General features: G+C 37.7%; 2 protein-coding genes, 1 long non-coding RNA gene and 1 other non-coding gene across 8 annotated transcripts; 2 read left to right on the top strand and 2 right to left on the bottom strand.

Annotated features, from left to right (window-relative positions):
- Positions 1 to 10,503: 10,503 nt before the first annotated feature.
- Positions 10,504 to 10,610, top strand: LOC148568159 (small nucleolar RNA R71). The gene has a single exon (XR_015881449.1). It is a non-coding gene; the product is annotated as a small nucleolar RNA R71 (small nucleolar RNA).
- Positions 10,611 to 52,017: 41,407 nt separating this feature from the next.
- On the bottom strand, positions 52,018 to 55,400 carry LOC107637738 (uncharacterized). 2 transcript variants are annotated; one of them, XR_015880711.1, is made up of 4 exons: positions 54,875 to 55,400; positions 52,765 to 54,506; positions 52,207 to 52,288; positions 52,043 to 52,084 (listed from the first exon to the last, which is right to left on the bottom strand). It is a non-coding gene; the product is annotated as an uncharacterized LOC107637738 (long non-coding RNA). The 2 variants fall into 2 exon arrangements; XR_015880710.1 differs by having other exon boundaries at positions 52,018 to 52,084; positions 52,207 to 54,506.
- Positions 55,401 to 56,240: 840 nt separating this feature from the next.
- On the bottom strand, positions 56,241 to 60,828 carry LOC107639236 (peptidyl-prolyl cis-trans isomerase FKBP62). 4 transcript variants are annotated; one of them, XM_016342714.3, is made up of 14 exons: positions 60,691 to 60,828; positions 60,396 to 60,589; positions 60,225 to 60,311; positions 59,463 to 59,723; positions 59,284 to 59,358; positions 59,121 to 59,201; positions 58,807 to 59,001; positions 58,621 to 58,707; positions 58,354 to 58,529; positions 57,581 to 57,703; positions 57,350 to 57,496; positions 57,130 to 57,257; positions 56,781 to 56,899; positions 56,241 to 56,485 (listed from the first exon to the last, which is right to left on the bottom strand). In XM_016342714.3, exons 2-13 carry the CDS (start codon positions 60,574 to 60,576, stop codon positions 56,788 to 56,790), a joined length of 1,653 nt encoding a protein of 550 aa, XP_016198200.1. In that variant the 5' UTR covers positions 60,577 to 60,589; positions 60,691 to 60,828; the 3' UTR covers positions 56,241 to 56,485; positions 56,781 to 56,787. The 4 variants fall into 4 exon arrangements, with proteins under 4 accessions (XP_016198200.1, XP_088342031.1, XP_016198201.1 ...); XM_088485905.1 differs by having other exon boundaries at positions 56,241 to 56,453; positions 60,691 to 60,815; XM_016342715.3 differs by having other exon boundaries at positions 56,241 to 56,453; positions 60,396 to 60,807.
- Positions 60,829 to 62,722: 1,894 nt separating this feature from the next.
- LOC107636374 (uncharacterized) lies at positions 62,723 to 63,205 on the top strand. Its single transcript, XM_016339893.1, has one exon. It carries the CDS (start codon positions 62,723 to 62,725, stop codon positions 63,203 to 63,205), a length of 483 nt encoding a protein of 160 aa, XP_016195379.1.
- Positions 63,206 to 72,089: the final 8,884 nt, after the last annotated feature.

Below are 72,089 nucleotides of genomic sequence, written 5' to 3'. Positions count from 1 at the left end.
AATCAAGCATAAAGAAAGCATGAAATGTAAAATTCATTAATCAAAACTTCAAGAAACATAAAATTGCAATATGAACAAAGTAACTTGAACCTAAAGGAAAATGAAAGTAAAAGTGCTTGAATTAAAGAGGAAATTGAGAGTACTTACAATTGAGGAAGTAAATTCAAAATCAAAGCTTGCTATAAAATGCTACAATGGAAATTGATAAACCCTAGGAAAGCAATGCTACACTACTCCTACTCCTATGGAAGCTTCCTAATACTAAGAAAAACTAAAACTAAAACCTAATGTAAGCTAATGTCTTGATATGTGTTGATTCTCCCCTTATATAGCACTTCAAAATCAGCATCCAAGCCTTCCAAAATGGCCCAAAAGGCCTCAGAATTCGAGAAGCACATGCATCATTAATGAAATCACGTGTTGGGACCTGTATGGACGCACAGATGCGTGTGTCCGTACGCGCGGCTGAAAATTGACCTATGCGTACGCACACATGGAAATTCTTGCTTGTGCGCACGCATGTAGGGCTGTGCACATGCACACTTCGCTGTGTGTGTTTTTCCTTGTTTTCTTCAGGTTTTCTCCCTTGTACATGCTTTCTTCTACTTTTGCCCATCCATTCTTGCCTCCAAGGCCTGAAACCACTCACAAACTATATCACGGCATTGAATGACATAAAAGTAGAATTAAAAATCACTAATCTAAGCATTAAAATGCATGTTTTTACATTCATAATCAAATTAGGGATCAAACACAAAAGTATGCTATTTTGGCGCTTAAGTGTGAGTTCATGTGCTAGAATCCATTCAGATCAAGCCAAAATGCATCGAAAAATATGGCCTCATCAATTTTCCCATACTTAAACAATAGCTTTTCCTCATGCTAAACTAACAAGGAGAATGATCAAAGGGGTAGTCAACTTATTAAATGCAACTACCTATTTTCATGCAAGTATATTATATACTATCTATATCTATATATCTATCTATAGTATCTATATGAAATTGGTGAAACAAACAATCAAATTCCCAAGCAAGTATGGACAAATAGGGCTAAGCAAAGAAATAATCCAATGCATCCAAAATCTAAAGGATTGATTCAACTTATCAAAGTGAAGCAACTTGCAAGAATACATGATAAGGAGTACGGAAACATAGAGTTGAGTAATTGAACCCTCACTAGGTGTGTATACACTCTAGTCACTCAGTATTTAGGGGTTTAATCACTCAAGTCTCTTCCTAATCATGCTTTCAAGGAATTGCTTTTCATCTAACAATCAACAACAAGTGATGCATGAATGCAATTATCATGAGGACTTCATATGGTTGTAATGGGGTTAGGGTTAAGGTGGGATAGATATGACTAAGTGGACTAAAATGGTTGAATCCTTGATCAGCTTAAGTCATCCACATCAACCTATATTAACCAAATCAAAACAAAATACAATCCTAACCTTCCATCAATTCTTTCTCACAAACACTCATGTATGCTTTTCTCACAAGAACATCACATATGCAATTCTTTATTCGTTCATTTACTCCTTAGGGTGACCTTCATCCCCTTTTTAGGATTTTTTTTTTTTGAATTTAGAATTGTATAAGGTTAAGTGGTTCATACATGAATGTTTCTATTTTTCAAAATTTTTCAATGAAGTATCCAAATTAAACATTTTTATTTACTACCAAAGTTTTCCAAAAGATTCCCCCACACTTAAATGTAACACACTCCTTCAACCTAAGCCAATCAAGGATACAATCCAAGGTAAGACATGGTTTTTCGCTTAAGGTTGTGATGTGGTAATATTAAAAATAATGGGGTCAATTATAGCTCAAAAGGGTTTAACAATGGTGAATGCAAAATGTAGGTTCTATGGGTAAAGTAAGCTTTTATCAAAGATGGCCTCAATCATGCTCAATGCAATTCAAAACATCAATCATTGGAAGGAAAGAATCAAGCAAAACCAAGATCACAATCATAGAAGAGATATATCACACAATGAACAAAATTAGTGGTTGAAATGTGTAATCACTCAATATAGCCCAAAAACTCACAGGGTATTTGTTCTTTACTCTTCTATGTTCCAAAAATAAATCATTCAAGCAAGTTTTGAAAATAGTTTTCTCAATCAATTCAATAGAATGCCCTTGACACAATTCTTGGAATTCCTTCTTGTTTTTCACCAAAATTATTTCCTATATGTATGTATCATGTGATAGACGCAAAAATTTTCAAAATTTCCTAGTTCTTTTCCTAATTTTCAACAAGCAAAAAGTAACATGAACAATTAGGACCAAGATAAACTAGGTATAAGCTATTCATATCATCCAATCATAATCCATATCTATACTATATACCAGCAGTATAAGGAAGCAATATGTATATATATATATATATATATATATATATATATATATATATATATATATACCAAAATGGAAATGCAATACTAAAGATAACTAGAAGCAACTAATATATATACCAAAAGTACTAAACAGTAGTGCATAAGTCAAAGTACTATAAATATCCACAAAAAGCATAGTAAAACTCAAAATAAACTAAATAGAAGTGTTCGGAAGAGAATGTTTTGATGCACGGAAACTTGTCTCTTAACAAATCTCCCTCGACAAGTATACCGAATTGTCGTTAAGTAAAAACTCACAATAGAGTGAGGTCGAATCCCACAGGGATTGATTGGTCAAGCAACTTTAATTGGAGGAATGTTCTAGTTGAGCTATGCAGAATTTAGTTTGAGAGTTGCAGGAAATTAAATGGCGGGAAAGTAAATAGCAGAAAATGTAAATGCTGGAAATAAAGAGCTGAAAATAGATGACGGAAAATAAATTGTAGAATCTTAAATGGGAATGTGGAAGATGATCATAGAAGTAATGGGCAAAAATTAAAGAGAATGAGTAAGATCAGAAATGGGGAGTTCATTGGGCTTAGGAGATGTTGCATCCTCCGAATCAAGTTCATTTTCATCTCTTCCTCAATCAATGCATTCATTGATCTCCTTGGCAATCTTAAGTGATTGAATTCCAATTCCTTGGTAATTCAATCTCTCAAATCTTGATCAATAGCCAATTCCTTGGTCCAATTGCTCATGAGAAGAGATGAGGTATGGTCACTGATTATACCACATGTATTTCCAAATCAAAGTGTTGGTAGGATTATATGTCACTATATCCATCCAAACCCCAATTTGGTCCAACATGAGAAAGTATTTCTAGCATGATCTCTTCATTCCTCATCCAAAGTTTCGAAGAGATCCAAGTATGAATAGCTTCTTTTCCAAGATAACTACTCAATTGGGTGAAGATTGAAAGCTTTCTAGTAAAATCAAGAGAAAAGAAAGAAGAAGAATAATAAAAACTATTATTGATCCAACAAATTACAACAGAGCTCCCTAACCCAATGAAAGGGGTTTAGTTGTCCATAGCTTTGGGAATGGAAAACAAAGATGGAGAATGCATTCTGAAAAGTTAAACTAGAAGTTGCAGAGAAAGTAAAAAATACAGAGAGTAATTCTAATAATGCCCAAAAAGCTCCCTTCTAGTTCAAAGTTCTCCTTATTTATACTATTCTTCTGATCTTCTAGTTGGCTCTTCAAGTCTTGGATATGGGCCTTTGGATCTTGAGTTGAAGTAGTTATCGTCTTCAGTGGGCTCAGCTTTACTTGCAGAGAAAGTGTGCAGTAGGTATGGACTTTAGCTTGGGGCGTTAGTGGTGTTAACGTTAAGTGAAACTGTGGGGTCGAGAACGTTAGTGACAATCACCTTTTTCACTAACGTTCCTAACCCAAAAATGGTCCACGTTAACTTCAATGTTAGTGGCACTAACGTGACCACTAACGTTGCTTCTTGGCCCTTCGCAAATGTTACTGGGGTTTACCTTTTCCAATAACGTTGAGAGTACCCCTTTCTTCCTACGTTAGAGTTCACGTTAGTATAGTTAACGTGGCCTTTAACGTAGGCTTGCCAAATCTTCCAGAGCGTTAGTGATACTTACCTTTGTCACTAACGCTTCAAAACGCCCCTACTTCCCACGTTAGAGTTCACGTTAACTAGGTTAACGTGACTTCTAACGTGGTATTGATAGCCATCTCCAATGTTAGTGACAAAGGTGAGTGTCACTAACGTTGGCTCATCATCCCTCTTCTCCACGTTAGCTTCTACGTTAATGTAATTAACGTGGCTCATAGTGGCTTAATCCAACGTTAGTGACAAAGGTGAGTTTCACTAACGTTGGTGATTCCTTGCTCCCTCCACGTTAGAGTCCACGTTAACTAGGTTAACGTGACTCTTAACGTGGCAAATATGAGCTTAGTCCAACGTTAGTGACAAAGGTGAATGTCACTAACGTTGGCATTATCTTCCTCATCCACGTTAGAGTTCACGTTAAATGAGTTAACGTGACTCTTAACGTGGCCAACTGCCACTTTGGAACGTTAGTGGCACTTACTTTTACCACTAACGTTGGAGTTCTACTTCTCTTCCACGTTAGCTTCCACATTAACATAGTTAACGTGGCAACTAACGTGGGCTATGATGGCTCACGAAGGCGTTAATGGCGATCACTTTTCTCATTAATGTTGCAAGCTAGCCTCCATTCCACGTTAGTGGTCACGTTAGCTAGACTAACGTGGCTACTAACGTGGTTCTTCCTTGTTTCCTTTGTCCTGAAATCAAGCAATAAAGTGCATCAAAGTTCTAATCCAAGTTATGAGACGTGCATCATTCAATTTGTCATTTAATTCATGCATAATTCTCATGAAATCATGTAAAATTCACAATGTTTGCTTGAATCAAGATGTAAGTGATTATTTACCCAAACTTGCTTATTTCCTAAGAAAGCGCATGAAACTACCCTAAAACCATAAAGAAAAGGTCAGTGAAACTGGCCAAAATGCCCTGACATCACAACACCAAACTTAAAGCTTGCTTGTCCCTAAGCAAGTACTGGAACAAGAGAATGATGAATGAAATGACAAGATGAATGAATCATTCTTGTGGAAGTCATGTCCTTGGTTTTATAGGGTTTCATGCATAGCAACTTAGGTTCATTCCTTTACTAGCTTTCAAACCTTTATCATGCCTTGGAATACTCACTTGATTGCACCCTTTGAGACTGTTATTTATTGATCCCTTTGTCTTTCCAAGGTTTATTGCATCCTTAGGCTAAGTGTTCTGTGAGAGGGCGACTCTTTAAGATAAGTTTTCAGCCAACACTCCCGAACCAGTTGGTTCAAGGTGCTAGGTGTTGAAACACCCCTAAGGACTTACTCCCTCAAGTCTCTCTCCCCCATACATGCATACCACAGGCACATGGTTTGTTATTTTCTTTCCTTGAGGTCTTGGTGTCCAGCACCTCTTTGGGTTACTAAATATTCTGTAGCAAGGTTGCTCTTGATAGTGGATTTTCAGTTGATAATCCCGAGTTAGTTAACCCAAGTTACCAAGTGATGAAGCACTCCTAAGAACTTATTCATCCAAGCAGATCCTTGGTACAAGAGCACCACAGACACATCCCTCAAGGTTCAAGCCCTTAGTGCCTAGCCTTATTCTTTATTACCTTTCTTTCTTTTTCAACTCTTATTGTTCTTTTCCTTTTTCTTATTGGGATCTTATTATTTAGCTAGTCTCATGGGGTGTGTTTCAAGCATATGATTCAGGACAGATAGTTGCCTTCCCACCTTGTTGGTGAACCAACTTAACTAAGTGATTACTACACCACAAATCTAAGAACTTACTCCACAAATTGAACATCACTCTGGTCTTTCATAACATCTCTTTTTATTTAGCTTAAAAGGACAAACATACAATAAGCAAGATGCAGATGAAGATAGGTAACTTGAACCAGCACACATATGAAAAAGGCAAGAAAAACCTAAACTACCATAGAAGCATGTTCTATTTCATACATGATTTTCCTTATTTAAAACTTGAAAAAGATGGGATAATGAGGGAACTCCACCACCTTTTACTCATGGGGTTGCTCATGCTCTCCCTCTTGTTTGTCCTTTTTGTGTTTTTCTTGAGTGCTTGAACTCCCACTTCCCTTTCCTTTTCCAATCAACTTTTTCCAGAAGCCAGCATCTTCCATCTTCTTTTTCAATGTTTCCTTCTGCTGTTTCACCTTCCTTTCCTCTTGTTCTGTTAGATCTTTTTGGACTACATCATACCTAGGGATTGCAGAGTGCAGATTATGCATATGACCAGACATATAGTTCAACTTGGCTTGAGTGTTTATGTTGAACTCCTCCCTATGTAGTTGCCGTCCTTCATTAAGTACGCTGAACTCATTGAATGCCTTTGTTTGAGCTAGCTGACGTTGGTTGAGTTCTTGAAGGCGTTTATCTTGATGTTCTTGCCTTTCAGTCACTTGATTGATGGCTTGAGTGAGCTGGGAGTAGTGTTCCATTTGCTGTTTCTGCCACTCCCCTTGTTGATTCATCCAATTAGAAAGGAGTTCTTCTTGACGATCCATCCTTTGGGATTAAATGTGTAGTTATTGCTCTTGCCCTTCCATATATCTCCTTGCCAAGTCCTCAATGGCTCCTTGAATGTGGCCCAGATTTATATTGGTTGGATCATAGTACTCTTCTTGCTGGTATTCTTCCTGATGATGTTCTTCTTGGTGAGGTCCTTCTTGTGATGTTCTTTTCCCTATTTGAGGCCTTCTTTGTTACTGGGCGGGTGCCACATAAGTTATTCGCTGTAACGTGATTGACCTTCCAGGGTTTACCCAACTTGGATTGTTGTCTTCGAAGACTACCTTGGCTTTCGTACACAGTCTAAGGATGGTGCTGAGGTACCAAAGTCTAGCACCTGGATCATTCTTCTCAGCTGACTCTTGAATCCCCTCAGCTATAATCTCATGCACATTGATGCCTCCACCCTTTATTAAGCAATGTACCATAGTGGCTCGAGTAGTGTTAACCTCCGAATTGTTTGTAGCTGGGAGGATAGATCTCCTCACGAGCTCAAACCATCCCTTGGCTTCCGGGATGAGGTCTCCTCTCCTGATGAACCGAGGTCTTCTATCCGAATACCTTTCCTAGTCAGATCCTATAACACACATATCATTCACAATTTCTTCAAGTTCATCATTGTCGGGGCCATTATTTATTCTCACGTGATAACTGGGCTCATCAAAATGTGGCGATTTCAGCTGAAGAACCCTCGTTATGGCATTGGGGCTGAAGTCCACCTCTGTTCCTCTCACCTAACTTTTGAAGGTGGGGGCCTTAGTTTTGTCTTCTCTGACCACATTTGCATAGAATTCTTTGATGAGGTTTGCATTTATCTTTGCTTCTGGGTTCGTGAGCCTTTGCCAACCCCTTTGTTCGATCTTCTCTCGAATCTGTGGGCATTCATCCTCGTTGAACTGGAATGTTAACTCAGGCAATATCTTTTTGAGCTTTATCCGTTCAAATTCAAGTTCATGGAATGCAGTTTTGAATTTCTCTTCATCAAAAGGGCTGCCCTCAATCGGTTCCTTTCTCTTTTGCCTCTTGGAGCTCGATGATGCCATAAGTAAGAGTTGATGTGTGAAAGTGTTGAGGGGTTGTGGATAAGTGGTGGAATTCGGTTGGGTTTGGATAGGGTGTAGCTTGGAGAATTGTACTTCGAGAGTGAGAAGTCTGAAGAAGTGGTTGCTGGAATGTGAAGGGAAGTACGGACTAGGAATCACTTATATAGGAAAGTGGTGAGTGAATGGAAGGTGTGGATTGATGGAGTGGGTGTGTGATGGACGGATGGGGTTTAGCAATGGATGAGCACAAGGATCATCAACTTTATGATGGGGTTGGTTCAGTTTCCAAGCTTATTCTTCTTCCAATGTTGCATGGCAACAATTCCCAATGCAATCCCCTTGAAGACACGTGTATAGTCCTCTCTTTTTATGGTGGCCGAACCCCCCTTCAATTGTCCCATCAATTCTCCTACAAAATAAAAGAAATATGATTAATAAAATTGTGGAAAGTGGCGGCAAAATTTGAAAAGAAGAGAAAGAGTAACTACTTTTTAAAATTTTTGTTTCTAGTTACTAATTGCTATTCATGAGTGCAAACCAAATAACCAACTAAATGTCCATGTATGCAACATTGGTGACACCAAACTTAGTTTGTGGCACTGTGGTGTAAGAAGATTTGTTCAAGGTGCTAAGAGTGACATGCTATGAGTTGCATTCATGCTCTCTTAGTGTGCCTTGAACACCAAACTTGTTCTTCACTATATGTTGCATTCAAGGATATGTCAAAGTTGATTTGAATTTCATGAACCTTACTTTATTAACTACTTTAAAAGCATGTAAAACATGGGTTGCCTCCCATGAAGCGCTTCTTTAGCGTCACTAGCTTGACATTCTGCCTTTTGTCAGGGTGGCTGGTAGTGCTTCAGATCTTCTCCTCTTGCAGTAAACCTATATCCATTGGCTTCACCAAGGATCTCTACATGTTCTAGGGAGAGAACTTTATTGATGGTGAAAACCTTGGGTAGCTGAGATGGGATGGTGGGGAGATGAGGTGGAATATCTGGGAAGTAAGCTGAGATCACTTTATCCCCTGGAGAGAAATCTTCTGTAGGGATCTTCTTGTTCCTCCATCTCCTTAGTGCCTTCTTCTTTGTTTCTTTTGCTGTTATCCTGCTCTTTGTGGTCTCTTTTCCTAGGGAGATTTTGTTACTGGTCTCATATGATTCTGGTGATTTTGGCTCCACTTGAGTTTCCTTTAGCTGTGACACCTTCTGGCTGTTTTGCTTATCAACCAAGGGGATTCCCAGGTGTACATTTTGTGCTTCAGTGCTTGTTTCTTCCACCAGTGCTTTGTTGTGATTTTCTCTTGGTTCCTTGTTTTCCTAGTCTGCTTCTTGTGAGGGTTTGAAGACATTGAATGCGAGTTGTTCATCATTTATCCTCAGTATTAGCTCTCCTCGCTCCACATCTATGAGTGCTCTGGCTGTAGCGAGGAACGGTCTTCCCAATATGATTAGGTGGATGGGACTCTCTTCCATTTCCAATATGACAAAATCGGTGGAGAGGAAATAGTTTCCCACTTTCACCAACACATTTTCAACCACTCCCACTGCTTGTTTTTGAGTTTTGTCAGCCTGCCTGATGACTACGTCTGTGGGCATTAGCTCAGTGATCTGCAGCCTCTTCATTAGAGATAGAGGCATTAAGTTGATGCTTGCTCCCAGGTCACAGAGTCCCTTATCAATCAGTGTTTCTCCTATGGCACAGGGGATGTGAAAACTCCCTGGGTCCTTCCTTTTTGTAGGCAACTCTGTTTGAATGAGAGCACTGCACTCCTTATTCATCACTATTGTTTGTCCTCCCTTGAGTCAGCTTTTCCTAGTTAGCAGCTCCTTCATATACTTAATGTATGAGGGCATTTGTTGGAGGGCCTTGATGAATGGTATGTTTACATGGAGAGATGCAAACATGTCAAGAAACCTTGAGTATATTCTCTTCTCTACACCACCATTGAGTATTTGAGGAAAGGGTGCATAGAGTCTTAGCAGCTCCTTCTATGTGATTATGGTTTCTTGATGATTCTCTTCCTGCTTTCCTGCTGATGTATCTTCAGGTTGTTCTAATGGTTTGTTCGGCTCTTCCTCAGTCTCCTTATCACTTATAGTAACCATCTTGCAATCTTCCCAGCTGACCTTCTTTGCTTCACCTCTCGAATTTTTTTCTGTGTCACTTGGGAAGCTATCAGTAGGTTTGGGGATCTTCTCAAAAATGTATCCCACTTAAAACTCCAGCCTCTTGATGGTGTCTCCCTGGTTCTTGATATTGGCTCGCACCTCCTCCTTGAACACCTTGTTATCTTGGATTTCCTTACATATGCCCTCAAGTAGAGTCTCAATCCTTGATAGTCTTTCTTCCGATGATGGAGAGTTGAGATTGGAAGGATGAGAAGGGCCATTTTGACATTGGTATGGATGTTGAGAGGTGTTGTTAGGTGGGTGTTGATATGACCTCTGTGTGGAGTGTTGGTGAGCTGCATTGTTGTTGGGGTTGTGGCGTCTCTGATCTTGGCCTTGATCCTGTTGGTTTCCCCACCCAAAGTTTGGGTGGTTCCTCCAACCAGGATTATATGTTTTGGAGTATGGGTCATGGTTCTGCCTAGGTGAATTTCCAATGTAGTTGACTTGTTCCTGATCACCTTATGCTTCTTCATTCACTCCTTCTTGAGCTACTGCTGACGTGGTGATTGCTGCCACTTGATTCCTCTCCATATTTTTGGTAAGGTCAGCCAACTGCTTGGTGATAAGCTTGTTTTGAGCTAGCAGTGCATCCACATTGTTCAGCTCCATCATTCCTCTAGTGTTGCCTCTTTCAGAAGTATAGAAGTAGTCATTCTCTACTACAGTCTCAATGACATCTATGGCTTCTTTAATGGTCTTCTTCTTATTCAGAGATCCCCCGGATGAGTGGTCTACTGCCTTCTTTGATTCATACGAAAGGCTTTCATAGAAAATGTGCAACTGCACCCATTCATTGAACATATCTGGCGGGCATCTTCTTGTCAGGTCCTTAAACCTCTCCCATGCTTCATATAGAGTCTCACCATCTTACTGCCTGAAGGTTTGTACCTCAGCTCTCAACCTGTTGATTCGTTGAAGAGGATAGAATCTTGCCAAGAATTTGTTCACCACGTCTTCCCAGGTTGCTAAACTCTCCTTTGGAAAGGATTCCAGCCATTTAGATGCTTTGTCCTTGAGTGAGAAGGGAAACAGAAGTAGTCTATAGGTGTCAGGGTGAACACCATTAGACTTCACAGTATCGCATATCCTCAGGAAGGTGGTTAGATGTTATTTGGGGTCTTCTTGGACACTTCCTCTGAATGAACAATTGTTTTGAACAAGGGTGATGAGCTGTGGCTTTAGTTCAAAGTTGTTGGCATGTATGCTTGGCCTTTGGATGCAACTTCCACAGTTTCTTGGATTTGGGTTGATGTAAGAACCCAGAACTCTTCTCTCTTGTCCAGCCTGATGCGCTGGACCTTCTCTGCCATGGTTGTGAGCCTCTTCTTCATGATGGTTCCCCATATTCTCATTCATGTCTGGTTCAATGTACTCCTCCTCTTCCTCAGCACCAACTACTCTCTTCTCTCTTGCTTCCCTCCTTAATCTAAGGAAGGTCCTCTCAGGTTCAGAATCAAAGAAAGTTGAAGCCCTGCTTTTTCTACCTGTCATACAACCAATAAGGCACAAGCAAGAAAGATAGATGCAGATAATATTTTCTGCAGAAATACTATTAGTGTGAGTGATGCAATATATCAAACAGTTAGTGGGTCAGGGAAGCAAATATTAAAACAAAATGCAGGTAACACCACTAATAGGTGAAAGGTAAAAGGAAAGAAATAACTAAAACTGAAAGTAAATTACTCAGATGAAACTAAATCAAACAAAAGGAAAATGCTCAATCTAGTTATCCACCAATTTAATCATTGTTGATACAAAATCAATCCCCGGCAACGGCGCCATAAACTTGATGCACGGAAAATTGTCTCTTAACAAATCTCCCTCGGTAAGTATACCGAATTGTCATCAAGTAAAAACTCACAATAGAGTGAGGTCAAATCCCACAGGGATTGATTGGTCAAGAAACTTTAATTGGAGGAATGTTCTAGTTGAGCTAAGCAGAATTTGGTTTGAGAGTTACAGGAAATTAAATGGCGGGAAAGTAAATAGCAGAAAATGTAAATGCTGGAAATAAAGAGCTGAAAATAGATGACGGAAAAAAAATTGCAGAATCTTAAATGGGAATGGGGAAGATGATCATAGAAGTAATGGGCAGAAATTAAAGAGAATGGGTAAGATCAGAAATGGGGAGTTCATTGGGCTTAGGAGATGTTGCATCCTCCGGATCAAGTTCATTTTCATCTCTTCTTCAATCAATGCATTCATTGATCTCCTTGGCAATCTTAAGTGATTGAATTCCAATTCCTTGGTAATTCAATCTCTCAAATCTTGATCAATAGCCAATTCCTTGGTCCAATTGCTCATGAGAAGAGATGAGGTATGGTCACTGATTATACCACATGTATTTCCAAATCAAAGTGTTGGTAGGATTATATGTCACTATATCCATCCAAACCCCAATTTGGTCCAACATGAGAAAGCATTTCTAGCATGATCTTTTCATTCCTCTTCCAAGGTTCCGAAGAGATCCAAGTATGAATAGCTTCTTTTCCAAGATAACTACTCAATTGGGTGAAGATTGAAAGCTTTTTAGTAAAATCAAGAGAAAAGAAAGAAGAAGAATAATGAAAACTATTATTGATCCATCAAATTACAACAGAGCTCCCTAACCCAATGAAAGGGGTTTAGTTGTTCATAGCTCTGGGAATGGAAAACAAAGAAGGAGAATGCATTCTGAAAAGTTAAACTAGAAGTTGCAGAGAATGTAAAAAATACAGAGAGTAATTCTAATAATGCCCAAAAAGCTCCCTTCTAGTTCAAAGTTCTCCCTATTTATACTATTCTTCTGATCTTCTAGTTGGCTCTTCAAGTCTTGGATATGGGCCTTTGGATCTTGAGTTAAAGTAGTTATCGTCTTCATTGGGCTCAGCTTTACTTGCAGAGAAAGTGTGCAGTAGGTATGGACTTTAGCTTGGGGCGTTAGTGGTGTTAACGTTAAGTGAAACTGCGGGGTCGAGAACGCTAGTGACAATCACCTTTTTCACTAACGTTCCTAACCCAAAAATGGTCCACGTTAACTTCAACGTTAGTGGCACTAACGTGACCACTAACGTTGCTTCTTGGCCCTTCGCAAACGTTACTGGGGTTTACCTTTTCCAATAACGTTGAGAGTACCCCTTTCTCCCTACATTAGAGTTCACGTTAGTATAGTTAACGTGGCCTTTAACGTAGGCTTGCCAAATCTTCGAGAGCGTTAGTGACACTTACCTTTGTCACTAACGCTTCAAAACGCCCCTACTTCCCACGTTAGAGTTCACGTTAACTAGGTTAACGTGACTTCTAATATGGTATTGATAGCCATCTCCAACGTTAGTGACAAAGGTGAGTGTCACTAACGTTGGCTCATCATCCCTCTTCTCCACGTTAGCTTCCACGTTAATGTAATTAACGTGGCAACTAACGTGGCTCATAGTGGCTTAATCCAATGTTAGTGACAAAGGTGAGTGTCACTAACGTTGGTGATTCCTTGCTCCCTCCACGTTAGAGTCCACGTTAACTAGGTTAACGTGACTCTTAACGTGGCAAATATGAGCTTAGTCCAACGTTAGTGACAAAGGTGAGTGTCACTAACGTTGGCATTATCTTCCTCATCCACGTTAGAGTTCACGTTAACTGAGTTAACGTGATTCTTAACGTGGCCAACTGCCACTTTGGAACGTTAGTGGCACTTACTTTTACCACTAACGTTGGAGTTCTACTTCTCTTCCACGTTAGCTTCCACGTTAACATAGTTAACGTGGCAACTAACGTGGGCTATGATGGCTCACGAAGGCGTTAATGGCGATCACTTTTCTTATTAACGTTGCAAACTAGCCTTCATTCCACGTTAGTGGTCACGTTAGCTAGACTAACGTGGTTCCTCCTTGCTTCCTTTGTCCTGAAATCAAGCAATAAAGTGCATTAAAGCTCTAATCCAAGTTATGAGACGTGCATCATTCAATTTGTCATTTAATTCATGCATAATTCTTATGAAATCATGTAAAATTCACAATGTTTGCTTGAATCAAGATGTAAGTGAATATTTACCCAAAACTTGCTTATTTCCTAAGAAAGCGCATGAAACTACCCTAAAACCATAAAGAAAAGGTCAGTGAAATTGGCCAAAATGCCCTAGCATCATGTTTACACCCAAAAATAGAAGATCCTCCCCCACACTTAAGTCATGCACTGTCCCAGTGCCAAAGGAATCACTCGGGGAGGAGTCAACCATGTGAAGCTACACCGCCTGGCGGTGGTGAGTGATGATGATGTTGGTAGATAATGATGGTGCTGGATGGCTGTGTGGTGGTCTCAGCTCGATGCTCCTCAAGTGTGTGACCAGCTGGCTCAGATGCTGTCTCAGCTCTCGGTTCGGCTACAGATGTCGGCTCCTCAACTCGCGGCTCGTCGGCTCTATGCTCCTCAGCTCTCTCAACTACTACCTCCTCAGCTGTGGGCTCCTCCGGTCTCTGCTCAGGGTGTTCAACTGCCTGGCCAGCTTCAGCTGCTGGCTCCTCAGATGCAAGCTCCTCGGCCTCAGGCTCTGGTGTATCTGGAGGAGGTGGCCCAGGGTATCTACCCTCAAATTTTGCCACTATCCACTAGAAGCGGCGAGTGTTGCGGCACTCGGATCGGTGGATGGTCTGAAGGAGCTCCCGGCACAACTCATATGGTGTCTGGGGTCTGGGTGTGGGTGTGGGTGCGGGTGCTGTAGGAGGTGCTGAAGGCTCGACTGCTGCTGATGAAGGCTCCATGGTCTTCTTCTTCTTCTGAGACGGCCCGTCATAATCGTCGTATGGCAGAAATGGCTACTTACTAATGTAGACAGACGTCCGATCTGTTGGGCGTCTCTCTACACCAGATAAAGCTACTAATCTGGTGATGAGTGATGGAAAGTGAATGTCGTATTTCAGCTATTGGTTCACCTTCATCATCGACTCTCTGATAAGGGGAAGAACAGAGATCCTCTTCCCCTCCAGAATAGCCCACAGCAGAACTGCCACCCGGACTCTGATTTGCGTGGCATGCGTGCTCAGAAGAATGTAATCGGCAATGATCTGCTGCCAGATCCTTGCCTCTGGGTTGAGGTCAGTGCACGCAATGCTCAACGAGACCGGCTGCTCTCCCTTGCTGTATTCCCATCAGGCCTCAAGCTAGCCAATCTTTTCAGGACTATATCCAAAGAGATCTTACCCGTTGTCACGTCTGTCATTAATTGAGTATAAGTGTCTCGAGCCGGAGGAATATGGGGAATATCCAAGAGGGCCTCTAAAGTAGTATTAGAGGTGTCCAAGGTGACACCTCTTAGAAAAACAGTTTGGGCATCCCTCTTGAGGAAATTTGCGTAAAATTCCTTGACCTGGTGTTCATTTACTCCCACCGGATCGGATTTTACGAATCTCCAATGATAAAATCTTATTTTGTTAAGAATTGTATCCGCATATTTCTCAGGCAGGTTTAGCTTTCTCTCATAATGAAAGGCGCGCTTTTCTAGCTTTTTGTACTGTTCCTGGGCTTCAGCATTGATGAAAGTATTTGGATGGTCACTGGGAGGTACGAGAGGAGGATGAGCCAAAGGATTGGCTTTCTCCTTTCCCTTCTGGGCCATCCTGAAAAAGACAAAAATAGAATATAACTCAGGGGAAACAGATAAAATTCACATGAAGAAGAAGGATATAATCAAATAATTTAAATAAAAGCCAATAAGGTAAACAAACATTAATCAGGGAAGAACATGTATAAAACAGTCAATTATTCAAAGAAAAATGTGTTTTCCCAAGATCAGGCAACCTAAGTAACAAATGAATGAGTGAACAAACAATGAAAGCATATATATGACTTAGGTGCATTATGTATGTGAATTGAGTTGGAAGAGATTGATTAGTGCAATTGTGCCTTCGAAGTTGAAAGAGTTTGGAAAAATTAGCACAAAAGGCAAAAATCAAAGTCAGAGTGAAAGCTTACACATATTCATGTTGAAAAGATAGAAAATGACCACATACGTACAGCTTCTTGTCCAAAGCAGTGCTTGATTGAAAAACAAGGTGCATTACTCAAAAACTTAAAGGAACAAGTTGTTGTGTGTATGGTCACTAATGTTGAGGATACATGAATAAGCATTTGATCAATTATATAGAAAGCAATGTATGTACTGCTACCAATGTCACCAAACAGATTTCAAAATTTGAAGTTTAATGCCAGTTTGGTGTATGAGCAGAAAGGAATTGGCAGTCAGCACATATTGCAGTAACTCAGCATGCTATGCACTTACAAAGGTGTCAGTAAAAATTAACAAATAAGTGCTCAGCTAGCAATGCATCAAATGGAATCTAATATGCATAGGAACAATGAACACCAACAGAAGAAACAAGGCTATATATTTCAGGTTCAAATGGGTGTTCTAGCAGAAATACAAAGTGCATAAACAATTCCATCTCAGGCAGCAATTAGAATAAAAGAATATTTTCACAATCAGCAATTAACAATGTCAAATGGAAGAAAATTCAAAATTTGTGTTGATCAGACACAGAGATTGAATCAAAAATTCCAATTAGGCATTATATCAAGCATGGTATGTGCAGAAGTTACAAGCAGTCCTCACAGTTCAATAATAGCAGTAGTCACAGTTCAGTAACATCACAGTTCAGACATAGCAACATCATTCAATCTCAGCAACATCCAACAATATCAGCGAACATCACAAAATGAATCCAGAAACACAGGTCATCTAACCTAAAGCCACTTAGTAACTAGAACAAAATTAAAATTAGAACTAAAAAGTAGTAGTAAAATGAGGCAGAAAAAAAATGAAATAGGGCAGGGAAACAGGGCTTGAACCTGTAATGCAGAAGAAGAAGGATTGAAGGAAGGTGAGGGCGAGACAGAGAGGGGTGCAGCGGCACAGGGGTCTGCCGCTGTTGGCGGTTGCTCGCCGGAACAGAGATGCACGGCCTAGGGCTGCTAAGCGCAGTGGCAGGAGCGTGTGCAGAGTCAGGGAAAGGGAAATGTAGAGGGGAGAGAGAGGAAAGAGGAAGGGAGAAGGGGGAAAGAGGGAAGGTTGGCGATGGCGGTGCGGAGGTTCGCCGGCGATGGTTGGGGGAGGGTTTGGTGTAAGGAGGAGGGTTGGGTTCAGAGAGAAGAAGAAAGAAGAGAGAGAGAAAGTTGGGGTGTTGGGAGGAAACTGAAGCGCGACACTCCCCCTTTTCGAATTAACATTCGAAAAGTGACCTGTGCGGACACACAAGGTCGTGTGCGGACGCACACAGGGAGAAAGAATGGGGTATGCACGTGCATAAGATCGTGCGGACGCTGCGGGCAGAAGGTGAAACTCGTCCTGTGCGGCCGCACAGGAGGGTGTGCGGACGCACAAGAGAGGAAAGAGGGTTGGGTGCACACGCACAGCTTGTGCGTGCGCTGCGGCCAGAGGAGTAATCAAGGTCTGTGTGGGCGCACAGGTGCTATGCGCTCGCACAGGGGCATCTCTTTTTTTTTTAGTGTGCGGCCGCACGCATGGTGTGCGGTCGCATAGAAGGGAAAAAGAAGGTGGTGTGCACACGCACAAGTCGTGCGTATACTGCGAACAAAGGGAGTATTTAAGGGTGTGCGTGCGTACGTAGCTGTGCGCACACACAGGAACTGAAAAACAGGGGAACTGTGCGGACGCACAAGGCTGTGTGGACCCACAGGTCTCTATTCCTGCAACAAAAATTTTGGCTCTAAGGCATCAATTTTGACATCCAAAATAGGTTTTCAAGTCCCAAAACATCACAAAACTCCCAAAAACACATTATTTCACTAGAATTACTTAACAAACATCAAAATAAATCTAAACCAACCAAGAAATATAGCCAATTATTCATGAAACAAAACGTAAAAGAGAGAAACTTAGAAGGATATTACTATGGCGGGGTGTCTCCCACCAAGCACTTTGGTTTATAGTCCTAAGTTGGACTTGGTGAGGAGATCCTTGTTAGGGCGGCTTATGCTTCCACTCCTCCTTGAATCTCCAACCAAGTTTGCTATTGATTCGACCTCCAGGGTTCCAAATGAATTGCCTCAAACTCTTAAGAGACTTCAAGCTAGCAACTAGGATCCTTAAGTATTGATTCTTGAAACATATGCCCGGATCCCATACTTGAGTTCTTCTATCACCATTGATATACTTGTGCACTCTCCAGAATCCACTATATTGACTCTTGCACCATAATTGAGCTCCAAATGTTATGTTGGCACCTTGGATGAACTTCCCATTTCTTGGCCAATCAACATTCTTCTCTTCACCATCCGCTACTCCAAGAAAGGTTTGAAGTTGACCATCCATATCTAAAACGGCATATTGATGTGGGGCTAGAAATCTTGCTAGAGAAGTCTTCACCCGCTCATTTCGTTCTTGCACAAATATCTTCACTTCTTGGCTAATAGAATCTTTCTCAACCTCTTTTGAATCTTCTTCATCATCACTCAAGTAAAAAATTGGAGGTTGTGTGAAGTCCACATCAACATCTCCTTCCAAATCTAATAATGGAGATCCATGAAGGTCATAGAAGAAGTTACCCAAGTTGAACAAAAAATCTTGAATGATGGAATCCTCTTGATCAATTCCTACCCACTCTTCACTTATCTCCTTTTGCTCTTTATGTTGTGACTTGACATCTTCTTCTTGATGTTGCAATCCTTCTTTTGCTCCACACTTTTCACTTGGTTCCACACGTTCATCCACTAGAATTTCTTGCTTGGGGCATGAACGCCACAAAGCTACTTGATCCAAAGCTTTTGCTAGGGTAGACATGACTTGCTCTTGCTTCTTCCGGAACTCTTGTTGTTCTTGAATGAGCATGAAAAGTACTTCTTGTGTGGCTTGATCCATATAAGAAGGTGAAGATTGAGGTGATGAAGGTTGGCAATCAAGTTCATGAGGATAAGGGTTTTGTATATAGTGAGGTGATGGTGTGTAAGATTGGTGACTATAAAGGTAAGTGTTTGGGTTCCATTGGGGTGTATTGTGATGATGGTGTAAAAAAGTCATAGAAAATATAAACATAAACCTACTAGGAAAAGCAAACAAACAACCAAAAAGAGCTATTTACACTATTAACATATTTACAACAACCAAAAGATATAACACCGTTTGCATTCCCCAGCAACGGCGCCAAAAACTTGACACGAGCAAATTCGTCGGTTAAGAATTCCTTCTCGGTAAAAGGAGAAATAACCTCGTTGCAAGTATAGTTCTCAACCAACAAGTAATTCTCGATCAAAGTTTAATATTTCTAATTCAAATTAACCGAGAGTAGTTAAACCTCGGGTCGTTCTCCCTAGCAATGCAAATGAAATGTTATGCTTTCGGTTGTTAAGAGAACAAATGGGATTTTGCGCAATCAAAGAACGAAAGTTTAAAGAAACTAAGCAATAAAAGAACTAAGCAATGATCAAAATTGTAATTAATGCAAGTAAAGGGGAAATGAGATCAAAACTAGTGAAAATGCAAGGAATGCAATAAAGAACCTTGACTTGGGAATGAGCTTCTGAGGAATCCTATCATTGCCATAACCACAACTATGGTAATTATCATCAGTCAATCTCGCCTAGTCAACCCCAACCATCGAGGAGTAAGTCAAGCAAGCATAATTGACCTTAATCCATAAGTCCTAACCAACTTACCAAACTAGTTGATAAAAGGCTAGTGTCAATGGAAACAAGAGTCAACTAACTACCCAAGAATTACCACTAAATGTCGGACATTATGACTCTAGTATCCTAGGGACTCAAACCACAAGCCAAGGTAGGAAAATCTACTCAAAATCTAGAGTTGGCATTTTCACAAACACCTTGTGTGCATAAAAGTAAGACATGGAAAATTGCAAAGTAAAATGGAAAGCTATAACCAATTATCAACAAAACCAAACATAAACAAGCAATCAAGCATAAAGAAAGCATGAAATGTAAAATTCATTAATCAAAACTTCAAGAAACACAAAATTGCAATATGAACAAAGTAACTTGAACCAAAAGGAAAATGAAAGTAAAAGTGCTTGAATTAAAGAGGAAATTGAGAGTACTTACAATTCAGGAAGTAAATTCAAAATCAAAGCTTGCTATAAAATGCTACAATGGAAATTGATAAACCCTAGGAAAGCAATGCTACACTACTCCTACTCCTATGGAAGCTTCCTAATACTAAGAAAAATTAAAACTAAAACCTAATGTAAGCTAATGTCTTGATATGTGTTGATTCTCCCCTCATATAGCACTTCAAAATCAGCATCCAAGCCTTCCAAAATGGCCCAAAAGGCCTTAGAATTCAAGAAGCACGTGCATCATTAATGAAATCACGTGTTGGGACCTGTGTGGACGCACAGATGCGTGCGTCTGCACGCGCGGCTGAAAATTGACCTATGGGTACGCACACATGGAAATTCTTGCTTGTGCGCATGCACGCAGGGCTGTGCGCACGCACACTTTGCTGTGTGTGCTTTTCCTTGTTTTCTTCATGTTTTCTCCCTTGTACATGCTTTCTTCCGCTTTTGCCCATCCATTCTTGCCTCCAAGGCCTGAAATCACTCACAAACCATATCAGGGCATCGAATGACATAAAAGTGGAATTAAAAATCACTAATCTAAGCATTAAAATGCATGTTTTCCCATTCAGAATCAAATTAGGGATCAAACACAAAAGTATGCTATTTTGGAACTTACGTGTGAGTTCATGTGCTAGAATCTATTTAGATCAAGCCAAAATGGATCGGAAAATATGGCCTCATCAGTTGTCCCTTCTGGATTGATGAACTGGCATGCCACGCCCAATGGTTCAAGTGGCACGCCCATAGTGTGTGATGGACTTGGCGTGCCACGCCCCTTTTGCGGCCTTCAACATTGCTCTCTGGAAAACGACACTGGCATGCCACGTCCAGCTCCTGGTGTGCCACGCCCATATACTTTCATGGCGTTTGTTCCAAGTGGCACACCAGTTTCACACTCCCAGGTTTGTTTTGTTGTTTTCTTCCCTTTTTGTTGCTCTTTTCACCTGAAATTCAGCACAAACCCATTTCAAAGCAATGTATCATAATATTCATCAATTAGCTCATTGATGAGAGAAAAATGATTCCACACAAACTCACCGACAAGTGTACTGGATCGCATCAAGTAGTAAAACTCACAGAAGTGAGGTCGATCCCACAGAGATTGATGGATCACGAAAATTTAGTGAGGTGATTAGTCTAGTTAAGCTAACAGTGGTGAATTGGGTGAAACTGTATTGACAGAATATAAATTGCAGAAGGTATAAAGTGCAAAAGGTAAATTGGCAGAAACTTAAAGAGCAAGAAACGTAAATTACAGCAAATGTAAAGGGAATTGGGTGCTGGGAAATTAAAGAAGCTGTAAATCAGAACTCAGGACAAGTAACAGAAAGGAAAAATTCACTAGATCATAGCTCTCAGAACAATTACAGAAAATGTAAATTGCAGGAAAGTAATCAAGCTCAATGTGAACGGAAATGTAAAATTGGCAGAAAGGAAAGTTGTAGAAGAGAATTGCAAGAAACTGACATTGCATAAGCTAAATTGAATTCAATACTGAAATGTAAAAAGTGCAGAAAGGTAAAAGTGTATCAAACTATACTAAGCTCTCTAGAGTCTCTAATCCTCCAAGAGAGCTATGGAGTCTCTAATCTTCCAGCCTTCTATTCTACTCCTACTCCTACTGTCCGTGAAGCCTCCCTTACTAACTGTGAACTAAAGCCTTTTTATAGGCATTCCTAAATTAAAAATGAAATTGAAATTGAAAACAAATTACAATTCAAATGAAATTCCTATTCTAACTGTTTCTTTTGCCTTTGAGTGATGTCATTGGGATCTACTTGCTTTGAAGTTTCAATGGGCTTGGAATCAGATCAATTGAGCCAGAATTTCACTTCCAGGAGAGTGTAGCGTTCATTCAGAGAACGGAGAGCTTTTATACCCACGCGTACGCGTCCCATACGCATGCGCGTCCTTTTTGCATTTTGGCCCATCCACGCGTACGCGTCATCTCGCGTACGCGTGACCTTCAGTTTTTTAGCTTGTGACGCATACGCGTGCTGTTCGCGTGTGCGTCTGGTGCACGAAATTGTGATCTCCAGGCTCGAACAAATCCTGGTAATGGCTCCAAAGCTTGGTGCTCTGATCTTAATTCATGATTGTCACAACTTCGATACAACTAACTAGCAAGTGCACTGGGTCGTCCAAGTAATACCTTACGTGAGTAAGGGTCGAATCCCACGGAGATTGTTGGTATGAAGCAAGCTATGGTCACCTTGCAAATCTCAGTTAGGCAGATATAAATTGATAATAGTGTTTTCGAATAATAAATAATAGAATAGGGATAGAGGTACTTATGTAAATCATTGGTAGGAATTTCAGATAAACGAATGGAGATGCTTCTCGTTCCTCTGAACCTCTGCTTTCTTGCTATCTTCATCCAATCAGTCTTACTCCTTTCCATGGCTGGCTTTATGTGATACATCACCACTGTCAATGGCTACTTTCGGTCATCTCTCGGGAAAATGATCCAATGCCCTGTCACGGCACGGCTAATCGTCTGGAGGCATCACCCTTGTCAATGGCTTCATCTTATCCTCTCAGTGAATAATATGCTCACGCACCCTGTCACGGCACGGCTATTCATCTGTCGGTTCTCGATCATGCCGGAATAGGATTTACTATCCTTTTGCGTCTGTCACTAACGCCCTGCAATCGCGAGTTAGGAGCTCGTCACAGTCATTCAATCATTGAATCCTACTCGGAATACCACAGACAAGGTTTAGACCTTCCGGATTCTCTTGAATGCCGCCATCATTCTAGCTTACGCCACGAAGATTCTGGTTAGGAGATCTAAGAGATACTCATTCTAGCTTAATTCATGTAGAACAGAAGTGTTTGTCAGACACGCGTTCATAAGGGAGAAGGATGATGAGCGTCACACATAATCATCACCTTCATCATGTTCTTGGGTGCGAATGGATATCTTAGAAGAGAAATAAGAAGAGTTGAATAGAAAACAGTAGTACTTTGCATTAATCTTTGAGGAACAGCAGAGCTCCACACCTTAATCTATGGAGTGTAGAAACTCTACCGTATGAAAATACATAAGTGAAGGTCCAGGCATGGCCGTGTGGCCAGCCCCCTAAACAAGATCACAGGATCAAAATACAATCCAGGATGCCTAATACAATAGTAAGAGGTCCTATTTATAATAAACTAGCTACTAGGGTTTACATGAGTAAGTAATTGATGTATAAATTCACTTCCGGGGCCCACTTGGTGTGTGTTTGGGCTGAGCTTAAGTGTTGCACGTGCAGAGACCATTTGTGGAGTTGAACGCCAGTTTCTGTGCCAGTTTGGGCGTTCAACTCTGGTTTTGGATCCTTTTCTGGCGCTGGACGCCAGATTTGGGCAGAAGGCTGGCGTTGAACGCCAGTTTAGGTCGTCAATTCTTGGCCAAAGTATGGACTATTATATATTGCTGGAAAGCCCTGGATGTCTACTTTCCAACTCAATTAGAAGCGCGCCATTTCGAGTTCTGTAGCTCCAGAAAATCCACTTTGACTGCAGGGAGGTCAGAATCCAACAACATCAGCAGTCCTTTTTCAACCTCTGAATCTGATTTCTGCTCAAGTCCCTCAATTTCAGCCAGAAAATACCTGAAATCACAGAAAAACACACAAACTCATAGTAAAGTCCAGAAATGTGAATTTAACATAAAAACTAATGAAAACATCCCTAAAAGTAACTAGATCCTACTAAAAACATACTAAAAACAATGTCAAAAAGCGTATAAATTATCCGCTCATCACAACACCAAACTTAAATTGTTGCTTGTCCCCAAGCAACTGAAAATCAAATAGGATAAAAAGAAGAGAATATACTATAAATTCCAAACTATCAATGAAACAGAGCTTCAATCATATGAGCGGGACTTATAGCTTTTTGCCTCTTGAATAGTTTTGGCATCTCACTCTATCCATTGAGGTTCAGAATGATTGGCATCTATAGGAACTTCAGATTTCGAATAGTGTTATTGACTCTCCTAGTTCAGTATGATGATTCTTGAACACAGCTTCTTTATGAGTCTTGGCCGTGGCCCTAAGCACTTTGTTTTCCAGTAATACCACCGGATACATAAATGCCACAGACACATAATTGGGTGAACCTTTTCAGATTGTGACTCAGCTTTGCTAAAGTCCCCAATTAGAGGTGTCCAGGGTTCTTAAGCACACTCTTTGTTTTTGCTTTGGACCTTGACTTTAACCGCTCAGTCTCAAGTTTTCACTTGACACCTACACGCCACAAGCACATGGTTAGGGACAGCTTGGTTTAGCCGCTTAGACCAGGATTTTATTCCTTTAGGCCCTCCTATCCACTGATGCTCAAAGCCTTGGGATCCTTTTTAATTGCCCTTGCCTTTTGGTTTTAAGGGTTATTGGCCTTTTGCTCTTGCCTCTTGGTTTTAAGAGCTTTGGCTTTTTCTGCTTGCTTTTTCTTTTTCTTTCTATTTTTTTTTTTCGCCTATTTTTTTTTCTATTTTTTTCTGCAAGCTTTGTTCTTTGCTGCTTTTTCTTGCTTCAAGAATCATTTTTATGATTTTTCAGATTATCAAATAACATGTCTCCTAGTCATCATTCTTTCAAGAGCCAACATATTTAACATTCTTAAACAACAACTTCAAAAGACATATGCACTGTTCAAGCGTACATTCAGAAAACAAGAAGCCTTGTCACCACATCAATATAATTAAGCTAAGTTCAAGGATAAATTCGAAACTCATGTACTTCTTGTTCTTTTGAATTAAAACATTTTTCATTTAAGAGAGGTGATGGATTCATAGGACATTCATATCTTTAAGACAAAGTTACTAACTATTAATGATCATGTAGTGAAGACACAAACATAGATAGGCACATAACATAGAAAACGAAAAACAGAAGAAATAAGAACAAGGAATGAATCCACCTTAGTGATGTCCTTGAGCTCTTCTATGTCTCTTCCTTGTCTTTGTTGCTCCTCCCTCATTGCTTTTAGATCTTCTCTGATTTCATGAAGGATGATGGAGTGCTCTTGATGTTCCACCCTTAGTTGCTTTCAATAATTGTGTGGAAGAAAATGTATCCCCTGAGGTATCTCAGGGATCTCTTGATTTGCAGTCAAATGTTCTACCACTGAGCTATAGACCCTTGATGGAAGCTTTTGTCTTCCCTTTCCTCTTTCTAGAGGCTTCTCTGGCCTTAGGTGCCTTCAATGGTTATGGAAAAAACAAAAAAGCTATGCTTTTTACCACACCAAACTTAGAATATTGCTCGCCCTCGAGCAAAAGAAGAAAGAATGAAGAAGATATGGAGGAGATGGATGGGAGTGTGTATTCGGCCATATGGGTGGGATTGGGTGGTAGAGAGATGTTGAATTTTGAAGGTAGTGGGTGTATGGATGTGAGTGGTAAATGGAAAACAGAAGGGATGATCATGAATGGGAAGAGAGATGATGAGGTAGGTGGGGATCCTGTGGGGTCTACAGATCCTGAGGTGATCCTGTGAGGTCCACAGATCTTGAGGTGTCAAGGCATTTACATCCCTGCACCAATTTAGGCATGCAAAATGCCCTTGCACACAACTCTGGGCGTTCAGCGCCAGGTTGGTGCCCACTTTGGGCGTTCAACGCCCATTTGCTGCCATTTCTGGCGTTGAACGCCAGAACCATGCTTGTTCTGGGCGTTCAGCGCCAGGATGCTCCCATTCTGGGCGTTCAGTGCCAGAACTATGCTCTGTTCTGGCGTTTGAACGCCAGGCAGATGCTCCTCCAGGGTGTGATTTTTCTTCTGCTGTTTTTTATTCCGTTTTCAATTTTTATATTTATCTTGTGACTCCACATGATCATGAACCTAAGAAAACATGAAAAACAATAAAAATAAGAATTAGATAAACATTGGGTTGCCTCCCAACAAGCGCTTCTTTAATGTCAATAGCTTGACAGTGGGCTCTCATTGAGCCTCACAGATGTGCAGAGCTTTGTTGAGACTCTCCAACACCAAACTTAGAGTTTGGATATGGGAGTTCAACACCAAACTTAGAGTTTGGTTGTGGCCTCCCAACACCAAACTTAGAGTTTGACTGTGGGGGCTCTGGTTGACTCTGCTTGGAGAGAAGCTTTTCCTGCTTCCTCTTCATGATTGCAGAGGGAGATCCTTGAGTTTTGAATACAAGGGAGTTCTCATTCCATTGAAGGACTATTTCACCTCTGTCAACATCAATCACAGCTCTTGCTGTGGCCAGGAAAGGTCTTCCTAGGATGATGGATTCATCCTCTTCATTTCCAGTATCCAGGACTATGAAATCAGTAGGTATGTAAAGGCCCTCAACCTTTACTAATACATCTTCTACTTGTCCATAAGCCTGTCTTCTTGAGCTGTCTGCCATCTCTAGTGAGATTTTAGCAGCTTGCACCCCATAGATTCCCAGTTTCTCTATTACAGAGAGGGGCATGAGGTTTATTCCTGAACCAAGGTCACACAGAGCCTTAAAGATCATGGTGCCTATGGTACAAGGTATTATGAACTTTCCAGGATCTTGTCTCTTCTGAGGCAATGTCAGTTGATCCAGATCACTTAGTTCATTGATGAACAAGGGAGGTTCAACTTCCCAAGCATCAATGCCAAACAATTTGGCATTCAGCTTCATGATTGCACCAAGAAACTTGGCAGTTTGCTCTTCAGTGACATCCTCATTCTCTTCAGAAGAAGAATACTCATCAGAGCTCATGAAGGGCATAAGGAGGTTCAATGGAATCTCTATGGTCTCTAGATGAGCCTCAGAGTCCTTTGGTTCCTCAGAGGGAAGCTCCTTATTGATCACTGGACGTCCCAGGAGGTCTTCCTCCTTGGGATTCACGTCCTCTCCTCTCCTCACAGGTTCGGCCATGGCGCTTATGTCAATGGCCTTGCACTCTCCTTTTGGGTTCTCTTCTGTATTGCTTGGGAGAGTACTAGGAGGGATTTCAGTGATCCTTTTACTCAGCTGGCCCACTTGTGCTTCCAAATTTCTAATGGAAGACCTTGTTTCATTCATGAAATTTACAGTGGCTTTAGATAGATCAGAGACTAGATTTGCTAAATTAGAAGCATTTTGTTCAGAGTTCTCTGTCTGTTGCTGAGTTGATGATGGAAAAGGCTTGCTATTGCTAAACCTGTTTCTTCCACCATTATTAAAGCCTTGTTGAGGCTTTTGATCCTTCCATGAGAAATTTGGATGATTTCTCCATGTTGAGTTATAGGTGTTTCCATAAGGTTCACCTAAGTAATTTACCTCTGCTATTGCAGGGTTCTCAGGATCATAAGCTTCTTCTTCAGAAGAAGCCTCTTGAGTACTGTTGGATGCAGCTTGCATTCCATGCAGACTTTGAGAGATCATATTGACTTGCTGAGTCAATATTTTATTCTGAGCCAATATGGCATTCAGAGTATCAACTTCAAGAACTCCCTTCTTCATAGGTGTCCCATTACTCAGAGGATTCCTTTCAGAAGTGTACATGAACTGGTTATTAGCAACCATGTCAATGAGTTCTTGAGCTTCTGCAGGCGTTTTCTTTAGGTGAATGGATCCACCTGCAGAAGTGTCCAATGACATCTTAGATAACTCAGACAGACCATCATAGAATATATCCAGGATGGTCCATTCTGAAAGCATGTCAGAAGGACACTTTTTGGTCAACTGTTTGTATCTTTCCCAAGCTTCATAGAGAGATTCACCTTCTTTTTGTCTGAAGGTTTGAACATCAGCTCTAAGCTTGCTCAGCTTTTGAGGAGGAAAGTACTTGGCTAAGAAAGCCGTGACCAGCTTATCCCAAGAGTTCAGGCTGTCTTTAGGTTGAGAATCCAACCATAATCTAGCTCTGTCTCTTACAGCAAAAGGGAAAAGCATGAGCCTGTAGACTTCAGGATCTATTCCATTAGTCTTAACAGTATCACATATCTGCAAGAATTCAGTTAAGAACTGAAAAGGATCTTCAGATGGAAGTCCATGAAACTTGCAGTTCTGCGGTATTAGAGAAACTAATTGAGGTTTCAGCTCAAAGTTGTTTGCTCCAATGGCAGGAATGGAGATGCTTCTTCCATGTAAATTGGAATTAGGTGCAGTAAAGTCACCAAGCATCTTCCTTACATTATTATTTTCGGCTGCCATCTCCTCTGCCTGTTCGAAAATTTCTGAAAGGTTATCTCTGGATTGTTGTATTTTAGCTTCTCTTAATTTTCTCTTCAGAGTCCTTTCAGGTTCTGGATCTGCTTCCACAAGAATGTTCTTATCCTTGCTCCTGCTCATATGACAAAGAAGAATGGCCAGAAAAATGATAATAATAATAATAGAGATCCTTTATACCACAGTATAGGGATCCCTTTGTGAGTGGAAGAAAAGAGGGGAGACAAAGAATGTGATGTAAAGGAAGAAGCACAACTGTACGAATGGAAGAGATGTGAGATGTTAGGATATGAATGAATAAATAGAATAAGATGGGGGAGGGATAATTTTCGAAAATTATTTTGAAAAAGAGTTAGTGATTTTCGAAAAATGGTTTTTGAAAATTGTTAGTATTTTTTTTTCGAAATTTTTTTTTTTTAAATAAAAAAGAAATTTTTGAAAAAGAGGGGAGATATTTTCGAAAATTAGAGAGAGAGAGTTAGTTAGGTGGTTTTGAAAAAGTTAAGAAACAAACAAAAAGTTAGTTAGTTAGTTGAAACAAATTTTGAAAAGATAAGAAGTTAGGAGGTTAGAGAAGATATTTTGAAAAGATATTTTTGAAAAAGATAAGATAAGAAGATATTTTTGAAAAGATATGATAAGAATTAGTTTTTGAAAAAGATTTGATTTTTAAAATCACAATTAATGACTTGATTCATAAGAAATCACAAGATATGATTCTAGAACTTAAAGTTTGAATCTTTCTTAACAAGCAAGTAACAAACTTCAAATTTTTGAATCAAAACCTTAATTGATTATATTATTTTCAAAAATTTGATATAAAAATAAGAAAAAGATTTTTGAAAAAGATTTTTGAAATTTTCGAAAATAACTACGAATTTTGAAAAAGATTTGATTTTTGAAAAAGATTTTGAAAAAGATAAGATTTTCAAATTGAAAATTTGATTTGACTCATTGGCAACAACTTGATTTTAAAAATTTTTGAAAAAGTCAATCCAAATTTTCGAATTTGATGAGAGAAAAAGGGAAGGATATTTTTTTTATTTTTGAAATTTTTATGAAAAACATGAAAAATATGCAATGCATTAAATTTTTAGATCAAAACAATGAATGCATGCAAGAATGCTATGAATGTCAAGATGAACACCAAGAACACTTTGAATGTCATGATGAACATCAAGACACAATTTTGAAAAATTTTTTAATGCAAAGAAAACATGCAAGACACCAAACTTAGAATTCTTTAATGTTTACGCACTAAGAATTCAAGAATGCATATGATAAACATGAAAAGACACAAAACAAAAAATCATCAAGATCAAACAAGAAGACTTACCAAGAACAACTTGAAGATCATGAAGAACACTATGAATGCATGAAATTTTCGAAAAATGCAAGATGCATATGCAATTGACACCAAACTTATAATGTGACTCAAGACTCAAACAAGAAACAGAAAATATTTTTGATTTTTATGATTTTCTAATTTTTTTTGGATTTTTATTTTATATTTTTCGAAAATTAAAAGGAAAAATAAGGATTCCAAAATTTTTAATATGAATTCCAGGAATCTTGCCATGTTAGTCTAAAGCTTCAGTCCAGGAATTAGACATGGCTCACTAGCCAGCCAAGCTTTCAAAGAAAGCTCCAGTCTAAAACACTAGACATGGCCAATGGCCAGCCAAGCTTCAGCAGGTAGATCAGGAACAGTAGCAGGTGGATTAGCTCCAACTAGCTTGCTCTTGATAACAAATTGCTGCCTCAGTCCAAATGAATTTAGACATGGCTTTACCTCCAGCCAGGCTGCAACATATAATTACATGGGCTGGAGTGATTGGTTGAATACCAATCCCAAAGTAGTTTGGGTATGGCTTTACAGCCAGATATGATTCAACATATTTCATGAAACACTAGAATTCATTCTTAAAAATTTTGAAGCCATAGAATAATTTATTTTTGAAAACATTTTTATTTTTTTCGAAAATAGATGAGAAAATTTTAGAAATTTTTTTGAAAACTTTTTGAAAAGAAAACAAAAAGAAAATTACCTAATCTGAGCAACAAGATGAGCCGTCAGTTGTCCAAACTCAAACAATCCCCGGCAACGGCGCCAAAAACTTAGTGCACGAAATTGTGATCTCCAGGCTCGAACAAATCCTGGTAATGGCTCCAAAGCTTGGTGCTCTGATCTTAATTCATGATTGTCACAACTTCGATACAACTAACCAGCAAGTGCACTGGGTCGTCCAAGTAATACCTTACGTGAGTAAGGGTCGAATCCCACGGAGATTGTTGGTATGAAGCAAGCTATGGTCACCTTGCAAATCTCAGTTAGGCAGATATAAATTGATAATAGTGTTTTCGAATAATAAATAATAGAATAGGGATAGAGGTACTTATGTAAATCATTGGTAGGAATTTCAGATAAGCGAATGGAGATGCTTCTCGTTCCTCTGAACCTCTGCTTTCTTGCTATCTTCATCCAATCAGTCTTACTCCTTTCCATGGCTGGCTTTATGTGATACATCACCACTGTCAATGGCTACTTTCGGTCATCTCTCGGGAAAATGATCCAATGCCCTGTCACGGCACGGCTAATCGTCTGGAGGCATCACCCTTGTCAATGGCTTCATCTTATCCTCTCAGTGAATAATATGCTCACGCACCCTGTCACGGCACGGCTATTCATCTGTCGGTTCTCGATCATGCCGGAATAGGATTTACTATCCTTTTGCGTCTGTCACTAACGCCCTGCAATCGCGAGTTAGGAGCTCGTCACAGTCATTCAATCATTGAATCCTACTCGGAATACCACAGACAAGGTTTAGACCTTCCGGATTCTCTTGAATGCCGCCATCATTCTAGCTTACGCCACGAAGATTCTGGTTAGGAGATCTAAGAGATACTCATTCTAGCTTAATTCATGTAGAACAGAAGTGTTTGTCAGACACGCGTTCATAAGGGAGAAGGATGATGAGCGTCACACATAATCATCACCTTCATCATGTTCTTGGGTGCGAATGGATATCTTAGAAGAGAAATAAGAAGAGTTGAATAGAAAACAGTAGTACTTTGCATTAATCTTTGAGGAACAGCAGAGCTCCACACCTTAATCTATGGAGTGTAGAAACTCTACCGTATGAAAATACATAAGTGAAGGTCCAGGCATGGCCGTGTGGCCAGCCCCCTAAACAAGATCACAGGATCAAAATACAATCCAGGATGCCTAATACAATAGTAAGAGGTCCTATTTATAATAAACTAGCTACTAGGGTTTACATGAGTAAGTAATTGATGTATAAATTCACTTCCGGGGTCCACTTGGTGTGTGTTTGGGCTGAGCTTAAGTGTTGCAGGTGCAGAGGCCATTTGTGGAGTTGAACGCCAGTTTCTGTGCCAGTTTGGGCGTTCAACTCTGGTTTTGGATCCTTTTCTGGCGCTGGACGCCAGATTTGGGCAGAAGGCTGGCGTTGAACGCCAGGTTACGTCATCAATTCTTGGCCAAAGTATGGACTATTATATATTGCTGGAAAGCCCTGGATGTCTACTTTCCAACGCAATTGGAAGCGCGCCATTTCGAGTTCTGTAGCTCCAGAAAATCCACTTTGAGTGCAGGGAGGTCAGAATCCAACAACATCAGCAGTCCTTTTTCAACCTCTGAATCTGATTTCTGCTCAAGTCCCTCAATTTCAGCCAGAAAATACCTGAAATCACAGAAAAACACACAAACTCATAGTAAAGTCCAGAAATGTGAATTTAACATAAAAACTAATGAAAACATCCCTAAAAGTAACTAGATCCTACTAAAAACATACTAAAAATAATGTCAAAAAGCGTATAAATTATCCGCTCATCAGCGTCCATAGTGGCGTTCACCAAACGAGCGTAGCACTCGAAATAAGAGCACTCTCCACGCGTACGCGTCCTTCTTCAGGTATGTCCCACCGACGCGTATGCGTGCTCTACGCGTACGCGTTGTTTTCCAGAATTACAGCTTCGACGCGTGCGCGTCATGTACACGTGCGCGTCAGTGTCAAAACTTCAATCCCAAATTTGAAACTTGCTCAAAAATGCTCACTCAAATAACGTAGCGCTCTCTTTGCAAATGAGCGCCAATTACATCCACGCGTACGCGTCATGCACGCGTACGCGTGGGTCTTTAAAAATTCTTGCCCAACGCGTAAGTGTCCTGTACGCGTGCGCGTCGCAAGAGAACATAGCGTTTGAGCCCAAAGAGCGCTCATCTTGTTTGAATCATGGGTCACGCTTTTAAAAGCGTGGCCTAAGGCTCCAAAGCGTGCTCAACTTCTAAAGTGTGCCCTAGAATTCTTTTTTTTTTCCTTTTGAGCTTATTTTTTTCCTTTTTGCTTCTTTTTCTACTTATTTCCTACAAAGTTTATCAAATCAAAAGATTAAAGCAATATACTATTTAAGCACTAAAATACTCAATAATACGCATTAATCATCAATTTCTTGTATGCAAAAGCATAGAAAACATGCACAAGATGAAATGTCATCACAACACCAAACTTAAACCTTGCTTGTCCCCAAGCAAGAAAAGAATCATGCAATAAGTTTTGACAAATCAAGGTGAGAAAAATAGCAAGTTGATGTTCATGGTTGGCTAGTTTTCTATGCATGCTACAATCACAAAAGAAATGTAAATGATTGATGCTTCTATCTAGCTCATTTTGTGAAATATTTTCCTTATATTTCTTCCTTGAAACAAGCTTTACATTCTCTTATTAGCTTCTCCTTTTGGGTGCTTTTCCCCATGAGTTGATAACAAAGCTACGACTCTAAATGCTTTGTTTTCAAGTATTACCACTTGATACATAAGCACCACAAGCATTTAATTAGAGGACTTCTTTAAGCTCATTTGTTTCTTTTCTTTACTCTCTCTAATCATTGATGCTCAGAGCCTTGAGCTTTGAGGGAGTGCTTTTGCACTTGAGCCTAGCCTTGACTCTAAGTGTTTTATTTTCTAGCTTTTTGCCTGATACATAAACACCACAAGTACTTAACAATTAAATTGTCATTGGTACTCAAAGCCTTCAGCTTTCTCATTCTTTCCCTTTTGCTTTTCTTGCCTTAATTTGCAATTGCTTCTTCAAGGTTTTCATGATTTCAAAAATTTCATAAAATGTCCTAAATGAAAACTTCAATTAAATAAAATCTAATGCAATTGAGCAACAATTAATCATACTAGCTTTCCAATACTTGTATGCCAATGCTAAGTTCTTCTTTAATGCCTTGTTTGTTTATGATCATGATACTTTATTGCTTTTGAACTCACAAAATTCAAGATGGTAGTCATAATATCACAGTAAAATGTTAAAAATCAGCAATCAAATTATGCTTATTCACAACACACATGCATACAGAGAAGATAAAGACAATCATGCAATTTACAGTGCTGGAAATAAGTAGGAGGAAAAAGAAACGTTACCACCTTGTAGTTCATTTTCAATGTTGTTGTCCTTCTCTCCTATTCTTTCCTTTCCCATACCAACTTAGAGTGTTTGCTCATCCTCAAGCAACAATTAGAACAGTGGTGATGGGGTTTATGATGGATCATGAGTGTCTTACATAATAAAATGTCAATAGTACATGTGTTTAAGCAAGCAAAATAAAAAATAACAATGAAGGCACAGGAAACATAGACATTGTGATTACAAAAATAAGAGAGTGTGCATGATACATTGCATAAAGAATAAGTGGCACACCAAACTTAGTGTGACACTTTCACTTGGAATTGATGCAAGTATCTAGTATAGATTGGAAACAAATTTTGTTGCATAGCAACACCAAACTTAGAATGCAATCATATGTCAATTTATTTAAAGTAAAACTAAGCAAATGAAACTGTTATATGTTAAATACAATCACCAAGCGAAGAATCTGTCACGAATAAGGATTTCTTGGTAAGGTATTAACAAAAACAGTTAAAGAGCAAAATAAAAGAAAGCATTAAAACAAAGAAATGACTAAAACAAAGAGAATGAAAAAGTGTCAACCCAAAAGAAAGATAACACTGCAAAGGCATTATGATTATGCAGACAAGTGGTGTTGCTGGATTTATTGCATAGAAAATTAAGTGGCACACCAAACTTAGAAACTTAGTGTGACACTTTCAATTTAGAATTGATGCAATCATCCATAAAGATTAAAAACTGATTTTTGCAAGGCAACACCAAACTGAGATGTAATCATATGCCAATTTATTGAAATTAAACAAAGCAAAGAAAGAAAATAAACAAAGCAGAGAAATGAAATATTACCTAAGGTTGGGTTACCTCCCAACAAGCGCTCCTTTAGTGTCATTAGCTTGACATGTTGTTCTTCACTTTCTTCCTCTTCTTCCAGTTTGTTAAGAGGAATGACCTCAAGGGAAGAGAAAAGCTAGTCAATGTCCCCTTTCTTGGTCTCTCCTCAGCAAGCTTTCTTTTGTTATTTGCTGGATTGAACTTGCTTGCTGGATCAGAGGTAGGATTGCTTGCAGTTGACCTTTTTTTCTTTATGGATATGATAAATTGTGGCTTGGTCACAATCCTCTTCTCGGTATTGTTGTTGGTTACCTTCACTTCTTTGATTTCAAGACTTGGTGGTTGTATGATTGTTGGAGTGTTCTCTTCATCAAGAGCCTCTTGAATTGGTGGTTCCATAAGCCCTTCCTCTATGCACTTTTCTTCTTCAATTGAGTGTGAATTCTCTTGATTGACTTCCTCCCTATGATATTCCATTGAATCCTTTGGGGGTGAAGTTTCATGTTCCTCTGTCACCTCAAGTGGCTTCTGTGGATATGCAGTCTCAGGTTCAAATACCTCCACAACCTCATTCTTTATTGAAATTTCACTTGACACAAGGACCCTTTTCTCCATCTTCTCACTCACAGATTAGTTTTCATCCTCAATTCTCAACAGTCCAAAGTGTTTCCTCATTTGCTCTTAGTTCACATCCATCTTCTTGAAGAAGATTTCTTATTCTGTCCAGGATTTCTTTGTCTCTTCCTCATATTTTTCGAGCATGAACTCAAGCTTTGAGAGTCTTTGGTTCAGGAAACTTTGTGTGGGTTGTGAGTTTTAGAAGAGATTTTTTGTTGAGAGATAGTCAAATGATGAAGAATTTTCAAGTGAGAAACTGGGAGGTGATGCACGGAAACTTGTCTCTCAACAATTTCCTTCGGCAAGTATACCGAATTGTCGTCAAGTAAAAACTCACAATAGAGTGAGGTCGAATCCCACAGGGATTGATTGGTCAATCAACTTTAATTACAGGAATGTTCTAGTTGAGCTAAGCAGAATTTGATGTGAGAGTTGCAGGAAATTAAATGGCGGAAAGTAAATAGCAGAAAATGTAAATGCTGGGAATAAAGAGCTGAATATAAATGACGGAAAGTAAATTGCAGAATCTTAAATGGGGAATGGGGAATTTAGCATGAAAGTAAATTGCAGAAATTAAAGAGAATGGGTAAGATCAGAAATGGGGGATTCATTGGGCTTAGGAGATGTTGCATTCTCCGGATCAAGTTCATTTTCATCTCTTCCTCAATCAATGCATTCATTGATCTCCTTGGCAATCTTAAGTGATTGAATTCCAATTCCTTGGTAATTCAATCTCTCAAATCTTGATCAATAGCCAATTCCTTGGTCCAATTGCTCATGAGAAGAGATGAAGTATGGTCGCTGATTATACCACATGTATTTCCAACTCAAAGTGTTGGTAGGATTATCTGTCACTATATCCATCCAAACCCCAATTTGGTCCAACATGAGAAAGCATTTCTAGTATGATCTCTTCATTCCTCTTCCAAGGTTCTAAAGAGATCCAAGTATGAATAGCTTCTTTTCCAAGATAACTACCCAATTAGATGAAGATTGAAAGCTTTCTAGTAAAATCAAGAGAAAAGAAAGAAGAAGAATAATGAAAACTATTATTGATCCATCAAATTAAAACAAAGCTCCCTAACCCAATGAAAGGGGTTTAGTTATTCATGGCTCTGGGAATGGAAAACAAAGATGGAGAATGCATTCTGAAATTAAAACTAGAAGTTGCAGAGAAAGTAAAATTATACAGAGAGTAGTTCTCTCAATCCAAAAGCTCCTTCTCTAGTTCAAAACTACTCTTATTTATACTACTCTTCTGATCTTCTAGTTGGCTCTTCAAGTCTTGGATATGGGCCTTTGGATCTAGAGTTGAAGTAGTTATCATCTTTAGTGAGCTCAGCTTCACTTGCAGAGAAAGTGTGCAGTAGGCATGTACTTTAGCTTAGGGCGTTTGTGGTGTTAACGTTAAGTGAAAATATGGGGTTGAGAACGTTAGTGACAATCACTTTTTCACTAACGTTGCTAACCCAAAATGGTCCATGTTAACTTCAACGTTAGTGGCACTAACGTGACCACTAACGTTGCCTCTTGGCCCTTCGCAAATGTTATTGGGGTTTACCTTTCCCAATAACGTTGAGAGTACCCCTTTCTCCCTACGTTAGAGTTCATATTAGTATAGTTAACGTGACCTTTAACGTAGGCTTGCAAAATCTTCGAGAGCGTTAGTGACACCAACCTTTTTCACTAACGCTCCAAAACGCCCCTTTCCCACGTTAGTGCCTCACGTTAATTACATTAACGTGACCACTAACGTGGTGTTGATTGCCATCTCCAACGTTAGTGACAAAGGTGAGTGTCACTAACGTTGGCTCATCATCCTTTTCCTCCACGTTAGCTTCTACGTTAATGTAATTAACGTGGTAACTAACGTGGCTCATAGTGGCTTAGTCCAACGTTAGTGACAAAGGTGAGTGTCACTAACGTTGGCGATTCCATGCTCCTTCCACGTTAGAGTTTACGTTAACCAAGTTAACGTGGCTCTTAACGTAGCCAATATGGGCTTGGTCCAACGTTAGTGACAAAGGTGAGTGTCACTAACGTTGGCATTATCTTCCTCTTCCACGTTAGAGTTCACGTTAACTGAGTTAACATGGCCAATTGCCCTTTTGGAGCGTTAGTGGCACTCACTTTTACCACTAACGCTTGGAGCTTCCTTTTCCTCCACGTTAACTACCACATTAATGTAGTTAACGTGGTAATTAACGTGGGCTATGATGGCTTCGAAGACGTTATTGGCAATCACTTTTCTCATTAACGTTGCAAGCTAGCTCCCATTCCACGTTAGTGGTCACGTTAATTAGACTAACGTGGCTACTAACGTGGCTTTTCCGTGCTTCCTTTGTCCTGAAATCAAGCAAATAAAGTTTATCAAAGCTCTAATCCAAGTTATGAATCATGCATCATCCAATTTGTCATTAAATTCATGCATAATTATCATGAAATCATATAAAATTCACAATGTTTGTTTGAATCAAGATGTAAGTGAAATTCTACCCAAAACTTGCTTATTTCCTAAGAAAATGCATTAAACTACCCTAAAACAGTAAAGAAAAGGTCAGTAAAACTGGCCGAAATGCCCTGGCATCACAACACCAAACTTAAAGCTTGCTTGTCCCTAAGCAAGTACTGAAACATGAGAATGATGAATGAAGTGACAAGAGGAATGAATCATTATTGTGGAAGTCATGTCCTTGGTTTTATGGGGTTTCATGCATAGCAACTTAGGTTCATTCCTCTACTGGCTTTCAGACCTTTATCATGCCCTGGAATACTCACTTGATTTCACCCTTTGAGACTTTTATTTATTGATCCATTTGTCTTTTTAAGGTTTATTGCATCCTTTGGCTAAGTGCTCTGTGAGGGGGCGACTCTTTAAAATAAGCTTTCAGCCAACACTCCCGAACCAGTTGGTTCAAGGTGCTAGGTGTTGAAACACCCCTAAGGACTTACTCCCTCAAGTCTCTCTCCCCCATACATGCACACCACAGGCACATGGTTTGTTATTTTCTTTCCTTGAGGCCTTGGTGTCTAGCACCTCTTTGGGTTACTAAATGTTCTGTAGCAAGGTTGCTCTTGATAGTGGATTTTCAGTTGACAATCCCGGGTTAGTTAACCCAAGTTACCAAGTGATGAAGCACTCCTAAGAACTTATTCATCCAAGCAGATCCTTGGTACAAGAGCACCACAGACACATCCCTCAAGAATCAACCCTTGGTGCCTAGCCTTATTTCTTATTACTTTTCTTTCTTTTTCAACTCTTATTATTCTTTTCTTTTTTCTTATTAGGATCTTGTTATTTGGCTAGTCTCATGGGGTGCGTTTCAAGCATATGACTTCAGGGCAGATAGTTGCCTTCCTACCTTGTTGGTGAACTAACTTAGCTAAGTGATTACTACACCACAAGCTTAAGAACCTACTCCACAATTGATCATCACTCTGGTCTTTCATAACATCTCTTTTTTATTTGACTTAAGGGACAAGCATACAAGTAAGCAAGGTGAAAATGAAGACAGGTAACTTGAACTAGCAAGCATAGACCTAAGCAATGAAAATACTAAAGACAGAATTGAAAATTCCTAAGCTACTATGGAAGCATGTTCTATCTCATACATGATTTTCCTTATTTAAAACTTGAAAAAGATGGGATAATGAGGGAACTCCACCACCTTTTACTCATGGGGTTGCTCATGCTCTCCCTCTTGTTTGTCCTTTTTGTGTTTTTCTTGAGTGCTTGAACTCCCACTTCCCTTTCTTTTTCCAATCAACTTTTTCCAGAAGCCAGCATCTTCCATCTTCTTTTTCAATGTTTCCTTCTGCTGTTTCACCTTCCTTTCCTCTTGTTCTGTTAGATCTTTTTGGACTACATCATACCTAGGGATTGCAGAGTGCAGATTATGCATATGACCAGACATATAGTTCAACTTGGCTTGAGTGTTTATGTTGAACTCCTCCCTATGTAGTTGCCGTCCTTCATTAAGTACGCTGAACTCATTGAATGCCTTCGTCTGAGCTAGCTGACGTTGGTTGAGTTCTTGAAGGCGTTTGTCTTGACGCTCTTGCCTTTCAGTCACTTGATTGATGGTTTGAGTGAGCTGGGAGTAGTGTTCCATTTGCTGTTTCTGCCACTCCCCTTGTTGATTCATCCAATTAGAAAGGAGTTCTTCTTGACGATCCATCCTTTAGGATTGAATGTGTAGTTGTTGCTCTTGCCCTTCCATATATCTCCTTGCCAAGTCCTCAATGGCTCCTTGAATGTGGCCTAGATTTATATTGGTTGGATCATAGTACTCTTCTTGCTGGTATTCTTCCTGATGAGATTCTTCTTGGTGAGATCCTTCTTGTGATGTTCTTTTCCCTATTTGAGGCCTTCTTTGTTGTTGGGCGGGTGCCACATAAGTTATACGCTGGAGCGTAACCATCCTTCCAGGGTTTACCCAAGTTGGATTGCTGTCCTCGAAGACTACCTTGGCTTTCGTACACAACCTAAGGATGGTGCTGGGGTACCAAAGTCTAGCACCTGGATCATTCTTCTCGGCTGATTCTTGAATCCCCTCAGCTATGATTTCGTGCACATTGATGCCTCCACCCTTTATTAAGCAATGTACTATAGTAGCTTGAGTAGTATTAACCTCAGAATTGTTCACGACCGGGAGGATAGATCTCCTCACGAGCTCAAACCATCCTTTGGCTTCCGGGATGAGGTCTCCTCTCCTGATGAACCGCGGTCTCCTATCCGAATATCTTTCCCAATCAGATCCTATAACACACATATCATTCACAATTTCTTCAAGTTCATTATTGTCGGGGCCATTACTTATTCTCACATGATAACTGGGCTCATCAAAATGTGGCGATTTCAGCTGAAGAGTCCTTGTTATGGCATTGGGGCTGAAGTCCACCTCTGTTCCTCTTACATAACTTTTGAAGGTGAGGGCCTTGGTTTTGTCTTCTCTGACCACATTTGCATAGAACTCTTTGATGAGGTTTGCATTTATCTTTGCTTCTGGGTTCGTGAGCCTTTGCCAACCCCTTTGTTCAATCTTCTCTCGAATCTGTGGGCACTCATCCTCGTTGAACTGGAATGTTAACTCAGGCAATATCTTTTTGAGCTTTATCCATTCAAATTTGAGTTCATGGAATGCAATTTTGAATCTCTCTTCATCGAAAGGGATGCTCTCCACCGGTTCCTTCCTCTTTTGCCTCTTGGAGCTTGATGATGCCATAAGTGACTTTTGAGATGTGAAGGTGTTGAGGGTGTGGATAATGGGCTTCGGCCGGGTTAGGATAGGATATAGTTAAAAGAGTGAGGGAGAGTGTTTTTGGATGGGGTGAAGTACAAAGAGTGGGAATTGGAATGTGAAGGGGGTACGGAATAAGAACCACTTTATATAGGGAGATGGTGAGTGAATGAAAGGTGTGGATTGATGGAGTGGTTATGTAATGAACGGATGGGATTCAGCATAGGATGAGCACAAGGATCATCAACTTTATGAAGGGGGTTTGGTTCGATTTCCAAGCGTGTCACTCTTCCAATGTTGCATGGCAACATTTCGCAATGCATCCCCCTTGAAAACATGTGTATAGTACTCTCCTTTTGTGGTGGCCGAATCCTCCTTCTTCAATTGTCCAATTAATTCTTTCCAATCCTCCTCTCATTTCTCCTATAGGATAAAGGAACAAAATTAATAAGATTGAAAGTTGGCGGCAAATATTGGAAAAGTGGGATAACTACTTTTCAAAAAGAAGAAAAACAAAAAAAAATTTGTTTGTTTTTGTTTTTAATTAACTAAATGCTATTCATGAATGCAAACCAACTGACTAATTAATTGCCCATATATGCATCATTGGTGACACCAAACTTAGTTTGTGGTCATGTGGTGTAAAAAGAATTGTTCAAGGTGCTAAGAGTGACATGCTATGAGTTGCATTCATGTTCTCTTAGTGTGCCTTGAACACCAAACTTGTTCTCCACTATATGTTGCATAAAAGGATTCATTCAAGGATATGTCAAAACTGATTTGGAATTCATGAACTTTGCGTTATTAATTACTTTAAAAGCATATAAAACATGGGTTGCCTCCCATGAAGCGATTCTTTAGCGTCACTAGCTTGACGTTCTGCCCTTTGTCAGGGTGGTTGGTAATGCTTCAGATCTTCCCCTCTTACAGTAAACCTATATCCATTGGCTTCATCAAGGATCTCTACATCCTCTAGGGAGAGAACTTTGTTGATGGTGAAAACCTTAGGTAGCTGAGATGGGATGGTGGGAAGATGAGGTGGGATATCTAGGAAGTAAGCTGAGATCACTTTATCCCCTGGAGAGAAATCCTCTGTAGGGATCTTCTTGTTTCTCCACCTCCTTGGTGCCTTCTTCTTTGTTCCTTTTGATGTTGCCCTGCTCTTTGTGACCTCTTCTTTCAAGGAAATTTTGTTGCTGGTCTCATATGACTCTGGTGGTTTAGGTTCCTCTTGATCTTCCTTGGGCTGTGACAACTGCCGATTATCCTGTTCATCAACCAAAGGGGTTCCCAGGTGTACGGCTTGTGCTTCAATGCTTGTTTCTTCCACCAGTGCTTTGTCGTGCTCTCCCCTTGGTTCCTTGCTTTTCTGATCTGCTTCTTGTGAGGGTTTGAAGACATTGAATGCGAGTTATTCGTCATGTATCCTCAATATTAGCTCTCATCGCTCCACATCTATGAGCGCTCTGGCTGTAGCTAGGAATGGTCTTCCCAATATGATTAGGTGAAGGTGACTCTCTTCTATTTCTACTATGACAAAGTCTGTGGGAAGGAAGTAGTTCCCAACCTTCACTAACACGTTTTCCACCACTCCTACTGCTTGTTTTTGAGTTTTGTCAGCCAGCCTGATGACTACATCTGTGGGCATTAGCTCATTGATCTGCAACTTCTTCATAAGGGATAAAGGCATTAAGTTGATGCTTGCTCCCAGATCACAGAATCCCTTATCAAACATTGTTTCTCCTATGGCACAGGGGATGTGAAAACTCCCTGGGTCCTTCCTTTTTGTAGGCATCTCTGGTTGAATGAGAGCATTGCACTCCTTATTCATCACTATTGTTTGCCCTCCTTTGAGTGAGCTTTTCCTGGTCAGCAGCTCCTTCATATACTTAATGTATGAGGGCATTTGTTGGAGGGCCTTGATGAATGGTATGTTTACATGGAGAGATGCAAACATGTCAAGAAACCTTGAGTATATTCTCTTTTCTACACCACCCTTGAGTCTTTGGGGAAAAGGTGCATAGAGTCTCAGCAGCTCCTTCTGTGAAATTTTGGTTTCTTGGTGATCCTCTTCCTGTTCCTCTGCTGATGTATCTCCAGGTTGTTCTAATGGTTTGTTTGGCTCTTCCTCATTCCCCTTATCACTTATAGTGACCATCTTGCAATCTTTCCATCTGACCTTCTTTGCTTCACCTCTCGGGTTCTTCTCTGTGTCACTTGGGAAGCTATCAGTAGGTTTGGAAATCTTCTCAAAGAGGTATCCCACTTGAAATTCCAGCCTCTTGATGGTGTCTCCTTGGTTCTTGATATTGGCTCGCACCTCCTTCTTGAACACTTTGTTATCTTGGATTTCCTTACATATGCCTTCAAGTAGAGTCTCAATCCTTGATAGTCTTTCTTTCGATGATGGTGAGTTGAGATTGGAGGGATGAAAGGGGCCATTTTAGCTTTGGTATGGATGTTGAGGTGTGTTGTTAGGTGGGTGCTGATATGATCTCTGTGTGGAATGTTGGTGAGCTGCATTGTAGTTGGGGTTGTGGCGTCTCTGATCTTGGCCTTGGTCTTATTGATTTTCCCACCCAAAGTTTAGGTGGTTCCTCCAACCAGGATTATAGGTTTTGGAGTATGGGTCATGGTTCTACCTAGGTGGATTTCCAATGTAATTGGCTTGTTCCTGATCACCCTCTGCTTCTTCATTCACTCCTTCTTGAGCTGCTGTTGAGGTGGTGATTACTGCTACTTGATTCCTCTCCATCTTCTTGGTAAGGTCAGCCAGCTGCTTGGTGATCATCTTGTTTTGAGCTAGCAGTACATCCACATTGTTTAGCTCCATCACTCCTCTAGTGTTGCCTCTTTCAGAAGCATAGAAGTAGTCATTCTCAGCTACAGTCTCAATGACATTTATGGCTTCTTCAATGGTCTTCTTCTTGTTCAGAGATCCCACGAATGAGTGGTCTACTGCCTTCTTTGATTCATAAGAAAGACCTTCATAGAAAATGTGTAACTGCACCCATTCATTGAACATATCTGGCGGGCACCTTCTTGTCAAGTCTTTAAATATCTCCCATGCTTCGTAGAGAGTCTCACCATCCTGTTGTCTGAAAGTTTTAACTTCAGCTCTCAACCTGTTGATTCTTTGAGGAGGATAGAATCTCGCCAAGAACTTGTTCACCACATCCTCCCAGGTTGTTAAAATCTCCTTCGGGAAGGACTCCAGCCATTTAGATGCCTTGTCCTTGAGTGAGAAGGGGAATAGAAGCAGTCTGTAGGTGTTAGGATGAACACCATTAGACTTCACAGTATCACATATCCTCAGGAAGGTGGTTAGATGTTGATTGGGATCTTCTTGAACACTTTCTCCGAATGAACAGTTGTTCTGAACAAGGGTGATGAACTGTGGCTTTAGTTCAAAGTTGTTGGCATGTATGGTTGGCCTTTGGATGCTACTTCCACAGTTTCCTGGGTTTGGATTGATGTAGGATCCCAGAACTCTTCTCTCTTGCCCAGCATGATGCACTGGGCCTTCTCTGCCATGGTTGTGAGCCTCTTCTTCATGATGGTTTTCCATATTCTCATCTATGTCTGGTTCAAAGTACTTTTCCTCTTCCTCAGCACTAACGACTCTCTTTCCTCTTACTTCCCTCCTCAATCTAAGGAAGGTCCTCTCAAGTTCAGAATCAAAGGAAGTTGAAGCACTGCTTCTTCTACCTGTCATACAACCCACAAGTCACAAGCAAGAAAGATAGATGCAGACAGTATTCTCTGCAGAAATGCTGTTAGCGTGAGTGATGCAATATATCAAATAGTTAGTGGCTCAGTGAACTAAATAGTAAAAAAAAATGTGCACATAACACCACAAACGGGTAAAGGGTAAAGGGAAGGAAATAACTAAAACTGAAAGTAAATTACTCAAATGAAATTAAATCAAACAAAAGAGAAAAAAATGCTCAATCTAGTTATCCACCAATTTAATCATTGTTGATGCAAAATCAATCCTCGGCAACGGCGCCATAAACTTGATCCACGGAAACTTGTCTCTCAACAATTTCCCTCGGCAAGTATACCAAATTGTCGTCAAGTAAAAACTCACAATAGAGTGAGGTCAAATACCACAGGGATTGATTGGTCAATCAACTTTAATTAGAGGAATGTTCTATTTGAGCTAAGCAGAATTTAATGTGAGAGTTGCAGGAAATTAAATGGCAGAAAGTAAATAGCAGAAAATGTAAATGCTGGGAATAAAGAGCTGAATATAAATGACGGAAAGTAAATTGCAGAATCTTAAATGGGGAATGGGGAATTTAGCATGAAAGTAAATTGCAAAAATTAAAGAGAATGGGTAAGATCAGAAATGGGGGATTCATTGGGCTTAGGAGATGTTGCATTCTCCGGATCAAGTACCCTAAAACAGTAAAGAAAAGGTCAGTGAAACTGGCCGAAATGCCCTGACATCAGGAGGTGAGGTTGGACAATTTTGCATAAATGAATTGAAGGTTTGCTCAAGTAATGATGGCTCTTGATAAGTGGAGTATGAACTATCAAATGCTTTCTGGTTTTGATCCTCCCATCCACAATGTGAATCATTGTTGAATTTATCAGAGTGTAGATCATTTTGTGGCATTGGAGAGCAATCTTGCATGAATTCATTGAAAGCATAATCAAGAGATGATGTCTCTTGCTGAATAGAATATGGAGCAGTAAAATCTCTTTGGTTTTGACCCTCCCAGTCACAATATGAGTAGTTGTTAGATTCATTAAAATAGGATTCATTTTGTGTCTCTAAGAGGTGTTCATACTCTATCATTTCTTGTTCGTATTCCCATCCACCATTAGCATAATGACATGAATCATTTTGTGGTGTTGGGTAATATCTCATGAAATTGTCTTGCTCATCTTGCGGCTCTGAAGCATATCCCCATTGATTGGATTGCTCAGAATTTGTAATTTCTTGGTGATATTCCCAGCCACCATTAGAATAATGACTTGAATCATATTGTGATGGTAGGCAATATCCCATGAAATTTGTTTGATCAAAAGATGAATTAAACTCCATTTGAATTTTGTAAAACGCAATCACCAATAAAAATTGAAATTCATGTCACAGATGAGAATTTCTTAGTGAGGCAATAACTCAAACACCTTGGTATCAGCCTAGAACAGAAAATTAAAAGAAAAAAAACAAAGAAAATGCTTAATCTAGACTTATCACATATTTAATCATTGTTGATCTAAATCAATCCCCGTCAATGGCGCCAAAAACTTGATGAGAAAAAAACGATTCCACATAAACCCACCAGCAAGTGTACCGGGTCGCATCAAGTAGTAAAACTCACAGAAGTGAGGTCGATCCCACAGGGATTGATGGATCAAGCAACTTTAGTGAGGTGATTAATCTAGTTAAGCTAACAGTGGTGAATTGGGTGAAACTGTATTGACAGAATATAAATTGCAGAAGGTATAAAGTGCAAAAGGTAAATTAGCAGAAACTTAAAGAGCAAGAAACGTAAATTGCAGCAAATGTAAAGGGAATTGGGTGCTGGAAAATTAAAGAAGCTGTAAATTAGAACTCAGGACAAGTAACAGAAAGGAAAAATTCACTAGATCATAGCTCTCAGAACAATTGCAGAAAATGTAAATTATAGGGAAGTAATCAAGCTCAATGTGAACGGAAATGTAAAATTGGCAGAAAGGAAAGTTGCAGAAGAGAATTGCAAGAAACTGACATTGCATAAGCTAAATTGAATTCAATACTGAAATGTAAAAAGTGCAGAAAGGTAAAAGTGTATCAAACTATACTAAGCTCTCTAGAGTCTCTAATCCTCCAAGAGAGCTCTGGAGTCTCTAATCCTCCAGCGTTCTATTCTACTCCTACTCCTACTTTCCGTGAAGCCTCCCTCACTAACTGTGAACTAAAGTCTTTTTATAGGCATTCCTAAATTACAAATGAAATTGAAATTAAAAACAAATTACAATTCAAATGAAATTCCTTTTCTAACTGTTTCTTGTGCCTTTGAGTGATGTCAATGGGCTCTACTTGCTTTAAAGTTTCAATGGGCTTGGAATCATATCAATTGAGCCAGAATTTCACTTCTAGGAGAGCGTAGCGTTCATTCAGAGAATGGGGCACTTTTATACCCACGCGTACGCGTCCCATACATGTGCGCGTCCTTTTTGCGTTTTGGCCCATCCACGCGTACGCGTCACCTACGCGTATGCGTGACCTTCAGGTTTTTAGCTTGTGACGCGTACGCATGCTGTTCGCGTGCGCGTCCATAGTGGCGTTCACCAAACGAGCGTAGCGCTCGAAATAAGAGCGCTCTCCACGCGTACGCGTCCTTCTTCAGGTATGTCCCACCGACGCATACACGTGCTCTACGCGTACACGTGGTTTTTCAAAATTGCAGCTTCGACGCGGGCGCGTCATGTACGCGTGTGCGTCAGTGTCAAAACTTCAATCCCAAATTTGAAACTTGCTCGAAAACGCTCAATCAAATAACGCAGCGCTCTCTTTACAAATGAGCGCCAATTACATCCACGCGTGCGCGTCATGCACGCGTACGGGTGGGTCTTCAAAAATCCTTGCCCGACGCGTAAGCGTCCTGTACGCGTGCGCGTCGCAAGAGAACGTAGCGTTTGAGCCCAAAGAGCGTTCATCTTGTTTGAATCATGGGTCATGCTTTTAAAAGCGTGGCCTAAGGCTCCAAAGCGTGCTCAACTTCTAAAGTGTGCTCCAAAATTCTTCTTTTCTCCTTTTGAGCTTATTTTATGCCTTTTTGCTTCTTTTTCCACTTATTTTCTACAAAATTTATCAAATCAAAAGATCAAAGCAATATACTATTTAAGCACTAAAATACTCAATAATTATGCATTAATCATCAATTTCTTGTATGAAAAAGCATAGAAAATATGCACAAGATGGCATGTCATCACTCATGAATTGCAATGATTAAATGAGATTATGCTCTTTTATGGTCCCTTTTAGATAAGAAAAAAAATGTAAATGATGCAAGTCATCAGGTACCCATCTACTGTGTTCTTTAACGTTCGAGTTATTCTCACTCCATTAAAGAAAAGGCGTATTACAACAGCGCAAGAGACGAGCTATACCTCGGAAGTTCATCTACACAAGAACAATTGGGGCCACCGTGGGGACAAGTAAAATAATTCCTACTCCCCTCAAGTTCATAAAACTTGAATTACATTCAAATTTTTTAACCAATTTCAACAATTTTGTTTAATATTTTATTTAATACCTTTTATCAAATTTTAATCTATCGTAACTTTTTATAAAGTATGTACTTTATACGTTCGAATTGCTTCACTTTTACATATCATAATATTTCACATCTCATAATCGATCAATGAACCAATCCGAGAACAAACTCGGCTTTCAACCAATTCGAGTACAAACTCCCCTATCAATTTTGCTAACTTTTTCAAAGCTCTCTACTTACACAAATAAAATTATATATTTTATTCACACATACTTTTGTATTTATATTTTCTTTAACTAATATTTATTAATTTATTAGTTATATTCAAACTTCAATATATGTTCTATACTTTGAATAATTCTTACAATTAGTATACCTTTTTTCTCTCTCTATTCTTATCTATATTTTTGCAAGACAATACTCATCGTTTCCTATTTCTATTACTAAAGATCATTGATTCTTGTGTTTTTATTTTGAAAAAAAAATGAGAAAGAGACATCCTATATTAGGATACAAAGCCATTCATTTACAATAATGACATATAACAACCATGTCAATTGAAATTTTATTTCATCATGTATTATATTCTTATTACTTGATGATTTCATTTATACTATTAAATGACAGTAATGATGAGTTCAAATCTTAAAATTGAATTCCATCAAAAATCAATTGTATATAACTATTATATTATTCACTTTATGCTATTAAATTTTATGTTAATATTTATTTAATGCAGAAAGTTAAGCAAAAAATAGTTACAAACATGCAAATTTGCTAATTTTGCACAAAGAATATACCTCGTAGCTAAACAAGATTTATTATATTATTAAATGACTAATTATTTTATTGCTTTATTATCAAGTTAATGCAGATTCTACGAAACAAAGTTATCATATTAACAAAAAAATTAAGTAAGTCACATTTGGTATGTATAACATTCATGTATCGTCTTCTTCTCTATAATTATCAACTTTCAAGGTATATTTTTCTACTTTGAACTCCACTTTCAAGGTATATTTTTCTACTTTGAACTCCTATACTTTTACAATATATATTATTCAATATATGTTGCAATTTTATACATATTTATTTTCTCAATTTATCTTATTCATGTCATATGACTTTCAATATAAATTGTAAATATTCAATAACTAATTGCTTTGAGCGAGAAATTTATCAATAAGTTGTTGTGGGTTGAAAAAATTTCCAAGACAATTAATCATTATATCCTCATATCATACAATCGATTCCGTCAATGGATATCTATCTCTGAACTTTTCAATTCACATACAATCAAATGCTATATGCATGTCATGAAAAATTGTTCTCAAACAGAAAAATATCCCCCACATAACTATCTTGATTGAATGACTCTTACTACTCAATTATTTTTTGAATAAGTGCCGACATAATAACCTGACTAAGTTTGGGGGCTCACCATATCATTATTCACTTATCTTTTAATCGAGTTATAACTCATTTTATTTTCTAAGCTTAGCCTAGATCATATGATCAGCTGACAAAGCTTAGGAACTGTGATCCGTCACCTTATAACTCGGTTTTTATTGTGCATTATAAGTCATAACTCGACTTTATTTGCCTTCATTCTAAGTTTATAACAGACGATCTTAATAACCATTATTCTGATTTAATGACGAACGGTCATAACATCAACTCTATTCATCAACCCTATGCCTATAAAGGCACCAATTTCTATATCTCAAAAGGGATGAACATGATAAATTCTATTTCATGTTTAACATTCTATTATCATAGAATTCTTGTACCTTTTAAACACTTACTGACTTGAACGTCAGAATATCTTTTACGGATACCCATCTACTGTGCTTTTTGACGTCTAAATTATTCTCACTCTATTAAAAAAAGACATATTACAACAGCACAAGAGACGAGCTATACTTCAAAAATTCATCCACACAAAAATACCTTCCAACATATAGGTCATGCTTTTCTAGCAGTGCAATGTAATTATTCTTTTCTAGAAGTGATATAACTCGGATCGCCAAGAACATGAAGTATGGATACTTGTAAAAGGTTACAACACTTAAGTTAATAGGGAATGTCTTTGGTGGGGAAAGTATAATATGGTCCTTAAAGCACCATGTACAAAGATTCTTGATGTAGGGTCTAGATTGTTGCAGGACACAAGTTATTGGTATTGTTAAATTTGACCAAATATTAAATATAATTGTGAACCAGTACATGAGATGGTCTGATTGAACCTATAATTTAATGACCGAATTTTTTTTGTTGAAAAAGGCTTTTGATGGGTTTTTTTTTTTTTGTTGGATTTGGCCACATGGACTGCACCCACAATCCATCTAAAAAATATTGTAAAACAAACCCATATCCTCAAAAATTAAATAAATAAAAAAATAAAAATTAATTATTTTTAAATTAAGATAATTTGATTCATATATGATAAAAATTATATATATATAATTCTTCTCATTTTAAAAGAATTTTTTAAATAAAAATATTATATATATATAAAAATAGACCACTAAATTAATTATTATATATTTATATATAGTAAAAAATTTATGTACACTTAATTTCAGAAAAAATTAATAATTGAAAGTTGTTAGATGATAATTTAGTGTATATTTGGATTAGCGTTGTCAACTAGAGATTGAATGAAAGTAATTTTGTAGAATTGATTTTGGGTAGAAGTAAGTTTGTGACAACATGATTTATGTTTGGCAATTTTATACTAAAATTAATTTTGATAAAATGAATATTATTTAAATAATATTAGTTAAAATTACTTTTAGGTAGATAATTAGTTAATTATTAAAAAAATATAATATTAAATTATAATATTATTTTTTAATATATTTAATCTTTTTATACTTCTTTTAGTATATTTTTATATAATATTTTTTATAATATTCTATTCTAGTATGTTATAATTTTTTACTATTATAATAAAATTAATATCTATTTATTAAATTAAAAATAATATATAAAAATAGACAATTTTTAAAGTATTTTTAATAATAAAAATTAATATTTATTTATTAAAATAAAATAACATATAAAATAATATATATTAGTATTCTTTATAAGTACTTTCAATAATCTTATTTTGTTTACTATTTTGAGTTCTAATTTTTTACTAATTATGTTTTTATTATTATTTATGGTTATTTTTTATTTAATTTATCATTTCTAATAGGAACAATAATACATATTATAATAAATAGTGAACAATAATTATAATAATAAATTTTACAATGTTAAATAAAAAAATATTCTATAATTTTTTTAGTACTCTCAGTATTTTTTATTTAGTATTATTTTGGAAAGTAAAATTTTATTACTTATAACTCTATTATTATGTATGATCAATTTTTTTATTTACTTTGTCGTTTTTAATAAAATCAATAATTCATATTATAACAGAATTACAATAACAAATTTAATAAAAAATTAAAAATAAAATATGAAAAAAAATACTAAAAATTGATAAAAAAAATTAAAAATATTTGGAATGACCTGAAACAAATCTGAAATTTCTTTTGAAAAAAATCTATTAAAACCAATAATGATCATCAAAGATAAACGCATATTTAACTGAACGCAGAAGCAAAAATTTCTTACTTCAAGTAGACGTGCTTTTAGGTTGCAAAATCACTTCTACTTTTAGAAAAAAAGGTTGCCAAACATCAAAAACTTAAACGTACTTTTATCCTCTTCATGGGCGTTCGCCAAACACACCCTTAGTCAAATTATTTAACTATCAGCTATTAACTTCACATAAAGTTAAAGACTTATGTACATTAATTTTCATGTGAAGTTAACAATTAAAAATCGTGAGTGATTTAATTAAATTTGTCAAATCATAAATAACTAATTTTCCACATTTTCACATACATAAATGATTAATTTTCAAGCAAATTATTTAAAAAAATATTTATAAATAATTGAAATATGCATAGAAATGAGGCTCTCTAGCATATCATTTATAAATTTTTATTTCCAGAAATAACGATTGAATTAGAACTGAATCATAACCCCTCAATCATAACACAAGGATGTATCTCATTATCAATCCATTGACCACTCATTAGAATTACACAGACATGCTTATGAAGCAATTATTATATAAGACAATAATCACATTAACATTAATTAACAATTACTATTTTACTGGAAATCATCTATTTGCACAATTAAAATAAACTAATGCAGAGATAGACAATAGCCACAATCAAAATAAACTAATGCAGAGATAGACAATAGCTTATGAATTTATCCTGATACTCAAATTGATACAATTGCAATCAAGATTGAACTTTTGGTTAGGAGTTATCTCATTGTCTAATTATTAAAATTACTTTTATCTTTCGACCATGATGAAGACAATTGCTTCACTTATATATATATATATATATATATATATATATATATATATAAAACAAAGCATACATAGTGAAGACAATTGCTTCACTTATTTTCTTGTTCATATCAATGATATAATAGTATATACACCAAGAGAAAAATACAACACTCTAAAGCAAATTTTTAAATGAATATTAACAAAGTAATAACCACACCAATGATATTCTGATCTTTTTGTAGTTAGCTACATAGAAAAACAAAAAAAGAAAACTTATGCTTTAAAACATGCAAAGAATTTGGCTGGTGTACGACCACTACTACAAAACTTTGCAGTTATTTCCTCTAACTCGATAAACTCTTCCCTCTTTTGAGCTTTAACCATTGCCCTTTTCTCTTCTGCTGACCTATGAATATCAGCTATCTTATTCTTCATCTTTTCTGCATATGCTGCTTTCTTTCTTTTCAAATTTTCCTGTTAAAACAATTTTTTTAGTAATGTTATGTGTTAGTTGAATACATACAAGTCTTAGTGAAATTTAAAAAAGCATTCTCTTTGCAAATAATAATCTATGTATAGTTAGAAAAGTTGATGACCTCAATTATCTTGAGTTGTGCCTCCACTGAGGTTTTCTTTTTACTCTCCCACAATCCAACGGCTGAAAGCTTCTTGTATGCTCTGTTTGGTCATTTCACTTTCATCAAGCTCAGTACTCAATAATAGAGAATGGAGTTGAAAATTTGTCTCAATCAAATTTACATGGGTAGGTTTGCAAGTGAAGTATATATATATACTACCTTCAACTAAGGGTCCATTTCAACACTTCAAAGTGATGCAAATAACAATAAGAAAGCTTTCAAGGCAGTAAAACTTCAACAGAGAACCTCATTGCTTTCTTCCAAAATGTATATGAGAATATCAAGTTTTTAAAGCCATTCTTGATGGCAAAATTAAAAGCAGTGTAATTACCAATGGAACCAAATAATTTGAAACCAACGAAGATATCAGACTATAATTTTGAGCTACTTGAATGTTTGAGAAATTAGATTCTAAACTTTAAAATAACCACAAAAAAACCAAGAAACATGAGTGATAAAAAATTAGGAATTTAAAAACTCCAAATTGAGGAAAAATGTGAAAAAATGTAAAAAGACCTAATATGCACTGATGGATGGACTTGGCCATGCCGGACTTGAAGATGAGAATATGGAGGCAGCGCTTGAGGAAGTTCTCGACAGTGAGAGAGAGAGAGAGGATGTAATCGAGCTTGTTTTGCGTCTCGTCGAGGAGGTCGTAATGGAACATCTTCAGAGGCTTGGGCATTGCGACCAGATCTGGAGAGGCGATGAACTGCGGTGGCGACGGCAACGACGACGGCGAGGCGAGCTCTCTCTGTTTTGCTCTTCTCTCAGATCTCCTCAGCCAACGGCACTGAGTCCACGCCCAAACTGTGCTCTGAGTGCTTCACATCTGCTGGATCAAAAGCAGAACAAGCGGCAGAACTTGCCGGGAAAGATGACGCAACGATGACACCGCGTGGATTTGACGCGCTATAGTGAGAGGGAGCTGGCCTTACGCTTCAGAGCTCCAGCATCGCGGTGTTTCTCCTCCATTGGAATCGAAAAATTCTGATTAGGGTTTTGTAGTTCAATCACTCGATCTCCACCACCGTAGTGCGCCGTCTCCTTCTATGGATTCTTGCCAGTGATCCCAAGTCAACTTAATCCTACCTGTTAATGGATTTTAGTATTCTTTTGTAATAAGAAATTCTAAACCTTTTTAAATTTCTCCCAACCGTTACTTTGCTTTATTTGTGAACTATCCCATATATTTTTGATTATTTGAGTTTATAACCTGGTCTTTCAAGATCCAAATTATTCTTTTCCCACTGTAGAAAGCTCCAAGTTAATACATGTAAACTTTTCTGTGATTCTTTTTTGAGACAAAAAATACCTTTTGTTCCTTTCTGAAATCCTTTTATAATTGAATAAGATAAGTTCGTTACACATCGATCGGATATTGGTGAACAACTGAACATTGAATCATAATAATTGAAAATAATCTTAATGTCCTTAACCAGTTTATAATGTATATATCCGTTTACAATCTAAGTTTACTGCTCATTACATTCGAGATATAATGTACCGATCAATTAGTGTTTTGATTGTTAATTGAATTATTAATTTGTTTAATTTTAATGTTGTACTAGCTTCTGTTTACGTACTTATATTAAAAAATAAATAATCATTTCTGACCATGAAAAATTTAAGCGCTAACAAAATTTATTCAAAAAAATTAAACTAATTTTATATTCATGAAATATTAATTTTGTTTGTCAAAAATATCCATTTATTAAATTTTTATTAACCTTATTGAAAAAGCATGTCAAATTTTTAAATTGTCTTTATTATTATCTTCAATCTCTTAAAACAACAATAATCAAAACCACTGTCCTATTTTTCAAATTCTAAACTTGTTATCCTCTTCCATCACTAAAAATTTAAAAAATACTATTATAAACTATTTTATATTTTTTATTTATAAAATTATTTATTTATTATTTTATTAGTAGCAAACTTAAAAAATAATTATATTTATAAATTTTCTTTTCGTATAAATATTATTGTTAAATTTTGGCCCTCCACAATTTTGTTTGAAGCTTTGCCGGTGACCACACCAAATTAAAATTAAACAAAAATGGTGACCTTTGACTCTCTGGAACAAAAGAAAACCCACCTCTTCCACCAGCAGCATAACAACATATGAAATTTGCAAATCAAACCTTATTAATTGAAGAACCATAGAAGAATGACAACCCAAAAAAGGATTGGAAAAGTGTTATTCCCGACACCGCCGTAACCTGACTTCCAGCAGCCGTACTCTCCAGCCGCCGAATCTGGAGTTGCATTCATCACAAAGAAATGGCGATAAGCTTTCAAAATTAATTTTCACAATAATCGAATCATCAAGCCAGACTATGGTATTAATAGCCCTATCAAAAAATTAAATCTATCAAAATCATCAAAGAGCCACTAACTGCACCACCCAAAACAAGCTGAAGAAGCAACAACCTCTTCCCCAACTCAACAAAAGAAACAACCTCTTGCTTTGCTCTCTGGAACATCCCTTTGCCCTTTACACCTCCATCAAATTCAATTCAAATTAAAAAAAAAATGGTTCAGAACTGTTGCAGTGATAGTTATAATTATGGAGGCATAGTTGTTGATTATTGTGGTGTCGTCGTAATAGGGATTGAACACGTACTCGGAATCGGGGTGGCGCTACTCCTCCTTCTAGCGACATTGAGGATGACAGCGAGAAGAACTTGTCAGCGACACAGAGTAGCAATCAGAAAGTCCAGTGGTTAAGGTGAGACAACGAGGTTGGCGAGAAGATGCAGATCTGGCAGCAACATGGTTGGTAGAGAGAAGGACCTATTAGCGGCAGAGAGTAGCAATCAAGCAACCCAGTGGTCTCGTCGAGACAACGATATTGGCGAGAAGTAGATCTGATAGCGCTGAGGCTGGTGGCGAAGAGGTTGGCGGCGACGAGGCTGGCCGTGAAAAGGCTAGTAGCGACGATCTGGGGAGTTAGAGGTGACCGAAGGCAGTGTCACTGGATGATGAGCTTGCCGCTGTGATTGAGTGAGAGAGGCTAAACTGTGCAAGAGTGTCGACTGGAGAATAAGGAGGATGAGGGAGGTGATTCAGGTGAGTGAGGGAGAATGAGAAGGTTGAAGGAGCTGGGATAAAATAAAAAGGGATAATTTGGAAATTTTCAAAAAATTGTAACGAAGTTCATTTAAAATTTAATGGATGAGTATTTTTGACAAACAAAATTAATTTTTTATGGGTATAAATTATAAAATTAGTTTAATTTTTTTGTAATTAATTTTGTCAATATTTAAATTTTTTATGATCTGACTATTTTTTCTACATTAAATTACACTTTAGTTGATATTATATTTTAATAATTTAGATTAGAATTTATTTATTTTTTTATATTTATTTATTATTTTATATATAATTTTAGAATAAACGGGTACCCAAATTTTATATCACTAATAAATATATTTTCAAAATATATGAACAAATAAATTTCTAAACAATTTAAAAATATAACAAAAATAACTAAATATTAAATTAAATATACATTCTAAATAACCTTAAATAAGATTTTATCACGACTTTTGCAAGCAATAGAAAAATGAGACCGTTCCTTGACTAATTTTATGCCAAGTGATTTTTTTTTATTTTGAATAACTCGGTTTTTTTAAAATGTATAAATATAAGTTTTAAAATCCGATTCGGATGCAACATTTTATTTTCACCTTCTAAATAGATCTCTAAAAATAACGACAAACATTTAAATCTAATCACATTAAATACAAAAATTATTTATCACTCATAAAAAAATATAATATTTGTTATTTTATCACATTTCCAAACTATTCAGACTTATTTGTCATTTCTATATTCAAATGTTATTTTTGTTGGTGATAAACTTATTACCATTTTTGGGAGTTTATCTTATTATTTTATTATAATTTATTTTAGTTAAACTAGGATCCAAGTTCGTAAACCGATTCTTCACCAGTTCGATTTTCAGAAACTTGGTTAGTGGTTAATCATTTGTTTTAAGTCAAATTACAAATTCAAATTCAAATATCAATTATGAAATGAATGTGTCCCTCATCATAGTCACGTTCAAGTCCACAATCAATACACCGAAAGATCAAACCCGAGAAAGCCGGCCCTCAACTTCAGTTTCAAATATATAATTCGTTACAAATACACATGTTGCTGTCAATAACACATGGTTGGTACCGTGGAGTAGTTGGTTTCTGCAATAACACGAGTATATAAACTCAACTCACTGCAGAAAATAAAATGAGTTAACTACTCAATCTAATAATACATGAAAGATTTTGTAGTTCAAAAAATAATCCAAACGAGAATGAAGGTCATAGCCTAGCCTCGTTTTTTTTTTTAAGACTATATTATCAAATAATTAACATCTTTTGCAGGTCATAAACTATTTTGTCAGAAACAAATTTTCTGGTTCTATTTTGGTGGTTTGCTCAAAGGAAAAAGATAAAATACAAAATAAAATGTAATCACACTAGAAGCAAAAAGGTCAATCCCCGCAACAATGATATAGCAATACTCACATTGAAATCAAGAACCAGCCTTTGTCAACTTGTTGAATATGTTTCCATAAAACTTCTGCTCCTTTTTGTTATACTCCTTAACCTTCTCCTTCAAAGTCTTGTACTCCAGCTTTACCTCCCTAGTTGACACACACCGACAACAATTACATGGCACACACAAACACGCTAAACTCAATCATTAGAAATTATTTGTGAAAAAACAATTTTCCCATCTAACAATTACTTTTTCAAACAGAAGGCAGTAATTCAGTGAAGGTAATTAATTACCCTCCATAAATAACATCTGAAGCAGGCTAAAAGCAAACCCACCCATAAAGATTAAAAACAGCAGAATATTCAGGGTACATACCTATTGTCAGGATCAATATCAAGAGCTTTCTTAATGTCAAATTCAGCCAAATCCAAATCAGCCAACTGCATATATGCCTGGGCCCTTCTGTAAAGAGCTTTCACGTTGGTACTCTCAAGCTCCAGGACCTACCATTCCGCGTTAAGTCATTACTTTTTTTTCTTTTTGGTCAGAGGCTTCTAAAGGAAAGTAATTTCAATATGAGAGCCTGCAACCAAACCTTTGTACACAATTTCTCTGCTTCTTTATATTCTTTTAACTTCAACTTGCAAGCAGCATTGTTCAGATTGCAGGCAACCTTCAAGGTCTTGGCCTGTTTTTTCTCATCAGCGCTGAAGGAGGAATCATATTCTATAAACTTTACTGCCTGAAAGTTCCCTAAACAAGAATCCCTCAGATGATGCGTTAACATCTACAGCCGTATTTAAATATGTACCTTGACATTTATTACCTTATCATATCTTTTGGAAGCTCTTACATATTTACCAGCTTTAAATAATACATTTCCTTCTTCTTTCTTCTTACCAGCAGCTTCAATTTTCTCTTGAGTGTTCAGATCCCAGGACTCCTTCTCCTGAAAGAATATGAGAATTAATTGCGTTAAAATTCCAATACAATGGACATACAATATCCAATGGATAAAAAATGAACAGGTACACGAGCACGTAATAGAAAGTATAGTGTAAACCATAAAAATACGAGTTACATAACATTGTTCTTATTTCAACTCCTACCAAGGATGGAAGTTTCTACCAAGCCAGAATTTTGTTGTGTTAAGCAAGAAAATGACAACTGAAATTGTAATTGCCCCAACCTAGCTCCAGTATTTGGAACTGATTTTCATTCGATGATGGAGAGAACAGATAGACTTGACAGTGCCTCAGATAAATATATAAACAATGTTGTAGTACTCGTACTGAATGGACAACAGTGCATTGTAATTACATCTATGTACTTTAGATGCTTCTATTAAATGTGAAGACAGACCGTTAGGTACAAAGTGCAAGCACAGAAATGAACATATCCCAAGCTATAAAAGTGCTGCAATATGTACAAATTGCCTTGCTGTCTCTCCAGTATTATTCAGCCCCTTGTGAGCAGCCATTTGCTATGTTAGGTTGTTGGTTTTCGAAAGATAGCAACACATTTTGCAACTATTTTACCAAAACAAGAACAAATAAAAATCCATGCACAATGGCAGTTAACTCTCTGTCATCGGCTCACCTTCTCGAACGAAACTAGCTCCACCTCATAATACACAGTTGAGTTAGGAGGAACAACAGCCAACTCTTGCTGGGATTCTGCCGAACCGAAAGCATACTCAGGTGCAATAGTCAGTAATGCCACTTCACCTTTCTTCATGGACATTACACCTCTATCAAGCCCATCAATGACTTGCTCTGTTTCAGATTAAGCATCACATCACTTGAATTCCAAAAAGTAAAAATGAAATATAAGGCGAAGCAAAAACCCTGGCATATTTCAAAGTACCTTCGTCTGTTCTAAATTGAAACAGCTCCTCTTCATGGCCCTTTGTCACAAAGACAGTGCCATCTTTCAGCTTACCAGTCAGTTTCACTGGTAAGATTGTACACGAGAAAGAAATTATTAGAAACAGTGCAAATAGAGACTGGCTGAATGATAAAGCAATCAAGATTCGCAATGATTAATAGTCACCTTTCACAACAGCCCCCTCATTTGGCCGCTCATATCCTTGCCCTTCACTGAGTATCTTCTTCACCACTTTCTTGTCATCAGTTACCTCAGACACAGTCTTCCAAGAGACTAACTCGAGAGTAATCTGCAATGTTGCATTTGGTTGAACTGCTCCTTCATCACCATCTGCTGGCTTCCCTTTCTCACCAAATCCATCTACAAATCCAAGAAATCAATAAAATTATCAATTAAGTAACAAAGTGGAGAACATAAAAAATATTATTGAATTCTTCTAAAGATGGTGACATCGCCAAATTGTTCTGTAGACAACTTACATTGTGGCTTCACTGTCAAAATAACTTTCTCTCCCTTCTTCATGGTTTTAACAGCCTTTGACAATGCAGGACAATAGTGACCTACCATTGATTAAAAGATAGCCTTAGATATACCGCAAATGGAAACAATATATTACTGCCGACAGAAATTAAATGCAATTACCCTCTCTGACACTGAACTCCACTCCATCAGACTTAGCCACAGCCTTTCCATCTTCCAGAAGAACCTCATACTTAACTGCATTACCAACCAATACAGTATCAGTTACGGCTAAGCTAAATAATGCAAATAATGCAGGCCTAAATCAAATGAAATAAACTAAATGATAAATATCAATATACCTAATACTTCATCAGGATCCTTGGGGTTTTCCCATCCTTCCCCCTCCTTAAGTATTTTCTTAAATATACCACCATCCTTACATATGTCCTTTACACTAGTCCAAGACAAAAGCTCGACATCAAACTGGAGTGTTGCATTCGGAGGAATAGTTGGAGGTGAGCCAGATGCACCATAGGCTAGCGCAGGAGGGATGGTGAAAAGAGCATTTTCCCCCTTTTTCATGGTTTTAATGCCTTCATCCCATCCTTTAATTACTTGCCCTGCACAAAGACGACATCAATTACAAACACTTTCAACGGATAACTGAGGTTACTGACATGCAATCTTCACACCAGTTCCACAAGAGTGATGACGGTGAACCCCTACTCGACACCGTATCATTGAAAAACCTTTTATAACTACAAACATGTACATACTATAAACAGAAATGAATGAAATGGTGCCTTATGTAGCGTTCACGGTGAACCCAGGTTCATAGTAAAAGCTCATTATCATTTTTCCCAAATTCTGCATGTGAATTGTTAATCCAAATAATACAAAATTAACTGAAAGCAGCAAAGCATGAAGCCGTTATTTTACCAAATCATGCCATTCATACACAATAAAACATATTACCCACCCATTCAAGGTTTTTCATGAAAACATTCCCAGAAATAATTCAAGTCAAAATCAGAGGCTATATAGCTTCAAACTCTCATGATACCAACACCACCAAAACATCCAAAAATATTCAAATAAACAAATAAGAGCACATCACTGACCTTGTCCGAGAGTGAACTTGAAAGTGCTATCCCTATCGCGGCTCGAATCGAACTTCGTTCCATCAAGCAGAGTCCCCGTGTAGTGAACTATCAATTTAAATAAATAAATACAAAATAAGATGACAAAATAAATTAATAAATGAAATGAAAATGTAGAAAAAGATTAAATACCTTCGACTTCATCACCAACTTCGGGGGTATCCCAGCCTTGACCTTCCTTGAGGAGCTTCTTCTTGAGGCCTTGGTTTCCGATCTCCTTCTCCTCGCCCACCTTTAGGATTGGGTCCTCGTCGGGGAGATCAAAGTCTTCGTTCATCTCCTCAGCTTGGGGCATGTCGAAGTCTTCTTCCATTTCGCTTCCTTTTCTTCGGAGAATGAATTTTGACAAGAGGGAAGTGAGTACAGTTACTGAATAAAGAGCGAGGAAAACGAAGACGAGGGGTCTTAAGGGAGTGAGTATTCTTACTGAATGAATAGTGCTGTTGGGGTTGAAGGGGAGAGTTGACGAGGTTCTAGAGAGTTCCACGACGAAGGGTTTACCTTGGAGGGAGAGATGAGTAGGGGTGGCAAAGCGGGCCGGCCCGGTGCAACCCGTCCCGCCCCGCCTAAGCCCGCCCCATAAACGGGACGGGCCGGCCCGTTCCGCCAACTAAAATGGGTTCAAAATCCTAGCCCACCCCATTTTATGGCGGATTGGCGGGTTAGCGGGCTAGCCCGCTTCCTTTTTTTTTTTAAAATAAAATTCATTAAAATTAACCAAAAAATAATAATTAAAAAATTAAATACAAATAAAAAATAGTCAAATTATAATATAATTTTTTATCATTTTTTTTAATTTTTAACTTCAATAAAATTGTTCAAAATAATATTTGTCAATAGAATCATCTTTATTTTAAAAAATAAGTCACATAATTTGAGCATGTATGCGAAATTATAAAATAAAATAAATAAAATTAATAACTAAAAGAAGAATAAAAACAAAAAATGAAAAAAAAGTGTTTAAAAATTCTATAATTATTAATTTGATAATAGTAATCACTCTTTTATTTAATAAAAAAAATAAAAATAAAAATCTTCGGCCCGGCGGACCGCCCCGCCCCGCCCCGCCAAAACCCGTCAATTTGGCGGTGCGGGTTTGGCGGGTTTTTTTAATTTGGCGGGCTCCAAATCCTAGCCCGACCCACCTTTTTTAGCGGGTTTAGCAAATCAGCCCGACGGGCTCGACCCGTTTTGCCACCCCTAGAGATGAGTGACTCTGACAATGTAAGTGCAAGATGAGAATCAAGGGTCAGGATGTTTCTAGACAAAGGGTCTTTTACCTTTTTTTTTTTTTGTCTTTTGTTTTTTCGTGTGTAGTCAAAAGGTCTTTCTTTTAGAAAAATTAATCCCTCTTCTTTTCCTTTTTCTTCTTAGTTTTGACCGAAATTATCCTAATGTGTGTTTAAACTTTTTAAGTTTTTAAGGGAATGTTTTACAATGCATTTATTTGTGAGAACATGAGAAGATAAGACATTGAAAATAAAATTTTAAAAATAAAAATATAAAATTTTAAATTTTTATATTTTTTTGTGATAAACTAGAATAAATTATGAAAATTTAATTTATTATCATTTTTTTCACTCAAAAAAATTAAGATAAAAAATATAATAATAAAAAATATAATTATGAAAAATTAACAAGAATAATAAATAAAAAATAAAAAATAAGTTGTGTCTCTTATGTGTTCTTCCTGTTAGGATAGATACAAAATACACTATTCAGGACTCTAACACACAATATCTCTGTCTATATCTCCTCTGTCAAATACAATTTGTGTCTCGGTGTCCCTGTCTCAATGTCCTGTCTCTGTAAACAAATACTCAGATTTCAGCTTAAAGATCCAACTAAATCAGGAATTAAGTAAGTTATCTAAGATATTCAAGTTCTAAATCTAACTTTAACCTATCATAACACTTCATTTTCTGTCTCCTCTAATCCTCCAAATCACCGGTGGAATCATCCCCTCACACCTCCGTCAAAAGGGGTCTCTCAGAAAACATACACATACAATTCAAGCAAGCAAAATACAGATAGAAGTGCAATTACAGCAAGTAGAACAAGTAACAAATAAGCAGAATTAAGCAATTAAGCAAATCAAAACAATACACACTCAAGCAAAACATACAAATGCACATGATGTATGTCTGTCATATGGTTGATGAGTCTCATCTATCGGTTATATAGCCAACCCAACATGTCCTGGTAGCTAACCATTGGACAGTCCCTCTGTAAACGCATCCCCAATCCCTGGAAGATATGTTGAGGACTTGTGTGCTAGATCAACCGGCAAGCTGGGATCATTATATGCCGCTAGTAGAGTTTGCGTACAACAACAGTTACCATGCGAGCATCGGAATGGCTTCGTATGAGGCTCTGTATGGAAGAAAGTGTCAATCCCACTATGTTAGTATGAAGCTAGAGAGTCAAGTTTCTTGGGGTCTGAGTTAGTAGCTGGGACTATGGAACAAATTAAGAAAATCCACAACAAAATACTTACCGCTCAGAGTCATCAGAAGAGCTACGCTGATCAGAGACGGAAATTATTAGAATTTAATAAAGGAGATCATGTATTCTTAAGAGTTACTCTAACTACAGGAGTGGGTAGAGCGATCAAGGCAAAGAAATTGAATCCTCATTATATCGGTCCGTTTCAAATCCTAAATAGAATTGGACCGGTGGCATATCGAATAGCTTTACCATTGCATCTTTCGAACGTACATGACGTGTTTCATATTTTGCAACTTCGAAAGTACACTTCTAAAGCCAGCCACATTTTAGAACCTGAATCAGTTCAATTGAAAGCGAATCTGATGCTTCAAGTGACTTCAGTACGAATTGACGATACCAGTATTAAGAGATTGCGCAGAAAGAAAGTTTCGTTGATAAAAGTTGCTTGTAGTCGAGCTGAAATTGAGGAACACACTTGGGAACTTGAGTCATAAATGAGAAAATACTGCCCACACTTTTTTTCAGGTAATTGAATTTGATTTTTGGGGGGCAAAATTCTTAATTAAGTGGGTAGGATGTAAACTCTATGAAATAAATAAATAATTAGCTAATAAATTAATTATTAATCAAAGAAATTAGGAAATTCAATTTTTATAGTTTAGAGAAGTATTTAAAATACGAATTTTGACACTAATTTTAAAAATTTTCTCCCAAAATCGGGCCAACAGGTTGAACCGGATCCATATTAAGCCCAAGAACCCAAGCCCAATTATATAAAAAAAACCCTTCCCCATTGTTAACAACACAGATTTGCATAGAGAGGAAGAGAGAGCATGGTGATTTGGGGGAAAACTAACGCTATCACCGTAAACTTTCAATCACTCGTATCTCTCAATCTAGAGATCCAATTTGATGAGCCATCAACGGCCACGTGTTTGTTTCAAAATTCTCTTCAATTCTATTCGAACAAAGTAGTAAGAAATTTGCATTTTTTCTCCAGTTATTTTGCTCCTCAATTTTGTGAATTTTGTGTTTCGGTATTGAGAAATTGAATAAATTTGATGGTTTAGGCAAACTCTAGCAGCGGATAATCATTAGGGTTTGTCCAATTGATCTGTGGATAAGGTAAGAAACTATTGAACCTTTGTAAATTATTGAATTAGTGAACCCTATGATAATTATAATGATATTGTGTGAATTAGATTATGTTCTTGTTGATTTGGAGTTCAATTTGGCGATTTGAAACAAAGTTCGGGTGATTAAGCTTGAGGAATTGACGTTTGAAAGCTTGGAGCTTGTGAAATGAGAGGTTTTTGAGGTGTTCCGAGTTTAGGAAGGAATCAGTCAAGGTATGGTTTTGATTTCTCATAGTTAATGTTTAATGTCACATGAAAACTTAGGCTAGAAAATCTTAAGATAAGAATGAACTGAATGAATTATTGATGGATTGTGTATATGGTATATGATGTGTGTATATAGGATGAATGAATTTGTATGTGTTAGATTATATATTTGATAAGTAATAAAAATAATGAAGATTGTTGATGGTGAGTTTGTGAAATTGAATTGAATAGATTGGTTGAGAGATGTGTGGTCCGATTTTGTAAACGATTTGTTATTGGAGTTAGTTGGTTTTGGAAAAAGATTTAATATTGGAATTGGTTTGATTTTGAAATGATTTGATACTAGGAATGATCTGAATGATTGAGATGTCTTTGGTTTGGTGGTTGGGACCCTTGAAGGGTGGCAGAAGTTTGAGTTTTAGAAGGGACGTTGCCGAAATTTCTATAAAAATTGAAGACTTGATTTAAAGTGTTATGTTAAAAAAAGAAAAGGGATCATTATGTGACATGTATATTTTGATACAATTATTGACCTTCTGTTATGCTGAGAATTGTGATTGAAGTTGAGATAAGTAAATATTGAGATTATAATAGATGAGGTGATGATAGTGATAATGAGAATAATGATGAATTTGAGATTTAATGAGATATAAATTGATGAATGATGATAACATTGAGAATGATGAATTAAAATTCTATTTGGCTTGAACAATTGAGACATTGTTAACCCTCTATCGTAAGATGTGACCGGAAACTTTAACTTTCCGGGTTCCCCCATATATATATGAATTTGAGCTTGGGTTGTTTCACCCATGGATAAATTGATCTTGGAATTTTTCCATGGATATTATTGAGCTTGGGGATGCGCACACAGAGGGACTGTCCAATGGTTAGCTACCAGGACATGTGGGGTTGGCTATATAACTGATAGATGAGACTCATCAGCCATAGGACACGTATATATCATGTGCATTTGTATATTTTTCTTGAGTGTGCATTATTTTAGTTTGCTAAATTGCTTAATTATGCTTATTTGCTACTTGTTCTACTTGCTGTAATTGCATTTCTATTTATATTTTCCTTACTTGAATTGTATGCATATGTTTTCAGAGAAACCCCTCTTGGCGGAGGTGTGAGGGGGTTGTTCCACTGGTAGTTCGGAGGATTGGAGGAGATAGAAAGTGAAGTGTTAGGTTAAAGTTAAATTTAGAACTTGAATACGTTAGATTACTTACTTAATTCCTAGTTTAGTTGGATCTTTAAACTGAAATCTGAATGTCAGAGTTCTAAGAAGGCTTTTGGCTTTCTCGGAATCTTTTGTATTAACTATGTGGGCACATTTACTATGCTGAGAACCCTCGTTCTCACTTCATACATATTTTTATTATTTTTCAGATGCAAGTCGAGAGGCACCTCGTTAAGCGTCTGAAGATCCTCCTTACAAGCAAAGAACTGTCTTTTGGGCTGTTATATTTTGTTTTATGTAAGAACTGCGACTAATTAGCCACTTAATTAATTAAATTAAATTGCCCAAAATAGGATGCAAAAATTTAGAATGTTAATTAGAAAATATAAATATGATATTTGGACTCAATAGATTTTTCTGAGTTGGAAAATATAATTTTCGGCGAAAAATTGCGTAAAAACGCAAACCGGTAAATTAATCGGCAGTACTGACTTAAATCTGTCTGGTACTGTGCAAGGATGATGAAAACAGTGGAAAAGCTTAAAATAATAATTAGAATTGAAAACTGTGCACTAATTTTAAAGGTTTGGTCCAAAGTTGGGCCAAACGGGCCAAAAATGCTAACGGAGTGGACCGGACCTAAGTTGGGCCCAAGTCCAACATATAAATACACTCAAATGAACCCATTCAGCTCATAACACACCCTAAAACACAACCATAGCAGCTGCAAGTGAGAAGAGAGGAGAAGAGAGAAAATACTATTCACCACCAACTTCCGGTGGCCATAACTCGAGCTACGGTGCTCCGATTTGTGTGTTGTCAGTGGCTACGTGAAGTTCTTGCCGAGTTCGTTAGTTCTATCTAACTTGTGTAGATAAGAATTCAAAATTTCCTCTCCTTTCCTCTAACCATTAGTGAGGGGTTGTTGGATTCTATCCCAAATTTCAGTGGATAAGGTAAGGTTTCTTAAGAACCCTTGTAAATTGATATATTGTGAGTATTAGATTTTGATTTTTATGAAATATATGATGTTAGTTTGAGCATTGGTTCCTGTTGGAGTTGCTTTGGATATTTAGAAGCATTGGATTGTGGTTGAAAGCTTGGTTTGGGCATAATTTGGTGTTTTTCACATTTTGAGAATCGGCCAAGGTATGGTTTCAGTTTCCTCTATGTAATATGTAATATTTCTGGACACTTAGGCTAGTGGGCTTTAGGATAGGATTGAATTGATTGTTGAAAATTGTTGAATTGTTAATGTATGATGGCGTTGTTAATTTTGATGAATTGTGATGTTGAACTTTGATGTTGTGGTTGATTATTGAAATTGAAGTTGAGAATGATGATTTTGAGTGTTGATAATATATTGTGAAGCTTACTGATGTTGATAAATGATGAGGGTAAGGAAATGATGCTTTGAGTGTAATAATTGAGAATTAGAGGAATGTAAATGAGAATTTTTTGGTGAAATTGGTGAAATTGCATGTTGCTAAGTTATGGAATGATGAAAAGGTATATGATTTAGGTACATTGGGACTATTTTGAAGGTGAAATAAGTGATTTTGGATTGAGAGTTTGGTAAAATTGAGGCTTAAAGGTTTTTGGTGAAAAAATGGATTTTTGACGAACTTTGGCAGATTTGAATTTCAGTTTTTGAAATTGAATGAATTTTGTATCAAATTAAATATAATTTAAAGAGCTTTAAAACGGTAAAGATTTCGTAGAAATCGAAATTTTATAGAAAAAGATATGATCGTTGGAAGTTGGAGTCAAAAATGATTTCTAAAAATCATTGATGCACTGTTTTATGTTGAGATTGTTGAGACGCTATGCGCCTAGCAAGGATGGTGGTTAATCCCGCTTGTCAAGGTCATGACGGTGGCGTAAGGACGGTAGTTAATCCCGCTTATGTTGAGATGTGAGGTCTGTGGCAGAGTATCCCGCTCACATCCTTTTGGATCACAAGAGTGTGCAGGCACTATATCCTAGACCGTGGGCCAGGCACGATATCCCAAGGGATTCCCATTTATTCGTGACCGAAAGGCGACATCTCCATGGAGATGTGTCGGGTTGGCAGTTGAACTGACAATGTGATATCACAGCCAAATAGGACAAGCATTCATCATGTGCATCTTCTATCTGTTTGCTTGCTTTGCCGACTTGAATTGCTTGCCTAATTGTATAATATGATTATTTGCTTCTTGAATTTCTTGATATATATGTTATATTTGTGCTTTACTTGCATTGTTATTACTTGTGTTTTCTACTGGGATTGAGGAGGTTCGGAAGGTAGTGGCGATGGGATCGCGTGGCATTTAGGCTGGCAAAGGTTGTGGGACAGCAGAGAATTACTAGATTAGAATTCCACTAAGTTAGATTCCCTTATTTCATTATGGTTTTAAGTAATGGTTATAAATTTACTTATGTTTTAAGCTTGAATCTCATGATGGATATGAAGTTCTAGGATTGCCTCTGGCACCCTGGAGTCTTATATCTTACATTACTGGGCATTGTTACCATACTGAAACCTCCGGTTCTCATTCCATACTTTGTTGTTATTTTTCAGATACAGGTCGTAACCCACCTCGGTGAGTTACGTGATGGTGACAGAGTGGAGGATCTTTATCTCATTTTAGAGTCATTTTGGTCATTTTGATTAGTTCTCTCTCTTTTGTATTTATATTTGCCTTAGAGGCTTATGACGTAGTGCAAACCATCGGCTTAGAATTTTCCACAAATTGAGTTCCATTGCAAGTATAGTCCAAGCCAACGGACAATGCTCACAGTCAAAGTTTGAATTCAAAACAATGTCACAATTTAAAACCAATTTAATTTCGGGAGTTTCAATTCCCGGGTCGTCTCTCAAGGACACTTGAGGCTAATGAGTGTGCAATCTTGGTTGTAAGGATCATGGAATTTTCAATAAAGGGATAAACATATAAAACAATAAAAAACATGCAAAATTGTAATAAATGAACTAATAAAGGAATTAACGAAGTGACTATGCAATATAGACAAGTAAAGTATAAAAGGAACTAATGTAAATGTGTATGAAGGAATTGAAGCATAAAAGGTATCTTGGCTTGGAGTGAGCTAAGGGTCCTTTCCTTGTTGGAACCACAACTATAACAACTAGAATGGATCAATCTCACTTGATTAACCCTCACATCAGAGAGTAAGTTAAATGAGCATAAGTGTTCTCAACCCACAAATCCTAAATTGCTAGCTAATTACCTTAGCAATAACCTAACGTTAGTGGGAACAAGAACAATTAACAATCCAAGAATTGACACTAAATATTGGGTATTCCAACTCTAGGAACCCAATTGCTCACTTTTCCCAAGCCAAGAGACAGAAAACTAGCCCAAAATCATAATTGACATTCTGTCGAACACTTGGTAGGCAAAAACCTTAATCATGGGAAAAATGAGGAAAAGCTTGAAACCAAAAGCAACAAATGATCTCAATCAACAATAAAGACTCAAGAAAGCATGTAACAAACATCCATCATCAAATTCATCAACAAGAAATAGAAATTGCAAAAGAGAAGTAAAATTGAACTATAACTTGAATTATAAGAAAGAGTAAGGACAATGTAACTATAAAGAGTAGTAACAAAGAGATACTTACAATGGAAATTAGCAAAATCCAAGATCAAAATGGAAATGGCACTTGAATGTAAAAACCCTAGTATAAACCCTAGTAGAGATGATGAAAAACTTAAAGAAAAACTATACTAAAGCTATCTACTACTACTCCTAAGCTACCCTAATGCTATGCTATGGTATTGTCTTCATTTTTCCTTCCTTATGAGCTAAATGGCTTCAGAAATGGGCCTCCAAACCAAGGAAATTGCGAGTCACGTGAAATTTTAATGAAGGCATGTGCGGACGCACAGACGTGTGCGCCCGCACACTCTGCCGAAATCTTTACCCGTGCGTACGCACAGGAGGTTGTGCGCACGCACACTAGGCAATGCTTGAATGGACGTGCAACGCGTACGATGCGGCTAACGCGCACGCGTGTCTCTGATCTGATGGCTGTGTGTACGCATGCACGTCTGTGCATACGCACACTAGGCTGAGCTCTTCTCCTTTGATTCTTCATTCTTCCTCCACTTTGAATGCTCTTCTTCCATTCTCTCGAAGCCATTCATGCCTTATACCTCTGAAATCACTCATAAATAACATCAAGGCATCGAATAAAAGGTAAATAGAATAAAATTAATCAAATTAGGCACAAAAGAGTATGTTTTTATAATCAAGCACAAATTAGGAGGAAAGTTCAAATGCATGCTATTCAGTGGAATAAGTGCAAGTTTATATGATGAAATCCATTCAATTTCAACCAAAAATCATCATCAAATATGGATTCATCAGCTTACTTTGAGAGAAATATTATATATGTTGTTTTACTTTTCAAAACTCAGTATTGTCTGTATATAACTAGCCGGCTTAAACTTCGCGGGTTGCGGCTAGTACCTTATGACTATTCTACTTATATATCTATATATGTCTCGATATCTTGTATCTATATCTTGTGCCTCGATTTGTGTAGTTTCGTGTGAACGTTTGCACTTTTGAAACTCTGTTTAGAGCTTATTCCTTCAATCGGGTTTTTAGAATTACTATTTCTTTCTATATATATTTATGTATAAGCCTTAGAATTGTCGTAACTTTTGATTAACCTTTGCTTTACGGCATGAGGTAAGACTTTGGGTAATTAGGATGTTATATTTTAGGCTATGTATATATGTATATAGAAGTCTCCACATGTATATTTTGTATTTTGTCCCTCCTAGAGGTTGACTTGGAGATACAGGTTATATTCTGTAGTTTGAGTTATATTTTGGGTTGTATAAATATATAATTACATACTCTGGTCGACCTTAACTTCGCAAGTCGAGTCTGGAGCTTGATATCTGTATTTTGGGACTCCGATCTGTATATTATGTTTTTGGCCTCCTTTTAATCTTACCTATCTGTTTTACGATTATCCATGCGAATGTGAAACAATTTTCTGTTTTCGCTTTTGCTTAGCTTCTTCTTTGAATTCTTTCAACTATATTTATATACATCTTTTCTTTTAGAGGTAGTAATACCTCGCCACCTCTGCTTTACGACTTAAGCGTAAGACTTTGTGTGGTAGGGTGTTACAATGGTATTGGGATCCTATTCCGAGGGTTACCTAAAATTATAGGTTGATCTCGGTTGAGATCTGTGGTGGTGGCCGGAGTTGTCATGTCCGACTTGTTGGACGTGGTGGTGCTGCTGATCATTTGTCACCAGAGGGTGGTGGTACTTGCAAGAGACTCCGATGCTTAAGTTAGCATGGGCTTTAAGTAGGTTTTTAGTAGAATCAGAGTATGAGTTATATCTGGGTGCTCCAGTGTATTTATAGTAGTGTGGAGAGACCTTCCTGGAGATAAGATAGTTATCTTATCTTATCTTATCTTTGAGTGAAGTCATCTTATCTTTTGGGGAGCCACCCTTATCTTTCTAGGCTTTAGTTGCCTTTAGATTGGGCTATGTCCCTTTATTTGGGCCTGCTTGGTCTCCTTGTAGCGATTTGGCCGAGCTCTTTTAGAAGAGCTCGGGTAACCCTGACATGAAGAGGTCGGTGGACTTGTCTTTTTATTAGCCCGGGTCGTACAGCTCGACTCAGGGCATGAATAGTGCCCCTGCTTGAGCTCGGTCTTTCTTTTCAGATTGTGTCTTTGCTAGACTTTTGATTCCTTGTGGGAAAGTCGAGCTCGAGCATTTTCTGTCGATCTCGTTTTTGTAGAGCTCCTAAGGAGTTTTTGAATGCAGAGCGTTTTGTCTTCCCTTTTAATTGTAACGCGCGTTTTGTGTTCCCTTGGAAATGTGCGAGAGTAAAACTCATTAACTCTTTGTCGTTTCCTTTGCTTCCCTCTTTGAATCTTATTTTTGAATTTCAAAGCTTCTTTCAGTTTCTCCTCTCTTGCTCGCTGTAACATCTTTTTCTTTCGCTTTTTGCATCTTCGCGCTTTCTTTTACTCGAAAGGTGATTTGTTGGTGACGTTTTGGTTGTTTGCTTCAATCTCTGATCAGTTATCGTCTCCTTCTTCTATACAGGTTGGTCTTCTTTTTCTCTCTTTTTGACTTTCCACGCCATTTTTTTGTGTTTGCTTTTGTTTTGATTTTTGAAAGATCTTGCTTGGGTTCATGTTGGGAAGTTTGAATCTTTCTGCGTTTGCGGTGCTTGTTTTGTTGCTGTAGCGTGTGCTTCGATGTCGTTTAGGGTTTTGTTTTGTTGCTTGATTTTGCCCCCCCTTTACTTGATTTCTTAATGCGTAGATCCTCTTCTGTTTGTATCTTGGAGTAATGGGCTGTGAATTTTGAAAAAAGGTTGTGTCTTTTTGATGATTTCTGCATGCTCTTGCTATGACATGTGCTTGATAGTTTTTACTTCTTTTAGGATTATCGCTGTTCTCATTTCTGGTTCACTACTTTTGTTTGGCCTGTTGGTAGAGAATGACTGTAATTTTGCTGTTTTGATGATGATGGGTTCCTTGCTGCTTGTGTAGAGTAATGTTAGTGGAGGATTTGTATTTTGAGAGATATTTTTAGGAGATGGACCATTGACTTCTTTCTTTCCTCGTTCTTACCTTATTACTGCCTCCAAAGGATGCCCCTGGACCTTGGTGTGAGTCCTGGGGTTTTCTTTTATTGTTGTATCTGACTTCTAACATTCGTATGCTTTTGCCCGAGCTATCTCCATATTTGTCCGAGTTGTTTTCTTAAGCTATTTTGATTAGTAAACCATTTTTCCTTTTTCTCCCAATAGGACTAGTTGACCTCATGTCTTATCGCAAAAACATTGTCGAGACGT

The sequence above is a fragment of the Arachis ipaensis genome, chromosome B4 (genome assembly GCF_059453495.1).
Source record: "Arachis ipaensis isolate K30076 ecotype BB chromosome B4, ASM5945349v1, whole genome shotgun sequence".
Lineage (NCBI taxonomy): Eukaryota > Viridiplantae > Streptophyta > Magnoliopsida > Fabales > Fabaceae > Arachis > Arachis ipaensis.
Note: the sequence above shows the minus strand (reverse complement) of the source record. Positions and strands in the feature narration are given on the sequence as shown.

Bases quoted from the DNA above. Each gene is read 5' to 3' on its own strand.
- LOC107636374 (XM_016339893.1), top strand. From the start codon at position 62,723: ATGGAACAAATTAAGAAAATCCACAACAAAATACTTACCGCTCAGAGT.
- LOC107639236 (XM_016342714.3), bottom strand. From the start codon at position 60,576: ATGGAAGAAGACTTCGACATGCCCCAAGCTGAGGAGATGAACGAAGAC. The intron at 59,724-60,224 runs GTCAGTGATGTG...GTCTTTGTGCAG, and splicing joins CAAGTTCACTCTCGGACAAG to GGCAAGTAATTAAAGGATGG. The intron at 58,530-58,620 runs GTACTTTGAAAT...AATCTGAAACAG, and splicing joins TCAATTTAGAACAGACGAAG to AGCAAGTCATTGATGGGCTT.